The following is a 72,089-nucleotide window of genomic DNA, read 5'->3' as shown; positions in this document are numbered from 1 at the left end:
AATGGGTAGCCACTCCCTTCTCCAGAGGATCTTCCCGACCCAGGGACCACACCCAGGTCTCCCACTTTGCAGGCAGACACTTTATCATCCGAGCCACCAGGGAAGCTTCCCCCTAGATCCTTTATTTGCCATCAAACACCTCCACCACCCTCTGGCCATCAGAACTGACGGTTGTCCCTCTGTGGGGGACCACCAGGCACTTGCAAAGCCTTCCTTTTGAAGGCTAGTGGCCCTGCTTCCTAGTTTTGGTAACGTAGTTTCTTTTCCCTCCTTTTAAGGCAGAGACAAAGATAAACAGTTTGTCTCCAAATGCAGATCAAGCCCTCCCCACTGCTACAGGGCTCTGCTTATTGTCTTAATACACAATCCGGAGTCCCATCAGGTGGCCTCAAGTGACCCGTGTGGGTCAGTCACTCCGCAGGGTTTCAAGGAGCCCCTGTGCCCATTCACCCCTCGGCCAGGCACTGGGGGTGAGAAAAGAGAAATAGAGGGCGTGAACCTGGGTCCACTTTCTCCCCAATACTCTGTACTCCCAAGAACCTGCCACAACCCAACTTTAAAGAGTTCTGCCTCCCTCTTACCCATCCCGCTCCCCAATAAAATTGAATACAGGTGATTCTTCTTCCTCAGAATGATTATACCACAAGAGTTAGCAACCAGCATCCTTGGTGGTGGTGGGGAACGGAGGCGGGGTGTTCAGACCAGTCCACAGAACCTTCTGGGGTCCCTTGAGCCACACACTGTGTGTCCCTGTTTACTCCCAGAAACCAGATGGGGAAATGTCCCTGCCCTCAGGGTCTAGATTCACAGTCTGACCACTAGAAAGAAGCAGAAACGATCACAAACAATGAGATGGATGCAAGAGGAGGCTTGGGTAGAGGGAATGAGGTTGGTGACGTTAAATGGTGGAGAATATTTACTCTCAGTGAAATGTTATGGTGAGAATGTGACCTCTGTCCTTCCACCTTTCTTTTTCACTTACACATTTTTACTCAAGGTTGTATGTTCTCTGCCTGTACCTCTTGCTCTTGAAATCCCATTATTGCCTCAAGGAAACATTTTTATATTAGACAATGGAAAGAGAGTAACCTTTCCAGCCTAAAGCTGAAACCCCCATGACTCTGGCTGACTTTACCAGTCTGTATGGGTCTTGTCCTCTCCACAGCTTAACACTTCATCCACCTTTCAAGAGTTTTCCTTCTTTCAGGGACTGTGTTGGGAATGTGGACCGTGGGAGGAAGCAGCTACCTATGAACACCCGAGGTACCAAACCTTTTTTGGACAAAATAACACCCAGTCCTGGTGAGATGGTGGTAAATATTGCCTGTTATTATTATTATTATCACTGAATAAGCCAAAACATTCTGAAATATCATGTGATGACTATAAATAATAATATAATTAATTCTATTCAGCAAAGTGGGAAAAAACGCTAATGATGTCATCAGCCCCTCTCCATTCTCCCTGCCTCTTGCCTTGCCCTCTCTGGCACTTCTTCCTCCGCTGTCACATGGCTGATAAGCAGAACTAACACTGTAACTGCACTGCTGGGCTTCTACTACTTCATGTTCCCTAAAATGCCTAGAAGCTGCTTCACACCTCTACACATTGACCACCCCTCTCACCCAACCTGGTGAATACTGACTCATGCTTCAAACTTAGCATTGCATCTAGAACCTTCTTTAAAATGTCTGATTCTTCCTGAATCAAACAATTGGATTGAGAGACGAACAGGCTATTGGCCCTGCCTCCCCTCCTGGTCGAAGTCTCCAGCCATGCCCACAAATACAGTCTCTGGCTTATATGGTTCCACCTTGGAGTTTTTGATGTTATGATGAGGTGAAAGCAATACAAACTCAGTAGAAACCATACTTGGAATTTTTACCTTTCCCAGGCTAGCCATATGTCTGATACGCTCTTGTGATGTTGGGCAGGGCAGCCACAGCCCTGGTAGCCACAGGATCACAAAGATAAACAACAGATACACTTAGAACTCCTCTGGACTCGGACAAGCAGTTCACTTTCAGTGTAGTTCTCAATAAACTACATGAGATGTTCAACACTTTATTATAAAACAGGCTGTGTGTTAGCTGACTTTGCCCAACTGTAGGCTAATGTGTTTACAGTTTGTTTAAGGAGCACTACTGTGGTGGCTCAGACAGTAAACAATCTGCCTGCAATGCAAGAGACCTGAGTTCAAGCCCTGGGTCAGAAAGATCCCTTGGAGAAGGGTATGGTGACCCACTCCAGTATTCTTGCCTGGAGAATTCCATGGACAGAGGAGCCTGGTGGACTACAGTCCATGGGGTCACAAAGAGTCAGACATGACTGAGCAACTAACACTTTCACTTTTCTTTCAAGGTGCACTAGGATCAGCCATGGTGTTGATAGATTAGGTTCATTAAATATATCTTCTACTTATTTTCAATTTATGATATCGTGAGGTAATTTATGATATCATGAGGTAACTTCATTGTAAGTCAAGTAAAGTCTATACCATCAAAGACTCTCCAACCCCTTGATCTCTTCCTTCCATCCTTCAGCCACTGAAAGGCTGCTGAATTGAACCTTGTTCTGTCTACAAGCAGGCACTTTTGCTTCCTAAGGAAAGAGCCTGGAGAGGCATGCACTGCAGAAGAGGGCCAAAGAGTGTGCTCTGAAGTGGGAGAGGCAGCCAGGTAGAGAGGCCATGGGAAGGATAGCAGCACTGTCCTCAGGTGGTTTCCCAGCATCTTCCCTGGTTTCCCAGCATCCTCCCTGTTTTCCCAGCATCCTCTCTGGTTTCCCAGGATCCTCTGTGGTTTCCCAGAATCCTCCCTGGCTTCTGGCTGTCTCCCTCAAAGCCCCACCATTTTTAGGGTTCCATTTGCTGTGAGGTTCCAACAAAGGGAGTGAAAGGAAACAGCTCCTCACTTTCCTGTTTGGACTTTGCTGCCAGCTTCACCTTGTCTTGATTGAGTTGATTGATTTCAGTCAGATTAAGGGGGTTGAACCAAATCAATGGTTTTTCAACTGGGAACATACTTCTGTGTGGCCTGTGTTGACGGGAAAAAGATGCACAAGCTAAAAGCTGACATCTGTGTATGCTAAGTAGCTTTAGTCATGTCTGACTCTTTGCGACCTTACGGACTATAACCCACCAGGCTCCTCTGTGCATGGGATTCTCCAGGCAAGAATGCCAGAGTGGCTTGCCCTGCCCTCCTCCAGAGGGTCTTCCCAACCCAGGGCTCAAAGCCACATCTCCTGTGGCTCCTGCACTGCAGGCAGATTCTTTACCGATGAGCCCCTGGGGAAGCCTCCTAAAAGCTGACAATTATGTCTTGTTTGGTAGACTTTCTGAGGACTTCAAGGCCAGGAGACAGAACTCTCGGATGGTGCAGAGGGACCACTCTGAAGAGGTAAAGAAGAAGCCAGAATATAGAGGAGCTTTTGCAACAAAAACCAGGTACCCAGCACTTAAAAAAAAAAAAAAAAAAAAAATCACTTTTTTTTTTGCTGCATAGGGTCTGTTTGATGTGGTACACAGGCCCTTCACTGCTATGCACAGGCTTTTCTCTAGTTGCGGCCAGCAGGGGCTACTTTTCCTTGTGGTGCGCAGGCCTCTGGGTGCGGTGCTTCTTTTATCACAGAGCGTGGGCTCTAGGTGCCCAGGCTTCACTAGTCCTGGTGAATGGGTGTAGTTGCCCCACAGCACGTGGAATCTTCCCAGACCAGGATCCGAAATCTGTGTTTCCTGCATTGGTAGGTGGATTCTTAACCACTGGACCACCAGGGAAACCCCAATATTCTTGTCTAGAGAGTCTCATGGATGGAGCAGCCTGATAGGCTACAGTCCACGGGGTCACAAAGAGTCGGACACGACTGAGCGACTTCACTTCACTTCAAAGAAAACTCAAGTTAAGGAATTTAGCACTTTCCTATATATGGGAAGATGCAAGAGTCACAGAAAGCATTCCTTTGCTAGCACCTTAGCTCTCTGGGCTTAGTATCCAATGCTTTCTCTTCCTGAGTGTCCTCAGGCTGCACCACTGGAGGTGACTGCAGCAGCTGATGACTGGGTTGGCAGGCATCTATCCTGAGTTTCTATCCTGTTCTATTGGGTTTCCATCCTGAGTTTCCTCTGGGGTCACTGTCCGGTTGGCTGTAATGTGATGGCTTGGTGGCTGCAGCATCCTATGTTTACTAATATGGCAGGCAACATGTTTTTCATCGACCCCTGGGTTGTGGTTGCAACTCAGAATGTCCAGGGAAGGGGCCTGGCAGGGAAATTCCACAAGTAACTCTTAGGGTCAACATAGTTCATCCATTTTCTTCTCTTTTTTCAATTTAAAAAAAAAAAACCTATTTATTTATGTATTTTTGGCCGTGCTGGATCTTCGTTGCTATACACCAGCTTTCTCTAGTTTTGGTGAGTGGGGGGTTACTCTAGTTGTGGTGCACGGGATTCTCACTGCAGTGGCTTTTCTTGCAGAGCACAGACTCTAGGCATGCAGGCTTCAGCACTTTCAGTGCATGGGCTCAGTAGTTGTGGCACAGGAGCTTAGTTGCCCCGAGGCATGTGGGATCTTACTGGATCAGGGATCAAATCTGTGTCTCCTGCCAAGATTCTTTACCAGTGAGCCACCATCCATTTTCTGATGAGGGCCATGGGGCACACTTGCTGTGAGCTTGGGTGGGGTGGGTGTAGAACCCCATTGTTATATGAAGAACTTGCAGCATCTTAGAGAAAACCAACTTAAACACTTCCACTGTGCTATATGTCAGACCCAGTCTTAAATCCTTTAATCCTCATGACAACCCTATGAGGATGTAACTACTATTATCCCCATAATAGTAATTACTGATCTTCTCTGTAACTACTATTAGTTATAGAGGCAAACAGAGGCACAGAGAAGCTCAGTTCCTCCCAAGGTCCCACAGTTAGTAAACAGCTGGGGTGCTCACCCTGGCAGTTTGGCTACAGACTCTGCCGTCAGCCAACTCTTTCAGTTGTTTCTGTCGGGGAAATGTGTAATTTCCTTGGTTCTTTCTCACCGCAGCAAAAATTTGAAATGGCGGACCAACTAGTGTTATAGCTCGGTTACAGTTCAGTTTTATTTGGCAAGCAAAGGAATATACATCCTTGAGGCATGAGGGCAGGACGACCCAAAAGATGTGAGATGCTCAATTTTGGTTCCTCTTTTTATACGTTTTTTCTCCTCCCCCTGAGCCTGCCCTATGTAAATTGGGCTAGCCAGGAGGGCTGTTTATTTCACCTGAGGTTCTCACTCCAGTCCTCGGACCTCCCTTTGTTTTATTTTCATGGGCTTTTTCCTTTCTTTGTCTTTTAGCCACTGCTATTTTGGACTCCTTTTTCCTATTCTAACTACCTAACACTTCCAGTGGTAAATTCAGCAAATAAGGCCATGAGTAATGATCCAGCCTGTGACCAATTATAGAAATTATGAGGTTGTTTTTCCCCCCCTTTGCTGTTTAGTTTTGCATGTTTGTTTTCATCTGCTTTCAACACTGGGATTCTCGGAGGTCGTACCATCAGGGTCTGGAATATGGCAAGTGCTCAAGATATGCTGAGTGAATAAATGAATGCATGAAGGAAGGAAGGAAATAATGAATGAGTGCATGAATAACAGGTATAGGAATAGAGGGAGGCACAGGATGCTGAGGAAGTCAGGGTAGGACAGCTACTGCCTGGGCCGAGGCAGGAATCAGGCCAGAGAGGATGATTCTGTGCCCTGACCAGTTCACACCCAAGGGCAGCTAAACGGTATCCTCAGACAGTCTGTACCCACAGCCTGATTGCAGGTTCCAGCAAAACCCTCTGCTGCCTGGGGCGGCAGCCTCCCCACTGCCCTCCCCCCAACCCCTAGACTCTGCCTTCCCCTCCAGTGGAAGGAGGCTCCTCCTAGGCTCTAGAGCTTGTGTCTTGGGAGCAGGCAGCCAAGTTCTGCTTCCCAGCCTCTTGTCCCAGCCCACCCTGATCATCTGACTGTTCACATGAGGTCCTGTATAGGGTGTGGCTGTTTTAAGGCCTTTGGCATTTTTTTAAGGGAAAAAAAAAATGCTAAAAACAATGGCTCAACACACTAAAAAAAAAAAAAAAAAAAAAAATTTCTCCAATTTGCCTCAGATTTGCCTTGGGGAAGGGGATAATCAAAAACACCCATGGTCCTTGCTGCTCTGGACTCTTATAAGCATAAAGCTTGCAAGCATGCTCAGTTGTGTCTGACTCTGCAGTCCCACGGACTGTAGCCCACTAGGCTTTCCTGTCCATGGAATTTCTTAGGTGAGAATACTGAAGTAGGTTTCCTCCTTCAGGGATTGAACCTGCGTCTCCTGCATCGGCAGGTAGATCCTTTACCACTTCAGATTTTTAGGCATAATGTCAGCTTCCTGTCTCAGGCTAGGCCTCAGTATGCTTTGGGAGCTTGCTTTCATATTAATCCTGATAACCCTGGGCATTAGGTACCAGGATGATGTGTAATTTCACAAGTGAGTAAGAGGAAGTTCAGAAAGGTCAGGAGACTTGCCCAAGATCATACAACTATGAAGAAGTTAGAGCAAAGAGTCAAGTTATTTCTTGACTCTGAAGCGTATGATCTTATAGGCATATCATCAAATTCTGTTTTGGCCTTGTCTGAGGATGTGTCAGTGGCCTTTCAGTAATTACTGTCTAGAAAACAGGTCAAAGTGACCCACTTTCTACCAAAAAGTTCCAGATGGACGTTCCACATCTCTGTCTACCCTTGCCCTCCCACCCTTCAATCACAAAATGAGATATCAGGCATGTGATCTTCTATGTCATTTCTGGGAGAAGGAATAGTATGCAGTTTTTGTCATCTTTGTACTTTTCCATACAGCTTGGCTTAAAGAAATCATGAGAATCTTTCAAAACTATGATGGTATGAAGACATTACTTTAAAAGTACATGTGTAGATTCATGTTTATTGAGGATTTACTTACTTGTAGATCCTACTTTGCTCTGCCTGACAGGAAGCTCGAAGTTAAACTTCATGCTCAATTTGCACATTGAGTGTTGTGTTTCTTTTCAGGGCTTGGAGTCAGAAAGCCCTCAAGGGTTTGAAACCCAGCAACACCATTTACAATCAGGTAGCTTTTTGGACAGTTAGTTATCCCCATCTGTGCCTGTTTCTTCATTTATAAAATGGGGGTAAGAATATCCTCTTAATTGGGTTGTTGCAAGGATTAGATTATATAGGTTAAGCACTTAGGATAGTGCCTGGATCATAGTAAATGTCTATAGATGTTAGCTATTTTGTGATTTTAATAGATTTTTTGTTGGATGGATTTCATTGTCAAGCCATTGTTCAGAAGGGCTAAGGGATCCCCCTTCACTTAACTCATGGAGTCTCACTTCGTTTACCACCTGCTTCTGGTGTCCTCTGCTCCTGACATTATCACTTGTAACTTGCATGTAAATAACACTGACTTATATTTCATCAAATCTTAGATGCCACCAATTATAATCTGTACCATCAGCTTGTACCACTTAAAAAAATTAAAAGATTGATTTCGAAAATGCATCCCAGTTTGTTACATCAAAAATTTCATCCCAGTTGAGGGGATAAAAGTGTAGCTTTCAATCCATGAATGGTGAGAAGGATCTGACCCTGTATTCCCGACTCAGGCCCTCCCTGATTGTGAACTGCCCCTGCTCCTTCGATGGCATCTGTATCAGTTGACCAAGATAAGTCGTCCACGTGGCCCAGTGCCATCCCTGGTGGTCATGGTGGTTGGTGTTCCCTCTAAGTCAGTCCTAGGCAAGCACATCTAACCTTGTTCACAGAGCTGGTGCAAGGGGCTCAAGTTTCCCCTAGAGGTGGCAATTTGTAAACTGACCTGGTATTGACCTTTAAGGCCTGTGGCTTTAAGGTCAACTGACTTTCTCACTTTTTATGACTGCTTTGCTGCTTCCTGCTTCAGCCTGAGTTGGATTGTCCTCATGGGCAATAAAGATGATTTGTTTGAGATAAATTTCTAAGAAGAACAGTGTGGGGTTAGAACTAACCAATGTCCAGTGTAATTTCCCCAGGTTGTAGGTTAAAGCACAGGGCTCAACAATCATTTTCTTGTCTGCGTGGGTGTCAATTGCCAAATTTTATTTGGAGTGTTTCCTTCTAGTTTTTTTTTTTTTTTTTTTCTTCTCCATGATCCAGGGGAAAAAGGAGTGTGTTGGGACTAACCCCAGGGGGTTGGCAGCGCAGGCAGGGACTAAGGAGTCTAAGTTTGACTGAGTGCCTTCCCTAAAGTCTAGTGCCCATTTTGTAGAGAAACAGGGCTCTGGAGACAGAGTAACTGGGATTTAAATCCTTGATGTCATTTCTTAGCTACATGACCTATACTGAGTTAGTCTCTCAGAACCTAATACTCTGATAATAATACTTCAGAGTCATTGGGACGCTCCAGGAATAGCAACGAGCACACGGCCAATGCTCAACAAATGGTAGTAACACATGCTGAATGCTGCCTACCATATACCTGACACTGTGCAGATATGAAATATTAGCAAAACACCACTCATGGAGAGGAGGCACTCTCGCAGCATCTTTTAAGTTACCTGCTGTTAAGCAGTCAAGCTAGCAATCCCCCAAGTCCTTCTGAGATGCAGCCTCAGCCAGCACTTCTGTGAAGTCCTCTGGGCAGCTGGCCTTCTGTGGGGTGAGAAACTGGACCAACCTACCGTGTGAACATTCTCCTGATCTGAGGCCAGATGTGGCCAAGCCTAGACACTTCTGGGTCCTCACAGGTGTGGAGCGTCATGTCCCAGTCTGAGGGAACTGCTTTCTCCACCCAGCACATGCTAGATGGATGGCGCTATGGCTCTCATCCCCAGCCCCCAGCCCAGGGGTACTTCCATGCTTGCTGATCAGGGGTTGCTCTCTCCTTTCCATGGCACCAACACCCTGCCAGTGTGACCCAAATGCCTACCAGGGGCAGAGCCCTGCGGGAGAAAGTTGAGAGGCCCTCCCAAGTGTGAAGCATTTGCCTCCTATATGGGGCACCAGCCCCTAAGGAGAAGTAACCAGCAACAGGGCATGTTTGAAAGGCCAAACAAATGGTGTGGAAATTAAGATGATGGAATTCAAGGAAGGGGCAAGACCACTTTGGGCTGGGGCAGCTTGTCTGAGACCACCAAGGAGAGACCATCTAGGTCATAAACTCACATATCTACAAGATTTGGACATGTCGTGAAATTGAGTGAAACAGGTTTGAGTCATAAAATAGGGGGTGGTGGGAACACTTTCGAATTGGGGGCTGCAGACTCTTACAACACAGTTGACCCCACAGTTCCTGTTTCTAAATTCAACTAGTATCATTGAAGAGACAACTTGAAACCTATGTAATTACTGTGAAATCATTTTAGAAGGTCTTAGAGGTGGGGAGATGGTTGAGGATTACAAAGAAATGCTGTGTGCTCACCTAGTGCAAAAGCATGTCTTTATGGTTTCTATTTTATACTAGCCTCACTCCTGGTTCTATTTTGTATCTTTCTCAGGTATATTTTAATATTCATCTTTTTCTGTAAGAACGTTTCATTTTTATTTAATAATTGGGAAACTTATACACAAAATTTACTGGAGTCGCTACTTCATCTATCTTCACTGCAAGTCATTCATCTTATTCCTGACCCACATTTGATTTCTAGAGTCCACACTTTGTTTCTGGACTACAATTTTTAAAAATAGCCATTGGTGCCTCGGCCTTATTTAAAACAACAACAAAAATCACCATGATCACTGTATTACAGATTTTGCTAAACAAAGTTTAGGTTTACTTTGAGACCAGAAGAGCAACTTCTCTGCGGTATTACTGGTGGAATAAAGTTCCTAGATTTCTGCCATCTCTCTAAAGAGAAAGCACAAGGTTGCAGTCTCTAAAAGGGAAAATAATTGGGAGTTCATCAAAGTTGAATTAAATCCTTTCTCCTTCTCCAATCCTAACCTGTTTCGATCTTTTTTTTTTTTTCTGATTCCTCAACTGTTAAACCTTTAAGAATGCCATATCACAACCACACAAAGCTACCCAAACATCTGTAAAACAAGTACGTCATTTTATACCTCATTCATTTTGCTTTTGGCTAAAGGCAAGTTTCACAGGGGAAAGAGCACGTTGAGATTGCAAACTGATCTTCATTCCTCCCAAACTTGTTAACGTAAATGTAAGTCATGGTTATGACCACCATTTTTCTTGACTGCACTTCATTGTTCACTACCAATAGCTCTCACTTCTCAGGGGAATCAGTGGAACTGATACTTTATCTGTAGTAAACCCATGTATTACTCTACTGTACATACTGCTTGTGTTTTATCATCTAAACATTCTATGGTGGTGGCTAAGTCGTGTCCTACTCTTGTGACCCCATGGACTGTAGCCCGCCAGGCTCCTCTGTCCATGGAATTTTCCAGGCAAGAACACAGGAGTGGGTTGCCATTCCCTTCTCTAGGGGATCTTCCTGACCCAGGAATCGAACCTGGGTCTCCTGCATTCTATAGTTGAATGCATTTTCTTAGGCCAGAACCTCGTCAGAATTACTTGGACAAAATGTTTATTGCCGACAAACCTTCATTTTAATTGACCTGGAGACTGGACTGTCTCTGTGGTTTCTGGCTTGTGAGACAATGTTTTACTTCTCATGCTTTCTATTTCCTTCTCCCTGGGTGGGCTGGCTGACAGCCAAGTCCTCTGCACCCATCAGACACTGTCTCAACCCAGAAGCATGCTATATTTGCAGTTCAGCCTTTTTTGGTCTTGCTGCCCTAAAGGCAGTACAAACCAGTTGAATCCAACTTTACCTCAATCACAAGCAGGCAGGTGATTTCAAGGATCATCAACTTAAGATTTGCCAACCTCAGATCAAGTTACAGGTTTTAAAGTCATTTGAAGTTGTGAGAAAATAGATTGCCTACTGAGGGTAACAAGAAAGAAAAAAAAAATCATGCCTCTCAGATTACCTTACTGGATCTTCTTGCCTTGTGACATCCTTCTAAAATTTAAATTTCCTTCCAGTAAAGCAGTTCTGTCATAAATTGTTTAAGAATATATCTGGTCATGAAAACCTTTTAACTTGGAGGCAGTTTTGACAAAGCCTGAGAGCCATTCCAGGCAAATTACTTTTTTTTTTCCCACCACACTCCTGGGAATGTGACTTATTGAAATGATTCCTGTATCCCCACAAAATGATAATTATTGGTAAATTGTCTTCTCAAGGGCCTCCGAACTGAGACTGTCGCTGATTAAGAAGCTGTGCACACCACTGCAGATAACCTCCTGTGCAGGTTTTATCAACAGTTTTTTGGTGGTTTTTTTTCCCCCAACCACTTAGGAATTCTTACTTAGGCCCCCAATTAAAGAAGTATTCTGGCAAATTAATTATTTTGTTACTGTATACACACCAAGAACCTTTGGAGCCTCCAAAGCTAGGCTTGTCAACTTCACTCTAGTCTGGAGTGCAAAATTGAGGAAATGCTATCAGATGCGAATCGCTGTTGATTTTAAGTGCCTGCTGGCTTCTTGCCACAGCTGTGCATATTGTGGGGCGCTGTGCTTCTGTGAGGGGGAGTGAAGCTCAGCAAGCAAGCCGTGCCAGTTGGGGTGGGCGAGGACTGTGGGAGGAGAAATTTGAGCGAGGAGTAAGTTAAATCTTGCTGATACCTTCTCATTCAGAAATATGCTGCATATGTCCTCAGGGAAACAGACTGCTGTGAAGTGATTTGGAATTAGGGCATTGTTTAAGCATTTAGAGGGCTTCCCTGGTGGCTCAGAGGTTAAAGCATCTGCCTTCAATGAGGAAGACCTGGCTTTGATCCCTGGGTCGGGAAAATCTTCTGGAGAAGGAAATGGCAACCCACTCCAGTATTCTTGCCTGGAGAATCCCATGGACAGAGGAGCCTGGTGGGCTACAGTTCACAGGGTCACAAAGAGTTAGACATGACTGAGCGACTTAACTGAGGGTGAGAGGCATTTTCCTATGTTCACATGCTCCCTTAATGGGGTCCTAAAACAGGAAATTAAATCTGAACGTAAAGGCTCTCTTGCCAGTTCTCAAAATGACATGAAAGAAAGCAGCAGTAACCATTTTAAAAATCATGTAGCTAGAATCTGACCCATGTGAGCATCCCAATCACATCTTCCCTACCTTCCTTTGGTCACTCAGACTAAAGCATTACCATCCTGCTATTACCTCTTCCTGATAGAAACATGGGAAATGTAAGCATGTTTCTATTTACATTCCCCAATCTTGTTTTCACCATGCACTATGGTTTTCATGAGATAGCAAGCAATTCTGGCTTTTTCTGAAAATTTATTGTCCCAAAATGCTTTTACTTAATTGGATATGCTGGTTGGAAAGTAAATAATTTAGTGGTGTGAAGGGTAATGGTACCTTACTACCTGATAAAGCAGAGGTTTTATGAAGCAAAATGAAAACAGAAAAAATCATAAGAGGTTTAAAGATAAGCCTATTAGCACCCCTGTATGTTAGTTGCTCAGTCATGTCTGACTCTTTGCAACCCCATGGGCTATATAGCCTGCCAGGCTCCTTTATCCAAGGAATTCTCGAGGCAAAATTACTGTAGTGGGTAGCCATCCCTTCTCCAGGGGATCTTGGCAACCCAGGGATCGAACATGGGTCTGAGCCACCAGAGAAACCCATTCGTTCCCCTAAAAGATCATAATTTTCTATTGCTCAGTAATTATTTTAAAGCAAGCATTTCTACAATGGTTCTCCAAGAACAAACCAAGTAAAACTGACTGCATTCATGAAGCATTAGTTCTCAAGTAGTGCCCTATTAAAGGGAGTGGAAAAAGTTGGCTTAAAACTCATCATTCAGAAAACTAAGATCATGGCATCTGCTCCCATTACTTCAAGGCAAATAGATGAAACAGCAATTGAAATCACTGCAGATAGTGACTGAAGCCATGAAATTAAGACGCTTGCTCATTGGAAGAAAAACTATGACCAACCTAGACAGCATGTTAAAAAGCAAAGACATTACTTTACCAACAAAGGTCCGTCTAGTCAAAGCTATGGGTTTCCATACATATGGAGTCATGTATGGATGTGAGAGTTGGACTATAAAGAAAGCTGAGGACCGAAGAATTGATGCTTTTGAACTGTGGTGTTGGAGAAGACTCTTGAGTTCCTTGAACTGCAAGGAGATCCAGCCAGTCCATCCTAAAAGAGATCGGTCCTGAGTGTTCATTGGAAGGACTGATGTTGAAGGTGAAACTCCAATACTTTGGCCACCTGATGCAAAGAGCTGACTCACTGGAAAAGACCCTGATGCTGGGAAAGATTGAAGGCGGGAAGACAAAGGGATGACAGAGGATGAGATGGTTGGATGGCATCACTGACTCGATGGACAAGAGTCTGAGCAGGCTCTGGGAGGTGGTGATGGACAGGGAAGCCTGGTGTGCTGCAGTCCATGGGGTCACAGAGAGTCAGACACGACTGAGTGACTGAACTGAGTGCTCTATAGTTGTGCAGTTTCTTACTCTTGTTAAATTTGCTGTGGTAGTGCTTCCAACATATTTAAGAAACATGTGTGATAGTTTTAAGTCTTTAATTAGAAAACTCAACAAAAATATATATTTTACATAACTCATACATTCTTAATATCTGCAGGTATGATAAATAACAGAAGGCAAAAGCAGACATACTGTATTGCTTCTCTTTGGCAAGTCACCAGTATTACCCTCTGCAGAAACACAGGATATATGTATAAAATAAACAAAACAAATCCCCACCACAGTCGTAATTGTCCCTTAGTACAAACAACAAAATATTTAGCAATAATACAGTAGATGGATTTTTCAAATTGACTAAAATTTATAGTACTTTATTTATACCACAGGGGTTAAAGTAGCAAGCTGCTTTCCAAAATTAAGGCCCGCAGCAAGTTGGGGGGTGGGGTGGGGGACACTCCTTTTTCCTGATTATATCCTATTTTTTAATTTAATAATGTCACATTCAAACTCCACCTCTCAGATGCCACTCCTAACAAAAGCAAAATCCTTCCCTAGACAGAAGCTGTGTTTTACTTGCAGGTCAATTGTCTGACTACCCCCCAACCAAATACACATTTTGTATGGTGCAATTCAGCTTTCTTAAGTTAGTATTTACCATCTAACTCAGTGTTACAGAATAATAAAAAAAGTTACTTCCACTTTACAGCAAATATATATATTGCGGCTCTACTGAAGCAACATATACATGCTGAAACTAAGAATTAGAAAAGCAAAAGGGTCTATTCAACACATAGCAGCCTATATCTAAATATATACATGTATGTATATGTTTTCACAGTTAAATTTTAGAAAAAAAATTTACATTTGATATGTTCAGAAATGTTTCTAAGGTCTATAAATAATATTTTAAAAGCTCAACTGATCAAAATGCAATACAAGAATGTATAAAATTAAATAAATCTCCTAAACCTTGAAGTCAGTAAAGCTTGAGGTTTGTGTAAAGTGTGTTCAGTCCCTAATACTAGGGAAGGCAGCATCCTCTAAACACGGTAGGAGAGAAACTCTAAAACTTTGGAAGGAACTGGCAGCTCCTGGACTTCTTGGGTGGGCATCACTCTCCGGATTGACATGCGACATAAATGTTGAAGGCTAGGGACGTGCCTTGGAGTTGCCCAAAAATACACACTTCCATCATGTGTCCTAAACAGAAACAAACAAAAATCACAGGCTCAGTCACACAAATCCATGTATTTCATCATCCCACAGTTCAAAACAATTACCACCAAGGCTGTGAGTTAGAGCCACAAATTGCACATTAAAACCTGATTAAGGAGACCTGCAATAGTATTATAAAGAGCCCTTATGGAATTTACTGGGTAACATACAGGTTGCTTTGACTAAAGCCAACTTAAATTGCCTCTTAAGAGAAAAATCACTTACCCAGCAGCTAAAACACTGCCATCAGTAGAAAAGGCACAGCAAAGACCATTGCTCAAAGGTGCAACTTGCACAGGATAATCCTCATCAATTCTCCAGAACCTCACCATTCTAGAAAGGAAATAAATTTTCCAATAATTATCTAGTTGGAAATTTAAGGTAAAAGCAACTTTTAAAATTCAGAAAGAAATGCCACTCTGTGCTAAGTCAGAACCTACCTAAACAAAAAGGAAGACAATGATTATTGGCAAATAACTCTCCCTGTGTTTCTTAACATTCTAGAAAGATTGTAATGAGTCACTTTCTAAATCAATGTGACCAAACTGCTTAGTGCCATATCCAGGAACATGGATAAAAGTATGGAAAAATGGAATGGCTGCATCTAGTTTCTGCTTCTTACCAAAAGCAGCACATTTCAGACACGTGACATTTCATCTTTACAGTCTCAATTTCAGCAGGTACTAATGACTTTTTACCATTTATTTCACTTTGAAAATGTCCTTGTTTCAACCTTTATATTACTAAAAAAAAAAAAAAAAAAAAAAAAAAAACCACCTGTCAGCTGAGCTAAAAAGCTAACTAAAAATGCACCTAGTTTGCCTGAACTAGTTAATAAAGAACACAGGAAAAGGCACTCATTACCTTCAGTTTACACAAATACTACTCAGGCCAATATTAAGACACACCAACATCTCCCAAAATCTTGTCTAGATAAAAAGTCATTAAAACTCAAACTGTAGAAAGATTTTTTTATCCTTAAGAATGTTTTTTATTAAGTAGAAGAATGAAAGGAAATCTTTAAAAGACAATAATATGTCAAGCTGTAATTCACACACTTACTTATCATCAGCAAGGCTTGCAACGTGCAGTCCATCATGACTAAATGATACAGATCGTACCCATCGGTCATTTGCTCCTCCAGCAAATATTGGAGTGGGTGGGGGAAACAGGTGCCTGAAAAAAAGACATGTTTTTAGGGCAAGTGAGAGTCACCTCAAGAAACAAAACTACCTTGTACATCCAGTTTAGAGTGGCCTTCATGAACACAATTGAGAAGATGGAGCAGAGTTGATCTACCCACTTTAAACGAAGAAATTAAACCTAATTGCTAATCTCCTTTTTAGAGTGGTTTAAGACTCTTAAGACTAAATTTATGGCTCCCCAACACAAAACTCTAAATATAATTACCACTTCTACAGAGTCATGTCCTGTTAAGTAACAAGATCTGTATCAAGACAGTCAAGTTTATTGGTAGAATTTAAATGCATTATTAAAGGGCATAAATGATACCCAAATTTCAAATTAAAACAGACTGTAAGTTTAGATGTCACATATTAATGATTCTGATCATCTCTGGAACCTCTTAAACTACACTGATAGTAGAAGGAGAGATGAATTACAGACTGAAATAATGCATGCTGTACCCACCCAAATTCCATCAAAATGGCTCCAGTGTGTGGATCCCAGATATACACTCGAGTATCATAAGATGCCGTAGCCAGCAATGCTCCATCAGGAGAAAAGTCACAAGCTACAACATCATGGTGATGCCCTTCTAGTTTCCGTATCATGGTGTATTTATCCATATTCCAAAGGAAAACCTGCAAGAAAAGGCACATGTTATAGCTTCATTCGGACATGCAAAGGACAAAATGGCACATCTTAAACTAAAACAGCTAAATTTAATTAAGATTATATTAAACATTATAAATTATGAATAATTAAAAGAATATGCTCAGTGTCATAGTCAGATTAAAATCAGTTTTTAAGTTAATTAAGGTAAACATGCAAATTATATTTCAAATGTTTCTGTTAAATGTTAATTTAAAAATAAGCCTAAATACAAAAAAGGCAATGCAATTTAAGCACAAAATTATACTGAAATCCATTTATTCCAAAAACTAATTAACTAAAATATACAAAGATAAATAGGGTTAAGTACTACAAACCCCCTTTCTTTTATTTTCAGAAACTACCAAATTTTTAAAAAATATACAGACAGAAAATATAAGGTTAACAAATTGTTACTCCATTGGCATCTCCCTTTGAGATAATCACTTGTTTACAATAGGCTTGGGTCACCAACGTGAGCCTAGGAAGAGAAACAGATACTGCAAGCAAAGAGAATTTTTCACAGCCAAATGAAATTTCTTTGGCAAACAACAAGGATGTTAAACCACATTACAAAATGAAAATGCTAATTTACAAAAATAATGCAATTAACATTTCTGTGAATCAAGATTTGCCAATCTTATTTTTCCCAAACCGACCACAATCATTAGTCATTTTAAGTATGAAACATTTAAGTTACTTTAGTACTAGTTCACACATAGTTTTAGATTCTAAAGATCAGTAGTTAGACTGTGCAGAATAGCTCTAAACAGGATTCCAATGTTTACTTCAGTCTGTTATATTAAACATCAGCTTAGAGGTTTGTAACAATCCTAATTCTTTAAACTCTCCTCCTCTTGGAGTAAAGCAATCCTTTTTGCTACTTTTTTTCTGCACAGACACAATATATTATTTCCAAAGAAAATAAATACAAACTTTCAGTTGGATCAAAGACTTAAGGTATCTCTAGTATCACAATGAATTCCAAAAAATAGCACAGAGAAACCATTTGAAAGCCAATTACATTACACTAAATTGGTTTCACATGTTAAGACTCCCAATTCCACCAAACTGGAAGATCAATTACATTGGAGGAGTCAGTTGGTTTCACTGCGGGGGGAATTATTTTTTAATTATTTTTAAAAAGAAAAAAAGAAAGAAAGAAAAGCAGAAAGTGGACATCGACCAGCACCTGTGTACGTACAGTACACCTTGCAGCCGAATGCAAGGTTACTTCATCCTATGGTAAAGGTCGCCCCCAGCCCGGTAGCCAGAGATGCCACTCTTTCTGCCCAGCTAACACCATTGTGCGCCTGTGTGCGAGTGGTGCCAGCATAACCTCAATCACACCAATATTGCTGCCACCACCTGTGACAGGGAAAGCAAGAAGCATATGGAAAACACACAGCCTAAAATAGCAATGTCAACATCTAGCTTTGCTCTTCTTATGATTTTTAAAGAACTGAATATTTTTTTCCTAAACTGTCAACATTTGCAACTATCATTTTACAACACTTCTTGGCTAAATAAAATCCATTTTAACCAGACTCCCACCCCCATTAATTAAAAGTGTACTGTGATCATCACATTTATTTGGACTTTAACCATTTTCATAAATACCTGAAGCTAGTAAGATCTTTAACTATACTAACCCAGAGCTAGTAGATAACTGACTAAAGGAGGGTCCATCAATAAGGAAAACTCTCTTAAGAGTCACTTTATACTTAATCTGTCTACAGGTATGCTATGCAAGACAGACCATATAAAATTTAGATGAAATTCACTCTAGGACATACATGACTGTTTTTTTATTCTTATTAGATTTTTAAGTTACTTTTTTTCAGTTAAATGTCCAGGACCAGCTGGGACTCAAAACTTTTTAAACAGCAAACTGGACCAAAAAAAAAAAAAATAGAACAACAGAGAAGAAAATAATTAGCAAGGGAATGTTTTAACATTTGGACTAGATCTCTTCTACAGCATATATACTTTCCTAGATCTTACAAAAAATAAAATTGCCATACCCCATATTTTACAAATATCATCTAACTACAGCAACACAATTTCTCTTTATAATATAATCAATAACTATATTTAATTTCCCTCATGCAAATTCTCCCCCATCATGAAATAAAACATTTAAGATATTTAAGACACCGAGCACAGACTTAGTAGGTTACCGGATTTAAAATGATTTGCATAATTATTACAATCCAGTTCACAGCAGATATACAGGAACTTTGACACATACTGCTTTACTGGTTCCCACTGAACACAGCATAGAAGAGTCAGGAGAGAATGCACAGCTGTACACCCAGTTCTGATGGCCCCGCAATACTTTCATCATGTTTCCTGAACAACAAGAAAATATCTGCGTTAACCCTGGAAGCTAATTCCAATGACTAGCAACTCAAAAATGGCAGAATCACAAACTTCTAAGGGGCAGGGATCTATAACACTACAGATCTATAGCAGGGGTTGGCAATATACACCTGTTGCTTATTTTTGCACCTAAGTTTTACTGAAACACAAGCATGCCCATTGTTGGGGCAGCAGAGAAGGTAACTATGCAGAGATAGTATGGTCTACAAGCCTAGATAGTCACCATCTGGCCCTTTAAGAAAAGGTCAGCTGACTTTTTTTTTTTTTTAACTTTTGGGATCCCTTAACAGCTAAGCAATTATAGAATCGATAAATGTAGAAGAGGTGCCACATAGTTTGATAATAGTATATTGTTCTATCAGGTAATGGTTACTACCCATAAGCCAGAACAAAGTTTCCAAATCAGGTAATGGTTACTACCCATAAGCCGGAACAAGTCTCCAAATCTGAGGACCTTGTTTCCTACTACACTCAATTTAAGCTGCTGCTGCTGCTGCTGCTGCTAAGTCGCTTCAGTCGTGTCCGACTCTGTGCGACCCCACAGATGGCAGCCCATCAGGCTCCCCTGTCCCTGGGATTCTCCAGGCAAGAACACTGGAGTGGGTTGCCATTCCTCCTCCAATGCGTGAAAATGGAAAGTGAAAGTGAAGTTGCTCAGTCGTGTCCAACTCATAGCGACTCCATGGACTGCAGCCCACTAGGCTCCTCCGTCCATGGGATTTTCCAGGCAAAAGTACTGGAGTGGGGTGCCATTGCCTTCTCCGCAATTTAAGCTAAACTTGTCTAAACAAGCCTGTCAACATCCAGCTGGAGGCCGGTGGAGCACCAATGGAGCTTAATATAAGGTTTTAGTTAAAGCTGTAAATTCTTTCACTGGAGGTTAAGAAGGGGGAAGAAATGCTTATCTCAGGTCCTCTCAAACAAGGTAGATTCCCCAAAGCTTTGTAAAAGCACCACAATTACCAATGTTTCCAAAAAAGCTAAAACCTGACACTGACAATCCTTTTACTATATTGGCGGGTAAATCTCTTATTTTTATAATTTCTTACTTAACCTATCCAAGTTATGTTTACTATTTACATATTATAAATTCTGGTGTATACACATGGTTGAATTTACATTTTATTAATTACTAAGAAGTATCTTTCATTACATCAAGATCTTAAATTTTCACTAAGCAAACAGGAAGTTGATAACCTTCCCCAATATAAAGGAAATAAACCAACACAAACCAGTTCGAATAAAACGTTAAAACTGATACAGATTTTGTCCTTTAAGAGTTGATACAGATCTGTATAGTCAGTTTCCAAGTAATAGCAGATTGTTCACTTAGAGTAACTGCTGGCTCCTATCCCAGGTCACATTTACAGTTTGGTTTGATCTGCACAGAGAAAGGGGCCAAAGGACTAAGCAGAGCAAAGGGAATGATGAGCATGCCGCTTTTAACGTCCAGTGTTTTTAACACCTCTCAGTAACAATACCCAGAAACTAATTCTTTCCCACAGCCTAGAAAAACAGACATACCATCATCTTTCAGGTCCCACACTCTGAGAGTTTTGTCTCTTGAAGCTGACACCAGGATCAAGCTCCCATCTGGAGCAAAAGTTAAATCTCTGACCACTTCAGTATGATCTACCAAGTTAAGGAGGAGTTTTCCTAAATGCAATGGAAGGTCAGAAAGAGACAATGTTAATAATTTTTACCAGCTTTCATATTTAAAAAAATCATGTTTCTCATCATTAAAAAAAGTGCAGAAATATATGGGTACCTCCTTTATAAATTAGTGTGCTTTTACTATTATTTTTAGATTCACTATTTATAATGTCTTAAAATGAATTATTTCCAGGATACCAAAGCCTAAATTTATCAGAAAAATTAAAAGGGAATTTCCAAAATGTGAACAAACTCTTGGACCAAGTCAACTTAATATCAAGAAAATCTGCATCACTTAAAATCTTCGTGGGACTTCCCTGGTGGCCCAGTGGCTAAGACTCCACACTCCAAATGCAGAGGGCCTGGGTCTGATCCCTGGTCAGGGAACAAGATGTGGCAGGCCACAATTAAGACCCCATGCAGCCAAATAATTTTTTTAAAAGAAGATCCTTATATAGTAACAGCCTAAATTTCAAACATAATCTCAATGAAATAAAGTATTCATCTACTATATGAGTTTTGTTTTTCTATGAAAAGTGATGTGCTTACCTTTTAAACTTTTTCCCAGAATTCAATCAAATATACTGACTCATTATCCACACTCAATGTTAATATTGCTTGCTGTATTCTAATGTACATACTGTTTTAAAGTTCATTTTTAAAAATTTCTTAAGTTTTGGAATACAGACTATCAGTCTGAAACTATACATTTTAGGTAGTGAAGAGCACATTTATTTTTGGGGGTGGGGTGGGGGGGTGGTGGGGGCACCGCAGGCATGTCTCGTGTTTTGTGAGATCTTAGTTCCCAGACCAGGGATCAAACCCATGTCCCTTGCAGGGAAGCACCCACCAAGCCCTAACTACTGGACTGCCAGTGAATTCCCAGGACATATTTACTTTTAACTGCCCAAAGAATTTAACTTCTCAACCTACCTAGTTAAACTTTAGATAAAATGTCACTAAAGCCTTCCAGAGGCTAGATAATGATTGCTGAAAACCAGATTTATCTTGAATGCCTCTAAGCTATTATATATTGAAAAAGTATATAAGAAAACATCTTGTAATTGGAATCATAAAGTAAATTACTAGTTTATAAGTGATAATTTACTAAATGTTCCTTAGACATGCCCTTCCTACTATAATATTCTCTGAAAAGTGATCAAGCAATATGAACTCTATTTTCCTAAATTAAAACTATAAGCTGCAGATGCTATTTAGGCCAATAAGGATATATATATATAAAGACAGATTCAGAGGATCAATTCTTGCTTCTCCATAAGTTAAAATCCTCAAATCTCATTCTTCTAGTGTCTACAAGCTATGATTACATCATAAAATAATCGAGCTTGCTTTCAAGACTATGACTTCATACCTGTATATACATCCCATATTTTGATCCGTCCACTGTTTAACCCTGTGGCAAGGAGTAGCTGATCTTGTCCAAATCTGAATCGATGCCATTCTATATTTACACAGCGACTCTGTTTCTCTGGAACTGACGATCCAAAAGCAAGACTCCAGACTATATCGCCACAGTCTATAATATGCTCACGAGGCTTATTTTTCTGACCACCATCACTGTTTTGTCTTGATAATCTTAAATTACTTGAATTGGTGATATTCTTGGTGCCATGCAAGAGACTGGTGAAAAAAAAAGCCAGATTGACATCTAGTTATTATTTATTCTGGACTCCGGTGGATAATAAACAATAAGTGTTTGCTAAAATAATGTCCATATTATAGTAATACTGAGTAACAACAAAATCCTTATAGATAGGAAAGGGAAAATCTGCTATTAGCTATGTGGGCATGACCAAATAAATTCAGACTAAAATCCTCAGTGTCTAAGAAACAGTTCAACAATAAAAAGCAATTTGTAATTTCGTCATCTCAAATGTGTTTCAATATATCCTTATTGATGTAGAACCCTATATTAATTAGGACTCTTTTCATTAACCCAAAAGTATAAAAAAGCAGAAAACAAAAAACTCTGACAACAAAGATATTGTGAAGCTGACACCAGAACTGTCTAAATGCCGTAATAATCAGTAGTAATAAAGTAATAATGACATTAATGAATAAAACCATGAAGGTGAACTAGACACAAAAAGAAGGGAAAGATTTAAATTCAGTGCACACATTTTAGAAACTACACTATGTGCGTGTGCTAGTTGCTCAGTAGTGTCTGACTCTTTGCGACCCCAAGGACTATAGCCCGCCAGGCTCCTCTGTCCATGGGATTCTCCAGGCAAGGATACTGGGGTGGGTAGCCATGCCCTTCTGCAGGGGACCTTCCCGACCCAGGGACTGAACCCGGGTCTCCTGCACTGCAGGCGGATCATTCACTGCCTGAGCCGCCAGGGGCTTCCCTGGTGGCGCACACATTTTAGAAACTACCCTATCAAAGCACAATGAATCTGCCTTTTCCTGTATGGAAAAGAAAAACACCAAACTATCTGAGAAAATATTCTGTCATATATAATTAAGGCTAGACAATTCTTACCACAGATTTTCTAACAAATATATTCACCTTATGATAAAACACATTTAAAAGTCTTCTAAAGAAATAACATAAAACAACAAAATAATTTTATTAATGCACACAGAAAAAAGTAAATTCTACAGATAGATATAAAATACAAAAAAGAAGAGCCTTACAAGTTCTTCAGGCACTGGGACCACGGAACAAGCTTTACTGTGCGATGTCCTTGTGACCAGGCAAAGTATGAACCATCTGGGGCAAAAGCAACAGTCCAGTTTTCACGACCACATTTCTTGTCAAAAGGAGCTGCTGGAGCTAAAAGTTCACCTATAGTACGTGATCTCACTAAAAGAAAAAATACAAGACACTGTATATAACAACAATGAATTTCAGACTGCATCCATATTACTTTGGCTTTCACTCAACTCCACTGACTTGTCCCCTTTTAAAGAAAGTTTCAATTTAGGGGGGAAAAAAACTGGTCAAATAAAAATAATGATCTCTCAGGGCTAGCAATTACTGAAGTCCTGACTTTCACACAGCATTATGCTTTTTTTCCCCTTCTGATTTGGCTGTGCCAGATCTTAGTTGTAGCATGTGAGATCTTCCCATATTTGTTGAGACACGCGGAATCTAGTTCCCAGATTGAACCTGGGCCCCCTGCATTGGGAGCACAGTTTTAGCCACTGGACCACCAGGAAAGCCCCTGCCTTATGTTTTCTTCAAATTACTAACATTTAAAATGCAAGAAACCAAAGTTGCTCTACACGAAAAGTATCTTCTCCAAACAGCAGCTTTCAAAAACCATAATAAACTATATAGTATTATATCACTACTCAAAGGAAGCACTATTAAATGAATGGTCTAGTCAGACAAGAATATTCTTATCTTTTTCAGGTCACAAAAATCGAAAAATCCTCCAAACTAAAAGGGACTTAATTTAGTCCAGCCTCCCCAACCTGTACTTTAAAATGCATTATAGGGATTTCACTGGTGATATAGTGGCTAGGACTTCACACTTCCACTGCAGGGGGGTAGGTTCCCCTGGTTGGGAAACTAAGAGCTCACATGAGAAGTGGCACAAACAAGCAAAAAATAAAATAATGCATTATATTTGTGATTCTCAAATAGTGGTCCTCAAGCATGTTCCTAATGGGCCACCAAACTGATCCCCAAATGGAAGTAATTCTTTTTTTTTTTAAATTCTTTTGGTTTTTACAGACAAAAAAGTGGGACAATTTCATGTATTTTTATTTTTGTGCACATGCAAATGTGGCTGCCATTTCCTCAATTCTGGGAAAGGATCTTCTTAAGTCTATCACCACTGCTATATTGGGTTTGTCTTGATTTCAAATTTTGCTACTCTCCCTTTTCAGTTATAAGTTACCTTCAGTTTAGTTTCCCTGTTATCTATTTTGTGGTTCGCTTTGTGGTCAACTCTGTAATCTATTTTTATGTTTTGGGCTTAAACTTTCCAACAACATAGTCTACGTATTGCAATTCAAATGAGAGCTACTGATACTCTTATTGCAAAAGCAGATACACTTACGCAAACCCCCAAAATGTACTCAGTGACACATCCAGTCTCAATGTATGCTTTGCCAACAGGGAGCGTAGCATCTGGCATGCGACAGGGGCTCAGCAAACATTTATTGAACAAATATGAAAGCACATGTATAAATTCCCATTCTTAAATGATATAAATATTTCCTTGCCCAATTCTTTGCCACATTAAACAAATGAGATATGGTTTAAAAAGTAAAACAAAACTGAAATCTGTTTTCCTGTGATATTCATAAATATAAACATGCACCTATTCTGGCATAGCTGAGATTATCAGACTATTTCCTTTAAATGACTCAAAATCTTCCTTCTTGCTACTCCACCCACTCAGTCTTGTGTCTGATCAGAGAATGAGAGATCCTGTGCCCACATGACATTCATATATTGAAGACAGCCATGACATAAGTAACTAAATCTTTTCACCATGATAAAATCTGGTGAGTTTTCAATCATCACTTAGATTGCACTGTTTCAAGTCCATTCTCTACCTTCACCTTCATACTGTTCTGGATAAATTCCAGTTAATAATGGCCCTTAAAACAGTGGAAGTTTTTCAACTAAACACATTGCAGGTGTGATTTAATCAAAGCAGATCTCCGTCCAACCCCGCCCCCCAATACCCCTTCCCCACTTGTATCAAAACAGCAACAATTTCACTGGCAGGAACATGACTTTAATATACAATTCACAAACCAGTGACACTCGATGCCTGCAGAATGATTTTTTAAGCATACAAATGACAGCATTCCCTGGTAGCCTAGTGGTTAAGATTCTGGGCTTTCACTGCCATGGCAGGGTTCAATCCCTGGTCAGGGGCTAAGGTCCCAAAAGCTGTGCAGCAGTCAGACAACACACACACACAAATGATTTTAGAAAAGGCTTGCTGCTTCATGTCCCCCTCCATGCCTTCAAGCCCACAGTCTTATATCATCATTTCATTTCTGTGCCTGGCCCCTCAATCTGCAACCTCCACCTATTTTCTTTTTTAAGGGGGAGGACTTCTCTTTAACCACATCTATCTTTTAGAATCCACAAATTTTAAGAGGAAAAAAAAATCAAAGTTCACAAATAAGGGACGCAAGTTCTAAAATTCAACTGAAAAAAATGCAAGCATTTTCTTAAAAAGAGAAATCCTCTGATTAAACTAGATGAATGTACTTATATTAACACCTGTCTCAAAAAATAGAGGACTGGCCCTTGCAGCCAACTTCAGAAACATCTGGTAAGTTAGACTAGAACTCATTTCTCCTTTAGAAAGCATAAGCAGGACTAACTTTCTTACAAAAGACTCATTTTTTAAAAAGTATGTATTCTAGGATCACTGTTATTTTCCTTCTTTAACTTTGGCCACAGTCACAAAACTCCTCTTGCACAAAGGGTGATAACAAATGAGCTAAAAAACTGGTTTAGACAGAAAAGACCACAAAATAATAAGCTAATCTACTCTTGAAAACTGAAAATATTTTCAATATATAAATACACTTCTAAGAAATAGGGCCACCCTCAACAAATACTGCCAAATAAACACACTATACCATTACAAGTATTTAGTATAATTACTTTGTGTTTCTTTGCTTATTAACAAGACATATAAAATGATCGTTGCATTTAACCAAATAATTGAAATACTTACTGGTACAATATCATACATTAGCACAAACTTCATAATGAAGAAAAAAAATGACTTGAACTTTTATATATGACCTGCAACTGCTGAGCGTTAGTATCCTAAGATACTATGATTTAACAGCCTTGTATAAGGGAAAGGCTGTCTGCCATGGAACCTGGCCATAAGATACAACACTATACACATCATCTGAGTCACTGCTCAACCAAGCAAACCAGATTCAGCTCCTTCTTCACATTCCTCCCTGCAATTTCATAACCATAAAGGGAGGATCTGTGGCACAGCCTTGTGAAAGCGGGCTGTAGCTCTAGGCAGTAACTGCCTGTCATATAGACTTCTTTCATCAATCCTGGAATCTAGCCTCCTCTTTCAGTACTTACTTGAGAAACCAGCAACAGAGGTCCTTACTGATAGATACAAAGCTACAGAGGTTTTAACTTTGTATCCAAATGATATTTTTTTAAAGAAACAAAGAAACAAACCCGAGACTTAAAAAAAGTTAACAAAAGGTGAAAGTTCTTTTAGATATTTGGCATCTAGTTAGTAACTTTACACTATAATCAGGAAATAACACTGAGACTTAAACATGCAAATAATAATAATTTAAAAGGCTACTTAGTGGTATGCTAAGAAGCTCTGTCCAATCCATAGAAGAGAGGATTGGAAAGTTTTCAAAATGATTCAAGACGAAGTAAAATAGATATAGGAAAGGCAAATCACTCATCCTCAGTGTCACTGTGAGTAGGAAAAAAAAAAAACCCCACTGGACTGAGAATAAGAACTTTTTTGAGTTCTATATTCCACAGTTTAACAACTGGACATGAATTTTGTCTTCTCTGTATGTTTAAAATAGTTATTAAAACCAGGGGTAAAGTGCCCTCCTAACCTGTCATTCAACCTTATGCCTAAGAGAACAAAACACCAGAATTCTAAGATAGCTGTCTCTAGATATAAAATTTCACCCACATACAGGATAGAGGGCCTTTTGTCTACTTTAGCTTCTCCCTTTCTCTAGAAAAACCTCCTCCAAATATTCAATAAAGGCACCAATTTAGTTGAATAACAAGGAAATGCAAATACTCTCTGCTCAGTAGCTACCTCCAATTTTCATTTAACACACAGTGGTGGGGAGATGCTAAATCTATTTCATTTTTTAAAGTAAAAACTGTATATCTGCAGATAAATGTATTATGATTATATATTACATATATACAGACATACATATATATATTTAGCTGCCCTGAGGGGCTTGCAGGATCTTTAGTTCCAGACCAGGAATGCAACCCAGGGCTCACAGTGAAAGCGCCCTGCCCTAGCCACTGGACCGCCAGGGAATTCCGCCAACTGCATACAATTAAACAACGTATATAATACGATAAGTTCAATGTTTACTAAACAGTCAACCTTCAACTTCCCTTAAAGTGCTTCCACTTTAAGGTATTTTACCTTAAGAGAGGATTTAGATAATGTAAGGTGCTTTCAAGTGAGTCATTGGGGTAGGTCCTAACGCAGGACCTTCAACATCTACTGGCCTGTCTTCAGCTTGGCCACTAAGCCAGTTTCTAGACAGGCTTTTCAAGAGTTCGCTCGTCTGTAAATCAGCTTTTCTCCGGTCACTCCACCCAACCACCCTGCTCCTCAGTATATTAAAGATAACTGAGTCTCCTCCCCTGAGCTTGCTGCCTTGGAGCACCATACCATTTTTTAAAACCCTTTTTCCAGGCTGATAACTGCATTCCTCTTTATAGTTGTTCGTATACACGAAGACCCACCCTTTAATAATAGCTCAGAATGGACAAGTATACTTTTCTCCATCGGAAACTTTTTAAGAGCCCTCGATCTTTGCCCAGCTCTCCCTTGCCCACTCGACGCCCCAGCCTCTTAACCAAGAGAATGGCCCTGCTCAGACCGCCGGTGAAAAAAAACTAGGGTGGGGGGAACATGCCCGCTCCGGGCACACGAACCCTGCAGCTCTCGCCACTGGGCTCTCTGGTCCTCTTTGCCTCCTCTGCGCGCCGCCTCCCTCCTCGCCGAGTGCACAGTAGGAGCCGCTTCAATTCTGATCCCATTTACCCTCGGCGACACCCACCCGCAGGGTAGCTTCCTTCCTCTTCGCTCCAGGGCTCGAGCCCTGCTCACTGTTCTTCCTCAGATTCACCCTCCTCGGGGGAGTCCCTGCCTCTCCGCCGCCCCCGCGCGCTCGCCAGCACCCCTCACCCATCGTCCCATTCCTCACCGATCTCTTTCTCGTTGACCCTCGGGGGAAAGCTGGCCATCTATGGGATACCGTCTGATTCCGGGGGCGCGATGCAGACGCAACGACAGAGAAGCTAAAGGCGAGCGCCGAGGGGCGTGACGCGGGCTGGGTCCCTCCCGGTCCCAGGGACAGAGGGGAGGGGCGGGACGGTCGCGGAGGCTCCTGCCGACAGCCCCGGGAAAGCTCTGGGAGGCCTCTGACCGAACTACGGAGTCAAACACAGACAATAGATGCTGATCCCTTCCTCCCGCCTACGAAGGAAGACACTTCCCTCCACACTGAAGAGAGCAAACGAGACACTGGAGACAAAATGGCGGGCGGCGCGGGGGATATCTGGAAGACGGGGGCGGGACTCTGACGTCATAGGGCTATACCCCGCCTCTCGACGTTCGGGACGTGACGGCCTCGGCTCCGCGCCCCGCCCTCTCTCCGGCTGAGCGCGGGCGTTGTCCTGGGGACCCGACCGGTAGCCGGAAGAGCGCGGGGGCGGAGGAGGGGGAGGGGCCGCTGCCCCAGCCGAGGCCCCAAAAGCTAGGGTGGAGCCTACCGACTGTGCGTTTAACTGGGTCTAGATTTCCTGGTCCGGGGCCCAGCATGATATTTATAAGTTGAAGCACCTTTGAAAAGGCAGACCGAGAATTGTATAATACATATTAGTCCACAGCGTAAAGATTAAATGAAATTTAAACTGTACTGTAGGGAACAAAAAAGACATTTCAGGTTTCAACTCGGTTTGGCCACCTCCCCAGCCTTCATGCGCTGGGGAACTGAAGGTTTCTCGGGTAAAAACAATGAGAAGACAAGGAACATAGCTAAGAACCACTCGTCCGGCCGCCAGCGTTCTGACGTGAGCCAGCCGGTTTTTGGAAGGGCCGAGGTGACCCGACTTGAGGAACAAGGAGTGGCGTCCCGCCTCAGCGGGAACGTCCCGGGCGGCCTTTGTCCTGCCTGCTCCCTGCGGCCGGACCTTCCTCAGGGCTGCAGCGAGGCTGGTAGTCAGCAGTGTCGTGGCCACTGGCCTAGGCAGACCCCACCGAATCTGCCCAGAGGCAGCTCCTCCTTCACCCAAGGTCTGGGCCTCTGGGAGGCAGCTAACCATTCCCACAGCAGGGATGATGCAAGTGTCAGTGAGCCAAGTTGGTTCCGGTTTTCAGAAGACATATTTGCACTTTAATGGGCTCTTCTGTGGACTCTGAACCTAGAGAGTCTCCTTTCCCAAAACTGTCTCATCTTTTGTATTCCCTACCGTAGTGAACACGTCCAACCAGTCACCTAAGCCAGAAGCTGGAGGGTTTTTAGACTCCGGCCATTCCCCTCTGGCATTACTCAGTCCACAAGCCCTGCCAGTAGTTTCTCTTAAACTGTTCTGGAGTCTGTCTTCTCTGTTTTTAAACAGCTGCCAGTGTCTTAATTCGAGAGCTGTTTGTGTCATCTCTCTTAACCACTCTTTATAACCCCACACCCTAAGAAGTCGCCATCAATACCTTAATGCATTTCCTCCTAGTCTTTTAAAGATTTACTAGCTGTGTGTCCTTGGGTAAATTAGTTAATCTTCCTATGCTTCAATCTTCTCATCTATAAAATGGAAATAATAATATTACCAACTTCACAGTTTAGAGAATTGAATTCATTAAATTATGAATTGAATTAAGAAAAAACATTTAGAATAGGGTCTGGCAACGAAGTGTCAGATACTAAGTATAACATAATTATTAGATACTATTTTTTTATATAGTAATCGCAACTGACTGCAAAATTGAAAGATCAAAATCTCTTAGAAAATAAGTAATTGCAAAGAACCATAAAAAAAACATCAAGAATGTGTATAATCAAAATCATAAAGAATAATTCTGGAAAGCATTGACTTCCAAAACAAAGCTGATCCAACACTGAAAAGAATGAATCTCATTCTTGAGTTATTTAGAAAACATTGCTGCTGCGTGGTTATCTACTAAGGCTGATTTAGTCATAATTTTTTATGTGGATATCATTATTGAAATTCTTGAATCAACATTTACTATCTTGAAATATAATCTTTTAAAAGTTTACATCCTCTCATTCCATTTTCTTACATCTCAGCAAAATGTTATATTGAACAGTCAGGCATTTTTCATGTAGTTATCTCTCTCAAGGGTGTGTTTTTCTACACCATTTTCTTCTACTGCAGGGAAATACATAAGCATAAGAGAGAGGAAGCAAAATTATTACATTCCTTTGTTCAAGGAGAGTAACCATTTTCTATGTAAAGAATTAGAATTTTGGACTAGACTACAATAAAATTTGCATCTTGCCTTTTTTCCTTCTTAAGATAAAATAATATTTTCCTATGTAGATTGAAAAAACTTTTCACCACAATCATTGTAGGTAGTTTTAACTTCATTTGGAAGTGAGTTTTTTCCTTTCCTCTTTCAGAATATGCAGAATATGTAGTACTTGATAGTGCAGAATGGTGGGCTTCTTCTGTAATTAGTCTTTCATTACTCAAATGGATAGTGTAGGTATATTTCCCTTGATATCATGACTGTGTCGAATTCAAAATTGTGCCCTGTTTTGAGAAAATCCATACTCACCAAAAGCTATATCATTTCAGGTAGGTTGCTGTTAAGCTATGTATCTACACAGTTTTCTGAAGTTACAAACATCTAAATTAGCTTTAAATTAAGAAGTTTTCTTGCAGGATCTTATTTCTGAATGTATACCTTGATGAGAGTAGAAAGTGTTCCCTTCCTGTAACAAAGGGAAACAATATTAACAAGCATGACTTAAAACAAAAACAATAAACAACAACACTAATAATTGTACAACAGAAGTTTGAAGCCTATCACTATCAGAAAAACAAAACAACAAACCAACATTCAAAACACCAAATATTTTATTGTTCCCTAGTATTTTTTTATTGTTCCCTAGTATGGTTAAATCTCAAAGATGAAAAAAATTGCCACTGTTTTTTGACTCATTTGACCAAAACCAAACAAACAAAAAAGTTAAGAACAGCCTCATTGTTTATGCAATAGAAGACCTGCTTGTGTGTCTGTTTGTTTTGCTTTGGGGACCTTTGTATTATTGTTGCTACAACTTCCCCAGGCTAAGCCTAAGACTTCATCCAAAATTATTCAGTGCTTGGGTCTGAGAGCAGGAGTTTCTAATCTTGAGATTATGGAGTGAAGTCTAGGATCCTGGATTTGAAGAGTATGGAATTTACTCAAATTTTAGCTGGAGAAGCATAATTTATACACATAAACATGGGCACTAATAAACAGTAAAAGATACCTCGATAATTATAGAACATACAGGAAAAATAATAGAGCCCAGAGGGAAAGTCTGGAGGCAACCCTTTTGGCTGTGGTAGCCTTGCTGGAGATGAAATGTCTGGAAATGCTACACTTTACCCTGCTGTCTTAATTTTTCACTATTCTTCCTGATTTTACTTTTTTTTTTTTGGTGGGGTGTATGACAGTGTGGTATGAGCAGAATGTTAGTATCAGGTATTCAAAGATGTGTAATTTGATCTTATAGTTTACATCTATACTCAGAATGGCTCAAAGTGTGGAAAATGGTGTAGCCAGTCTAGATGTTTCTCCATCTATTTCTGAGCGAGAATTCTCTCAGCCAATCATTGGAAATTATCATATTATTAATACGTCCAAAAAGATAAGCAGAGGTCCCAGTGTTCTGTAGGCTTCTCAGAGCTCGTTGTTGAGCTTGTAACAGGAGGGAAAGGGATAGGGCACAAGTTTTGAGAGAATGTCATAGCTCAAGGACACAGCATGAACCAATTAGAATCAAATGGGTCCAAGATGGCAGAGGAGTCAACTTCTAGCCCTTGATCTTCTCTCAGCAAGCTATCATGACAGTTCCAAGGTACCATCAAGAGACCAAAAAGTGGCCCAACTCCTAGAAATCTCCAGCCCTTCCCCAAAATAGTTGGAATAATCCTCCCTCTCATTAGCCCATGAAATTACCCAGCCCATAAAAGCTACCCAAGCCACATTTCAAGGCCACACTTGCCCTCTGTGATGGGCGACACTCTGTCTGTGGAGCATGCTTCTCTCTAATTCTGAGTAAATCCTCTTCTTACCTATCACTTTGTCTCTCACTGAATTCTTTCTGTGATGAGACCAAGAACCTGAACTTCATGAGGTCCTGAAACCAGGTACCATGGGTTTTGGCTGGGTTCAAGTCCCAGTCACGTGGGTTGAAGTCCCAATCTGAGGTAAACAGTTTCAGGTTGACCCACCTCCATCCCCCTCCTCTCCATACCCCCAGACTCAAGGCACTCACACACTGTCCGTTAGCTCAGTCCTGGACCTTTAGGAGAAATCAGTATAAAATGGAATATTCCATGCTGTGATGGAGATTTTCCTCATATCATTCATTTTTATCTTCCTGATAGAACTTTGTGTTTTCATTTTTCTAAATGTCCCTGCCTGTGACCATTTACTAGAGATTATAAGGAGGAAGAAAATTGTCTTTCACGGACTGCATGAAAGGCAAGGGTTTCTCTTGTCCTCCCCTCTATTCTTTGTCTGGGAAATGCTTCTGTACTCTTATCTCCAGTTGCCTGATTTGGGGACAACTTTTTTTTTTTTTTTGGTTGTGCCACACAACATATGGGACCTCAGTTCCCCCACCAGGGATCAAACCTATGCCCCCACATTAGAAGTCTTAACCATAGATTAAGACTGGGGAAGTCCCTGAGACAGTTTTTTTAAGTCAACTGTTTCTTTCTCCCTTCTTGTGGAGGGTGCCAGCATCGGCTGGAATTTGAATCTTTCTCCTCAGAGAGTTCTGTGGACAGAACGTAAGCTGTCTATAGTTGAGCTGCTGGCCGAGTCACTCTTGCCCTGATGGAATGGATTTGAAAGCAAGATCTTACAATTGGTGACATCACTTGCTAACATGAGTCATCGTTTCCTTTAGGCTGAAGGATTTCTGACTGATTTCCAACCCTTCTCCACATAATTTCTTTCTTTCTTCTTTTTAAAAATGATTTTATTCATTTATTAGCTGTGTTGAGTCTTCACTGCTCTCGGCCTCTTCTCTGGTTGCAGAGAGCGGGGCTGCTCTCAGAGGGGCAGGGCTTTCTCCCTGTGGTGAATTCTCTTGGTGCAGAGCACAGGTTCAATAGCTGTGGCACACAGGCAGAGCTGTTCTGAGGCATGTGGGATCTTCCTCCCCCAGGGATGGAACCCGTGTTTACTGCATTGGCAGGTGGATTATTTACCTCTGAACCTCAGGGAAGCCCTCATTTCTTTTTAAGTTCATTTTTATCTTCCATCCTGTTTTACTTTCTGAGTTTGTCTTTTTCCTTTCTTTGAAATGAATTCTCTGGGTATAATGATAATGCTTCACTTTATCTACTTGGTTTTACGTTCTTTGAGGGCTATGACCTTTCTTTATCTTGGCGTCATCTTCAGGAATTTGCACGTAATTAATATTGAGGGCTATGACCTTTCTTTATCTTGGCGTCATCTTCAGGAATTTGCACGTAATTAATATTTAATAGATGTTTGCTGAATGGAACTGAGTCTTTCATCTAACTTCGCACTCGGGTATTTGAGGTAAATTTAGAAAGCAAGTGTTATTATTACTGTCTTTACAAAAATTAAGAGAAATCAAATTCAAAAGTTTGGCTAGTAGGAGAGTTCAAAGACTGAGGCAATTGTGACTGAAGCCAATTAAAAAAAAAGATTGTGTGACTTTGTGTGTTAGTTTTACCTGCAGAAATAAGTGTATTGAAGAAATCATCTCCGATGTATAGTTAGGAGTCTTTGAGGTTAGCATTTAATTTCTCTGAAGCATAAAATCATTTTCAGACTCATAGCCACAAGAGACCTTAGAGATCATAAAAGATAACCTTATTTTATAGGTGATGAAACAAGTACTGTACAAATGAGTTTCTCACATTCATACAACTAGTTACTAATAGAATGAAGATGGGACACAACTCTGCTTGTGAGGAGTCAGGCACTTTTCATATTGCACACTAGTTCTTTTCAGTTCAGTTCAGTCGCTCAGTCGTGTCCAACTCTTTGCGACCCCATGAATCGCAACATGCCAGGCCTCCCTGTCCATCACAAACTCCCGAAGTTTACTCAAACTCATGGCCATCGAGTCGGTCATGCCATCCAGCCACCTCATCCTCTGTTGTCCCCTTCTCCTCCTGCCCCCAGTCCCTCCCAGCATCAGGGTCTTTTCCAACGAGTCAACTCTTCACATGAGGTGGCCAAAAAGCTTCAAAATCAGTCCTTCCAATGAACACCCAGGACTGATCTCCTTTAGGATGGACTGGTTGGATCTCCTTGCAGTCCAAGGGACTCTCAAGAGTCTTCTCCAACACCACTGTTCAAAAGCATCAATTCTTCTGCACTCAGCTTTCTTCACAGTCCAACTCTCACCTCCATACATGACCACTGGAAAAACCATAGCCTTGACCAAACAGACCTTTGTAGGCAAAGTAATGTCTCTGCTTTTTAATATACTATCTAGGTTGGTCATAACTTTCCTTCCAAGGAGTAAGCGTCTTTTAATTTCATGGCTGCAGTCACCATCTGCACTGATTTTGGAGCCCAAAAAAATAAAGTCTGACACTGTTTCCACTGTCTCCCCATCTATTTCCCATGAAGTGGTGGGACCAGATGCCTTCCATCTCCCTTCAGAGTGCCACTCATTAACAGAAGACAGAAGTTATGTCTTTTTAAAAATATTTACCTTCTTTCCTTTCAAATTTGAGTCTATATTAAAATACTGTTATGGGGTGTTAAATATCTCAATTAGAAAGGAAAGGAAGTGAATTCTCGGCTGATCTATTTCCTTTGTATAGACTCACTTGAATTTCATAGAATTTTATTGCTAATTTGGCTCAGACAGAAAAGAATCTACCTGCAGTGAAGGAGACTAGGGTTTGATCCCTGGCTTGAGAAGATCCCCTGGAGAAGGGAATGGCAACCCACTGCAGTATCCTTGCCTGGGAAATCTCATGGACAGAGGAGCCTGGTGGGCTAGAGTCCATGGGGTCGCAAAGAGTCGGGCATGACTGAGCAACTAACACACTTTCAAAGGGACCTTAAGGTCACCTAAGATCACATTATCAGTAAGTGGTGAAGTTGAGGACCAAAACAAATGTCATCTCCCTCAAAATCCATTACAAAGAATTTTATTCTTTCCATTGTGAAGAATTTCTTCCTTTTTTTTTTCTTTTTGCATTTTTGGATCATGTGCATTAGTTCAATTTGTGAGTGTTAATAAAATGGAGATCCATATTTGTTTTGAATTAGATATCAAATGCCTGAAAGGGGATTTGGAGAGAAAATAAAGTAAGAAGACAGAGCAATTGGATGTTTTGGCTTTTTTCAAAAAATAATTTTATTTTGTAACATTTTTTAAAAATTTATTTTATGTTGGAGTATGTGCTGAGTCACTCAGTCATGTTGGACCCTTTGTGACCCCGTGGACTGTAGCCTGAAAGACTCCTCTGTCCACGGAATTCTGCAGGCAAGAATACCGAAGTGTGTTGCCATTCCCTTCTCCAATCTTGTAGTGTAGTTGGTTTACAATGTTGTGTTAGTTTCAGGTCAACAGCAAAGTGAATCAGTTATGTATGTAAGAGCAATTGATTCTTAACCAAAGATAGAAAACATCCTAATCATGTGCTTCAAATACTAGGCCATTAGAGCTGGAGGGATCCTTAGAGACCACATGAGCAAGCCCTGTTAGTTCCAGATGAAGATGCTGAGGCCCATCTTCACCAAAGTCACACAGTAGGTTATTACCAGAGGCAGGATTAGAATCTAGGTCCCTGGATTCCCCATGCAGGAGGCCAGTGTTTTCCAAAGCTCAATCATTTGAAAACTACCTTTCCAATTTGTCCAAATCCACTTATCATTTGTGTTAGTATTTACTTAATATTTTTATTTGAATTGTTATTTTTAAAATTAAATAATATGTAATGTATTTTAAAACTTCCATTTACTCTTCAGAAAAAAATATGGCTATTATCATAAATGGAAAACCAGTGTTGTTTGCTATATCAGAAGACAAATATAAACATTAAAACTTTGGCTATATTTCTAAATTCTGCTTAATTTCTCCTCTTGCTGAAGGCATGTCTCCTGAGGTTTACTCTCTTTTTAAAGAGAGAAACAGCAAGTGTTAGAGACCCCAAATGAGAATTACTTCTTGATGTAATTAAAGGCAATAGAAAGGAAACCTCTTTCTCACTATGCATTTTTTGTTACATATGTGGCAGCTAAAAAATGTTTTGTATGCCACCAGCAACTCATACTCCACATTCTGGGCAATACTGCCCTGACCTATATAATAGCATGTATTGAAAATGCATTTTAACCCTGTGCTTTCATTCTTGGGTTACACTGTATTTTATAAACATTGATTGGCTCTTATCTAACCTGTGTCTGAAGGGCATAGATCGTTCCCCCCACCCCCCACCTCCTCCCGCCATCCACAAGAGGAATGAACTGAGTTCCAGAGAGGTTTGAAGAATTATCCCTGCACAGCGATAAGCTTGAGGCAGCCCGGGGCAAATAAACTAGGCTTAACTTCCTGATAAGGATTTGGCCTGCTTCCTCCCCTTGATGTGATCTGGGAACCTAGGAGTTGTGCAATCCTTATGGTTTGCTCCATAAGACCATCCCCATGGAAAAGAAATGCGAAAAAGCAAAATGGCCGTCTGAGGAGGCCTTACAAATACCTGTGAAAAGAAGAGAAACAAAAAGCAAAGGAGAAAAGGAAAGATATTCCCATCTGAATGCAGAATTCCAAAGAATAGCAAGGAAAGATAAGAAAGCCTCCCTCAGCAATCAATGCAAAGAAATAGAGGAAAACAACAGAATGGGAAAGATGAGAGATCTCATCAAGAAAATTAGAGATACCAAGGGAACATTTCATGCAAAGATGGGTTCGATAAAGGACAGAAATGGTATGGACCTAACAGAAGCAGAAGATATTAAGAAGAGGTGGCAAGAATACACAGAAGAACTGTACAAAAAAGATCTTCACGACCCAGATAATCACAATGGTGTAATCACTCACCTAGAGCCAGACATCCTGCAATATGAAGTCAGGTGGGCCTTAGGAAGCATCACTATGAACAAAGCTAGTGGAGATGATGGAATTCCAGTAGAGCTATTTCAAATCCTGAAAGATGATGCTGTGAAAGTGCTGCACTCAATATGCCAGCAAATTTGGAAAGCTCAGCAGCAGCCACAGGACTGGAAAAGGTCAGTTTTCACTCCAATCCCAAAGAAAGGCAATCCCAAAGAATGCTCAAACTACCGCACAATTGCACTCATCTCACATACTAATAAAGTAATGCTCAAAATTCTCCAAGCCAGGCTTCAGCAATACGTGAACCATGAACTTCCAGATGTTCAAGCTGGTTTTAGAAAAGGCAGAGGAACCAGAGATCAAATTGCCAACATCCGATGGATCATCGAAAAAGCAAGAGAGTTCCAGAAAAACATTTATTTCTGCTTTATTGACTATGCCAAAGCCTTTGACTGTGTGGATCACAATAAACTGTGGAAAATTCTGAAAGAGATGGGAATACCAGACCACCTGACCTGACTCTTGAGAAACCTATATTCAGGTCAGGAAGCAACAGTTAGAACTGGACATGGAACAACAGACTGGTTCCAAATAGGAAAAGGAGTAGTCAAGGCTGTATATTGTCACCCTGCTTATTTAACTTATATGCAGAGTATATCATGAGAAACGCTGGGCTGGAGGAAGCACAAGCTGGAATCAAGATTGCCAGGAGAAATATAAATAACCTCAGATATGCAGATGACACCACCCTTATGGCAGAAAGTGAAGAAGAACTAAAAAGCCTCTTGATGAAAGTGAAAGAGGAGAGTGAAAAAGTTGGCTTTAAGCTTAACATTCAGAAAACTAAGATCATGGCTTCTGGTCCCATCACTTCGTGGGAAATAGATATGAAAACAGTGGAAACAGTGGCTGACTCTATTTTTTGGGGCTCCAAAATCACTGCAGATGGTGATTGCAGCCATAAAATTAAAAGACACTTTACTCCTTGGAAGGAACGTTATGACCAACCTAGACAGCATATTAAAAAGCAGAGACATTACTTTGCCAACAAAGGTCTGTCTGGTCAAGGCTATGGTTTTTCCAGTGGTCATGTATGGATGTGAGAGTTGGACTGTGAAGAAAGCTGAGCGCCGAAGAATTGATGCTTTTGAACAGTGCTGTTGAAGACTCTTGAGAGTCCCTTGGACTGCAAGGAGATCCAACCAGTCCATCCTAAAGGAGATAAGTCCTGGGTGTTCATTGGAAGGACTGATGCTGAAGCTGAAACTCCAATACTTTGGCCACCTCATGTGAAGAGTTGACTCATTGGAAAAGACCCTGATGCTGGGAGGGACTGGGGGCAGGAGGAGAAGGGGACGACAGAGGATGAGGTGGCTGGATGGCATGACCGACTCGATGGGCATGAGTTTGAGTAAACTCCGGGAGTTTGTGATGGACAGGGAGGCCTGGCGTGCTACGATTCATGGGGTCGCAAAGAGTTGGACACGACTGAGCAACTGAACTGACTATGGTTTGCTCCAGCTGTCAAGCAGAGGGTTGAGGAGGGTGGGGCAGAGGCTAGCCTTTAAACTGAGTCTGGTCCTTGCCAGGTTAGCTGATTTAATCCTCCCAGTGCTCATATCCCATTTCACAATTTCAAAGAGACTAAGTAATTTTACAAATTCACATACTGGTTAGAGGCAGAGGCAGCACATGAACGCCCCTTCTTAAGCTCATGTGCTTCACTGACACCATGAAATTATACATTCAGAGACCTGGGTTCTAGGCTTATTGTGCCACCAGTTTGAAATATAATACTACTCAAAAGATCAAAGGATCCTGAGCCATTATCAACCCCGTTTGCTCTGTCCAGTCATGGGCTTCCTTAGTTTTCTCACTGCCTCCTCCAGGAACTCAAGTGGATTCATGTAGTAGCCCCGTAACTCCATCTCTCTTCCCTGCATAAGTACCATTTAGCCCTTATCTTTATTTTGCATCACATGTGCTTAGTCACTCAGTTGTGTCTGACTCTTTGTGGCCCCATGGGCTGCAACCTGCCAGGCTCTTCTGTCCATGGGATTCTCCAGGCAAGAAGAATACTGGAGTGGCTTGCCAGGCCCGCCTCCAGGGGATCTTTCTGACCCAGGGATTGAACGCAGGTCTCCCACATTGCAGGTGTCTGAGCCGCCACGGAAACCCATTTTGCATCATGCTGTGACATTATTAGAGCAATGGCAAACTCTGAGAAATTGGTTTAAAAAATTGAAATTTCAAAATTAAATGCTGTTAAGAATCAACATAAACCAGATTAATTTTTTTCATTCGTAGAAATGATCCATATGAGAGATAGTTTATAAATTGACTTGACTTTCTCCTAAACTTCACCAGGAATGCCTTTACTGAGGGGTGGAGAGGCAAGTGTAGGCTGAGAGGAACCTGCTTAGAGGGAGGCTGTTAAGAGGGAGAGTGAAAGGACCTAAAATGAGGGGAGACATCTTAATAACCAGGAGTTCAGGGACTTCTCTGGTGGCCCAGAGATTAAGACTCTGAGCTTCTGATGCGGGGGTGGAAGGGTGTGGAGGGGTGGGTTCCAAGCCCTGGTTGGTAAACTAAGATCCCACATGCCTCGAGGTACAAACAAAAACAAATAAAACAAAACGAAAACAGGAATTCAAAAGGACTTGGAATGAGGAGCAGAGTGTGGGGGAGAGGAAAAGACGGCAGGGAGTGGGGGACAGGAGATGACAAGGGGGGAAGGACAGGGCAGTTTTCTCCTCTCTGCAGCTCCTTAGCCTGGGTCCTCTGCCTGGAGCACCTCCTGCGTGTATCCCAGCGTCTTCTCCCGTCCCTTGAGTTGGCAGTGCCCTCAGTCAAGTGGGAGACAGAGGCTTAATGCTCCTTCTTGCTCCTTTTGGACAGCAGCTCCCCCAGCAGCCTGCTGCCCTGGAGAATATCATCATCTTTTCCCATTTCAGCAGGTCCTTCATAAACACTTTCTCCTTCAACCCCCATGGATGTGCTGCCCTACAGTGCTCACACTGCCTAAGCCATGGTGCCCCCATCTCCATGGTCCACGTATCATATATTTTAATGCACAAGCTTTTTAAAGTATCTGAGGAATAACTTCAAATGGGGAACTAAAGGTTCCTCCATCTTTCAATGTTGTTTATTGAAATATGGCCCAAAGGTAATAGACCCATATCACATGAGGAGCTAGCAAGTGACACATCCTTCTCAATGGCTTGTCTGATGACATCATTGATTTTGGATAATTCATTTACCATTTATTTCACCCCCAAACACAGCCTGCTACACACACATATACGTACAAATTCTAATCATTTTCCTTTTTTGTAAATAAATGTAAGGATTGTGGGTGGTAAATGATGTTTAAGAAGTTGGGACACCCTCTGATATCAGTGCTTTAAACTAGTAATTTTCACTGGAGTGATTTCAGTTTTATTGACAGACAATTTGAAAGCACAAAGAAAGTGTATTCAACATAACAGCAAGGAATAATGAAAGTCCTTGAGTCAGTGACTAAGCCAACAAATAAAACCTCTCATTGTTTGCCAAGCTCTTGATTTGTCCTCTTGGGGAAAAAAAAAAAGTGATTTCAAACCCAAAGTGATTTCAAACAAACCTCTCTTAAAAGGAATTAAAACTTGAGGAAGGCAAGAAGGAATTGAGTGTATCTGAGAAAGGAGCTTGTCTTCAGGTGCAGACAATTTTCATCAAAGGAAAGAACCTGCAAATGTGACCGTGAAATCAAAGTTTCTTCTCTTTGAGGAGAAGTTCCAGACATTAACTGAATTTGTAACTAGTGGAGGATTTGTGCCCAAAGGAGTTGATAACAGAATGAAATTGACCTTAAAAAAAGGTCTCTAGGAGGGAGCCCTTGGAGAATTAGAAATCAGGAAGATAACCAGTCATCGAGCAGAAGGAACCATAGTCTGGAAAGTACATCATTTGGGTCTGGAGAAGTAGCAAAGTTCAGTGGGAAAAGTCTGAAACTTGAAGTCTGGAATTTGAGTCTCTCTTGCTGATGATTCACATGACTTAGGATATGCAGCCTTCTGTTTCAGCCTTAGAAATGCCTGCTGACTAAAAGAGAAAGTATGTGTGAAATGCTTTATGCCTCTAGATGGAAAAACTATGTGTAAAGGCAGGCTAGTAATGTAATAGTTTCTGTTCAGCTCTCAGGCTTCATTGGACTCCTTAGAAATTTATGCAGCTGGAATTACCAAATGATTTGAGGAAGAGACTCTGAATGATGGAGGAGCAGGCAGTTATAAAACAGATATAAGTGAATTAGTAATATAATACCTAGTATTTTATTTCTTTGAAATAGGACCAGTAAAGCTGATGAATACACCATTTGTTTTTCTTCTGCCAAAGTAGAACCATTTTCCCAGGGCGGCGGCGGAGGAGGATGGAGGCGGTGGTGTTCCTCTTCTCTCTCCTCAACTGTTGCGCGCTCATCTTCCTTTGGGTGTACTTCATAATTACATCGTCTGATTTAGAATGTGATTACATTAATGCTAGCTCATGGTGCTCAAAGTGAATCAAGTGGGTAATTCCAGAATTGGCTGACCATACTCTTGTCACTGTACTAATGCTCATTTCATTGCACTGGTTCATCATCCTTCTCAACTTGCCTGTTGCAGCCTGGAATATATATCGGGACATTATGGTGCCAAGTGGTAACGCGGGAGCATTTGATCCAACAGAAATACACAATCGAGGGCAGCTGAAATCACACAGGAAAGAAGCCGTGATCAAATTTGGTTTCCACCTGCTGTTCCTTCATGTATCTTTACAGTATGATTTTAGCTTTGATAAATGACTGAAGCTGGAGTAGCCGTGGTTGAAGTCGGCCTACACTACAGTGCATGGTTGAGGAGCCAGAGACTACTTAAATCATCCTTAGAACCGTGACCATAGCAGTATATTTTTTTCTCTTTGAACAAAAAATATTTTTGCTGTATTTTTACCATATAAAGTATTTAAAAAACATGAAAAAAAAAAAAAAGAACCATTTTCCCTGAAATTTTCCTTATGTCTTTCTTGTTGCTTTCCTCCCAAACTTATCTTATTTTCTCTCTTTTAAAACCTCTCTTGCATTTACTCCTTTGGGGGAAGGTATTGTAAAAGGGTTAACTACCTAACTTTTCTCACCAATGCCTTCACTTAAATTTGTCCTGATATTTCTAAATTATGTTTCTATATATGGACTTGGGTGGAACATAATAAATGCTAAGGGAAAGGCCAAATTGAGAAGGTAGAAGGATTGGCAAGAAGTTGAAATCCAAGGACTTGAGTCATGAAAAGGAAATGATTGAGGTTAAAATATAATCAAGCTGTGAAAGGAATCAGAAGTTTTTTCTTAAATGAAAATTATTGTTTATGGCCGTCACTGTTCCAGTCCCAGAACTTAAGGCTCCTCAAGTCCATGAAACATGGCTCTGGAAGGAGATGCTTCAATGTGTTATCTTGTTTCAATAACTTCTTAAGTTTCCATTCATTCAGTTCAGAAGATACAGAAAACAGAAGGCTTGTATATTTTTGAGATTAATCCTTTGTCTGTTGCTTCATTTGCTATTATTTTCTCCCCATCTGAGGGCTGTCTTTGCACCTTGCTAATAGTTTCCTTTGTTGTGCAAAAGCTTTTAAGTTTCATTAGGTCCCATTTATTTATTTTTGCTTTTATTTCTAAAATTCTGGGATGTGGGTCATAGAGGATCCAACTCCTCCAGCTCAACTCCAGAAAAATAAATGACCCAATCAAAAAATGGGCCAAAGAACTCAACAGACATTTCTCCAAGGAAGACATACAGATGGCTAACAAACACATGAAAAGATGCTCAACATCACTCATTATCAGAGAAATGCAAATCAAAACCACAATGAGGTACCATTATACGCCAGTCAGGATGGCTGCTATCCAAAAGTCTACAAGCAATAAATGCTGGAGAGGGTGTGGAGAAAAGGGAACCCTCTTACACTGTTGGTGGGAATGCAAATTAGTACAGCCACTATGGAAAACAGTGTGGAGATTTCTTAAAAAGCTGGAAATAGAACTGCCATATGACCCAGCAATCCCACTTCTGGGCATACACACCGAGGAAACCAGATCTGAAAGAGACACGTGCACCCCAATGTTCATCGCAGCACTGTTTATAATAGCCAGGACATGGAAGCAACCTAGATGCCCATCAGCAGACGAATGGATGAGGAAGCTGTGGTACATATACACCATGGAATACTACTCAGCCATTAAAAAGAATTCATTTGAATCAGTTCTAATGAGATGGATGAAACTGGAGCCCATTATACAGAGCGAAGTAAGCCAGAAAGATAAAGACCATTACAGTATACTAACACATATATATGGAATTTAGAAAGATGGTAACGATAACCCTATATGCAAAACAGAAAAAGAGACTCAGATGTATAGAACAGACTTGTGGACTCTGGGAGAAGGCGAGGGTGGGAAGTTTCAAGAGAACAGCATTGAAACATGTATATTATCTAGGGTGAAACAGATCACCAGCCCAGGTTGGGTGCATGAGACAAGTGCTCGGGCCTGGTGCACTGGGAAGACCCAGAGGGATCGGGTGGAGAGGGAGGTGGGAGGGGGGACCGGGATGGGGAATACATGTAAATCCATGGCTAATTCATTTCAATGTATGACAAAAACCACTGCAATGATGTAAAGTAATTAGCCTCCAACTAATAAAAATAAATGGAAAAAAAAAAAAAAGAAAAGAGAAGGCAGCTGGGGAGGAGAAACTTCTTGCCAAGATTTTCTTTCTGTAGCAAAGGACTCTTAAAGAAGGAAGAGCTCATTGTCTTATCCCTTGAAATCTTATTGTTTCATATTCCTCCACAGATTTGACCTTCCTTTCAACTTGTATTGGAATCTCTCCAGAACTGAACTCTGTTGTCCAACTCAAATGATAACCTTTCCTATTTCCTTTCCTCTTGCCTGCCCTATTACAAATAGATGGCATGGACTTGGCTTTTTATGAAAACTTTCTTGTAATCAGAGTTTATTTTTATCAAAATGCTTCATGTGTCTAGTTTAGGGAGTCAAATGATGCTAAAAAGACTTCTACCAAAAACACCATCTCCTTGATGGTCTTGGATCCCACTCATCATCATTTCCGGCCACCCAGAGGCAACCACTCATCTGCTTAAATTGATCTCTTCTGATTCTTACCCCTGTATTTCTAAGAAGAATATGTATATCATCTCTTTATTTTATCCCAGAGCAATTTTTATATAAGCTAGGAAAGTGTGAAAACTTAAAGAGATGAACAAGCTGTTTATTTGATCAAATTTATGATTCTTCAAAATTCAGGTATTGAGTTTAATTGATTAGTCTTCCACGTACAAACCAACCTACAATACACTATTCTGAATGATAAAGTTTGTTTTTGCACAAATCCCCCAAAATAACGTATTTACCCAACTATAAAATCAGTATATATAATACAATCATCCAGGATTCAATCACAGACTCAGAACCCACAGAAGCAGAACCCACTAAGAGCTGTGTGTGTGTGTATGTGTATTCTATATGCATCATATAGAATCTTACACAATTGTGTGACTTAAGGAGTCTCTGTAAAGCTGTCACACCTAATCCTGGAGCTTGAAGACTTTAGGGAAGGCAGCTTGGAAGAGGAAGTAGATATAAAGTAACGAGGATTTCCCTGGTGGTACAATGGATAAGAATCTTCCTGCCTATGTGGGGGACATGGGTTCAATCCCTGGTCTGGGAGGATCCTACATGCCTTGGAACAACTAAGCCCATGTGGCACAACTACTGAGCTTGTGTTCTAGAGCCCAGTTCTCAGCCACAACTGCTGAGCCCACGTGCCGTAGCTACTGAAGCCTGCGTGCCTAGAGCCGATGCTCTGCAACAGGAGAAGCCATGGCAATGAGAAGCCCCTGCATGGCAATGAAGATTAGCCCCTGCTCGTGGCAAAGAGAGAAAGCCCACATGCAGCAACAAAGACCCAGCACAGCCAAAAATAAAGCAGTAAGTCTTTTTTAAAAAAAAGATATAAAGTAAGGCAAACCAAGCACAACCTGGAACCTACAAGCTTGAGCTAAAACTTGAGCTAAAACCCCAGGAGGACAGACTGAAATCATGTCAGGTCCCACTGCCTCTGACCTTGATGGTATAGATCAAGGAAAAGCTGTCCCCCTCAGTATGTATCTAGCTCAGGAACTGCAAAAGCTGGAGAACGATTCACGGGAAGGTTGCGCAGGTGTAGGTCCAGCCACTGTCCCATGCCAACAAGGTAAGCCAGCAGGTAAGCAACAATGTGAGCTACGATGCGGCTACTTTTTGCTTCCAAACCCCAAATTTATGTAAGAATGTCTTTTATGGTTCACCCTATCCAGAAACACATAGGGAGGGAATTTTGAGTAATTATTATTATCATAATAAGTAAATAATTCAGGATTCAAGTATGTATCCTGCCCCAGTACCAAGAGAACAATGGAAAAATCAGCTAACTATCCTGGGGCCATGTGTACTCTGGGAAAAATGACTTGTAAGAGGAAAAAAAGAAGAACAGCACTATTTAATTCTTGGAAATTACCTAGAGGTCCATCATCAGGGATATTTGCCCACCCTTTCTACTGCCCAAATTAAGATAACTGCTGGATAAGCTGAGGTTTCTGAAATTGTATTCCATAAATTTTTGATAAAATGTAGCAGAGCTAGGCTTTGGATTCAGAGCCTTTTCATTTTCAATCAGCATCTTATTAAAAGAAAACAAAAGGCCTCCAAATGAATCACCTCTGTAGCAATCTGATTTATTTTCCTACCTCTTGGCATTTAGGTGAATTTTGCTTTTACTTTTTTTTTTTTTTAAGTAGGTAGACTTAAGTTTCTCTCTTATCATCACAGTGGAATCCGAGAATTGCTATTTACACTGTTTAACAAGTGAGAACAAAGCATGCCATTCAATAGAGGGTAGGTAATGCTGGAAACATTGAATTTTGAGTATTAAGAAAAGCACTCATGTACTGCACTGGAAAGTAACCCTCGCTCACCATAACTATAGAAAACCCCATGCAGCAACAAAGATCCAGCACAGCCAAACATTTTTTTTTAATTACAAAAAAAGTGCTGGGGTGGAGCCAAGAAAGTTAATGATTTTAGATGAACAAACCATTTCTATTTAGTATAACTTTTTTTTTCCCTTCAGGGAAAGTCATATAAAAGGAAGGACTATATATATTTTTAATATAGTATATATATTTAAAAGTTTTAATTATAAATTAACTTTAGGTCCCCTTTTTTCTCCTAAGCCATTCATAGATGAAGTTCATCATTCTTTCCACTGTACGACATGGGATATAAACAACAGAACAAAAAAATTGCCTCCAAACCAAAACCACTGTGTCTCTTTCTCCCCAGCCTTCTCCATGTCAACAAAAGTTAGGAAACAAAAAATAGTCATAAAAATCTCCTATTAAGGAAAATCCATCAGAAATAATCTCTTTATAAAAATGAACTTAGTAAAAGTTGATCATATCAAACACAAAAAACAAGCAAAACTGTAAACTGTATAAAGAAAATCAACCTAACTTATAAACTAACTTATGGCATTCTCCCAGTTCAATACTTTTATAAAAATTGGATAACTTAAAGGAAAACAGTGATTCTGTCACAAAGGCAGAGTTTTGTTGTTGTTTTTGTTAGTCTGTATTGTTGTTTAGTTGCTAAGTTGTGCCCAACTCTTCTACGATCCCATGAGCTGTAGCCCACCAGGCCCCTCTGTTCATGGGATTTCCCAGGCAAGAATATCGGAGTAAGTTGCCATTTCCTTCTCCAGGGGATCGTCCAGACCCAGGAATCAAACCCACATCTCCTGCATTAGCAGGCGGCTTCTTTGCAGCTGAGCCACTTGGAAGGCCCCAAAATTATTTTTAAGTATTTCTGCTGTGAGCAAACAGAATCATCAGACCCCTGTCACAGACCTTTTTCTCTGCATCCTTAGATATGCCCCATTTTTCTTGCCCTCTGGGTTTTTGAGGGGTTCTGGCAGAGCTTAGCCACATGTCTCAATTTCTCAATGAGTTCATCTTTCTGTGTTATGGTATTGCTTATGTCATTCTATGCCTCAACCATTCTGCAGACCTCACGTCTCTGAGAGTGTTTCTACTTTTTCCAATGACTGCCATAGGGTGTTCATTTTTGGTTGGTTGGGGTGGTAGTGGTGGAGATTTTCTCCACTGCTTCTTTACTATATAGGTGTTCTCCTTTCAGCAAGATTGTCACAAGAAACGTCTTTATTTATCCATGCACTATACACCGTATGGACTTACGAGAACCATTAACTGCAAAGACTTCTATAGATTTATTAATAATGAACGCATCTTCCAAAGGTACTGAATGTGCCCCTATTTGTTTTGCTAAAAGTGGTTGAAAATTAGAAGTGTTTCTGTGACTTTTTTCAATTTGCAATGCCTCAAAGAGTGCATACATGCATGTGCATGTGTTCAGTTGTGTCCGACTCTTTGTGAAGGCTGCCAGGTTTCTTCTTCTATCCATGAAATTGTCCAGGCAAGAGAATAGTTTAGCAGGTTTCTGTTTCCTACTCCAGGGGATCTTACCTACCCAGGGATAGAACCCACATCTCATGCATCTCCTGCATTGGCAGGTGGATTTTTTTACCACTGGGCCACCTGGGAAGCCCTCAGAGTGCATATGAATTTTTAAAAGCTGAATTTAATAAGCAAATTAGTTGTATTATTAAATAGCAAAGGTAGCTATGGTTTCATTGTGAACTAGAAAACATACTACCAATAAAATTTGTGAATATCCCACAAATATTGAAATATAATACTACAGATATTCTTCAGAAGCTTAGCATCTCTCTCCATGACATCCAGGCCCTCAAAGATCAGAGTAGTTTGTGGGTGGAGTCTCAATAGGAAGATGTTAAGTCACCTTGGGGATTAATACCCAGAGCTGAACTCCTAGGCTAGCCACCCTACCCTGCTTTCTTTGGACAATAAAAACCAAAATGATAGTCTCATGTAGTTGGGCTTTGGGGGAGGGAGGAAGAATAGGGAAGGCCTCACTGAAAAACCTACAAATTCTACCACAGCCAGAATTTCCATTTATCCCTACTTGGAAAAAATAAAAAGAGAAAAGAGTAGCAAGTACTTTTTCCAGGTTTCTCCATTGGTTCATTGTGCTCATGAAACCAACTCTGCAATTTTGATCCAGGATGCAGTGAATCAGCAAATTGTTTCCTTTTAAATTTGTGGTATTACTCAGTTGCTTTGACAGAAGCAGTCCTTTATACACAGGCCACATTTCACCATGGTACAAATGACATTTTTCTTTGCTCTGAAGTTTTAGACTTACTGAACTGACTTCTCAAATGCAAGATGTACTTCTCAAGGGGAACGTGCTGTGTAATTATGTTTAAATATTTGCACTGGCACCTTTAAACTGTGGTGCTGTCTTTAGGGGCTTTGTAGATGAAGGCTTGGAAAACCAAGAGGACACCACCAATGTTCTCACTCACTGGTATTTTCTTGTCATGACGAACAAAAATTTCAATGTATAGAGCAAGGCATAGCCACAAAGAGGAGCAAAGTTGGGTAAGTAAATTAGTTAAGGAGAGATCCCCCTGCCCTCTTTTGGCCGTGCTGGGTCTTCATTGTGTTGAGTGAGCTTAGCTGCCCTGAGGCATAGGGGAAGAAGAGACCCCTTTATTTCCTCCTCCATTATTGCATTATTTTCCAAGTAAATTATTTTTTCTCAATCCCCAAGCCAAGAAACTGCTGGCTAGAGATTGCCTCTGTTGCCACAATCTTCCCAGTAAACACTGGTGGGAGCTAGGAACAAAGTTTAATAAGAGCTTTTCTGTGTGTTCTCCGCTGCCCTGGCTCTGCATCAGATGGGTGTGGATGGTCTTTCAACAATAGCCTGCACTGAGGCAAAAAGTGTTGTTGAGTCACTAAGTTGTGTCCAACTCCTTTGTGATCCCATGGACTAGACTCCTCTGTCCATGGGATTTCCCAGGCAAGAATACTGGAGTGGGTTGCCATTTCCTTCTCCAGGGGATCTTCCCAACCAGGGATTGAAGCAGCATCTCCTGCATTGGCAGGTGGATTCTTTACCACTGAAAGGCAAAAAGTAACCCTGAGCTAATCCTTTCTACAATAGCTAACCCCATCTACTGCCTCAAAAAGTTACCAAAGACTATGACTAAAGAAATAAGAGGATGAAGATGCTAACAGGGATCCCAACACCCTCTCCCTTGCAATATTTAACAGCCCAACCTCCTCAACCAACAGCAAAGCTGGTTGTGTTATTTTGCAAAGTTGTCTGTGTTAGACCAACGGGCCTAGAAACTTCAGGTGGTCCCTCTGTAGTTATCCCTGAATTAGGAAGTACGTATTTTTGTTCACTGTGTGGCCTTAGTGAATCCTTGGGTTTCTCTGGTGGCTCAGACAGTAAAAAAAAATCTGCCTGCAATTCAGGAGACTCCTGTTCGAGCTCTGGGTTGGGAAGATCTCCTGGAGGAGGGGATGGCAACCCACTTCAATATTCTTTTCTGGAAAAATCCTGTGGACAGAGGCGCCTGGCGAGTTACAGCCCACGGGGTCGCAAAAGAGTCAGACATGACTGAGCAACTATACATGCATTTCAGTGAATCCTCAAGCTGTAGCCTCAGTGGTTAAAGCCAGATAGGGCTGAAAGAAATGCTTCTAAAGGCTGACCTTCAGGAGTGGCCCTAGCTTAGCCGCATTTGTAGGACAATTTCCCCGTGACCTCAGCGAGAGTATCAGAAATCTCAGTGCAACATGATCTCTCCTGTGTGCAATCAAACCCTTTCTCAGCCTTCTGGTTTGAACTTCAGCAGAACTCCATATGGCTGATGGTAAAGCAGAGAAGAGTCCCAGGGGAGCCAAGAAAAGGGTGGATTTATGTTGCAAAAAAACTGGCTAGCATTTTCCAGTCTGTTATGTTCATCAGCATCTGAAACTCCTTGACAACCAGCCTTAGATGTGTGGGAACAGCTGCTGCCAAGTCAGCCAGGAATCCTGCAGCACAGAAACTCTTGAAGGGGCAGGAAACATATCAAAACACTTAAACTGAAAACACTTGCCATTCTGGAGACTCAGGACTCTCTTTAAGGCCACAGTTGCCAGTAACACAACCTCTGACTAGCCAGAACAACAAACTGAAAGAACTGTTTGAAGAATGCCTAGATTCCTTGTTAACTCATACTCAAGAGGGTGACTTCAGTCACAAGTTTGGTACCCGGGCTGGGATGGCTGGAGCAGATAGGGGCTGGGTAGCATGGTTGTCTCTCTCCATGTGCCTAGATGGGGCTTCTTCACAACATGGCTGTTTCAGGAACGTTGGCTTTCTTACTTGGTGGCTGATTTGTACCAGAGCAAGCATTTCAAGAGACCTGGGTAGAAGTGCAAAGTTTCTTATGACCTGTCCTTGAAAGTCCCAGAACGTCACTTCTGCCACATTCTACAATTGCAAGAAGTCATGAAGACTAGCCCAACTTTAAGGGGAGGAGAATTCAAGAATGCTACTTGGGGGGAGAGGGGTACGTGAGGTGGGAGATACTGTGTGGTCATCTTTGAAAAACACAATCTTCTGTATCTCAGAACTCCAGATTTTCTAATGACTCTGTAGAATTAGTAATTCAAGTACACTGTATTTCTGTAAGAAAAATCCTAAAGTGTGTATATATATATATATATATGACTGTATCAGGTCTTAGTTGCAGCATGCAGGACCTTTGTTGCAGCATGCAGAATGTTTAGTTGCAGCACGGGAACTCTTAATTGCACCTTGTGGGATCTAGTTCCCTAACCAAGGATCAAACCCAGGCCTCCTAAATTGGGAGCGTGAAGTCTTAGCCACTGGTCCCCACCAGGGAAGTCCCCAAACCCTAAATTCTTATCTTGGTGAATCTGTTTAGGCAAGTTGGAAATTAAGCTTTTCAAGTAATCAAAATTCTAAATTTGAGTTTTAACCATATTTAAGTGTTTCTGTGACTTCAAAGAGGCTATTGGTTCTGAAGTAGAGGACTTTGATCAAGCTGACTTAAAAAAAAAAAAAAACCACCACCATTTGAATTTTAAATGTGATATAGACATTATAGTAATAGATCATTAGTGTACTACTGACTATTTCTGTCCTTAAAGTGTCCTCAACACTTTAAGAAGAAATGAGGACAAGGTAAGTACAGATAAAGCAGCACACAGAAAATTCTCTGATACTAATTAGAAACAGCTCTACTGAGACTCAAGAAGACTCAATGCGTTCAACCTCCATTGTTGAACTGAGAGGAATAAGCCCAAGAGAAACCTAAGTTATTATAGCCAATCTTCTCATATCATCTTTAGGGATCCAGTGAGCAGAATGGGACTTGCATTGAGAAATAAATCCAGTCACCAGCACAGAACAAAGACCAGCAGTAGGAGTGGATGGGTGGAGAGGAGAGAGAAGATCCAGATTCGAGCACAAATGGAGAAGGGTCAGTCTGGAGGGCAGTCATCAAATTAGCATGGTCTCCCAGGTAACAGGCACCATAAAACAATAGAACCCCAGGGTGGGACATAACAGGATGCCCATGAAGGCAGGCAGCCAACCAAGTTAGACATTAAGAGGTCCCCAGACAGCAAGAATACCATGAAGGCCCAAGATTTCAGGAGTCGGGGTGGTGGTGCTCAGATTTCCAAGAGAAAATAAACATCCCCAAAAAGCAAAGGACACAGTTCTTTGAAACAAAACAGAATCATTCCAGTTCTATTCTCTTCTGCCTGAGGTTAGGACTATTCCTAGGAGCAGAGTCAGAGCTGAGGTGAAGATCAGCTGGTTAGACATGGAGGTCCTAGGACGCCTGTGTAAGGGGAGATATTGAGCTTACTTGGTGAGAAATGAACACACTGACTCTCATACTTGAGTGCGTCTCAAAATAGCCTGATTGGCTATTGTTCAGTTCAGTTCAGTCGCTCAGTCATGTCCAACTGTTTTTGACCCCATGAACTGCAGCATGCCAGGCCTCCCTGTCCATCACCAACTCTCAGAGTCCACCCAAACCCATGTCCATTGAGTTGGTGATGCCATCCAACCATCTCATCCTCTTTTGTCCCCTTCTCCTCCTGCCCTCAATCTTTACCAGCATCAGGGTCTTTTCAAATGAGTCATCTCTTCGCATAAGGTGGCCAAAGTATTGGAGTTGCAACTTCAAAATCAGTCCTACCAATTAACAACCAGGACTGATCTCCTTTAGGATGGACTGGTTGGATCTCCTTGCAGTCCAAGGGACCTTCAAGAGTCTTCTCCAACACCACGGTTAAAAGCTGTTAAAAATCACCCTTCTAACTCCACTTCCAAAGGCTGTGGGTCAATACGTCCAGGGTGCAGATCGAGAATCTGCATTTTCACAACCACCACAAGTGAATTTTCTGGTCCACATCCTAAGAATGATGGGAAGTACAGTCCTTTCCACTTGACCACAGGCTCAAGGATCACAAGGATAGCTGGGTTAAGGTTTTAGCCCGCAAATAGAAGAGTTAGAATTTGAGATGACTTAAGAGGGCCTTCAACAAAACTGAGCTTAGTGCATAATTAGTCAGAAATGATCTTATTTCAGAAGTTTGCTTTTCAACAACAGCCGCAGAGCTGTAACTGCCACATCAGAGGTTTGAAATGTAACTAGGAACAGTTCCCATCACTTAAAAATGTCAAGCATTCGAGAAGTTTCCCAGCCTGATTTCCAAAGCTGCACATTTGAAAATAAAGATAGTTTTTTCCCTTAAAGTAAAAATAAACTTTGTTGATGATACAAAATTTTAAACTTAGATAAGCAAAAATAATATTTTTAAAGAATCATAATCCCACCACCCGGAGATAACCACAATTAACCCCTTTGTATGTATCTTTCCAGCCTTTGCCTAGACAAATACACTCACATATGGGGTTGTTTTTCCACCCCTTTGTTTTGATAAATGAGATAGTACTGTACTTTCCTGGTTAGTGGTGGTGGTTTTTAAAGTTTTTGTTTTAGAACCGGGCTCAGAGGTTACTCTCTAGCCCTTCTAGACCCTGTGGCCATCCATCACTTCCCTTGGTATCTTGGCTTCTTTCTTCTCTGTTGTTACTTTGCAGCCAAAACTGGCTGTTCTACAAATCTCTCAGGTCTCCTGCCAAATGATAGAAGCCAGACACAGAGGAATACATTCAGTGTGATTTCATTTATACAAAATTCTAGTAATGGCCCAACTCAGTTGGGCAGAAAATAGATTATAATGGCAGAAAATAGATTTGAGTGTTTGCCTAGGTATGATGTGAAGAAATTGATTACCAAGGGGCATAAGGGGGCTTGGGATGTGATTAAAATATTCTATATCTTGATTATGGTGATAATTTCATGGATGACAAATGTAATTTCATGTATAGTTGTCAAAACTCATTGAATTTAAGTTGGGTGCATTTTATTACATGTAAATTATGCCTCCACAAAGGGCTTCCTTGGTACCTCAGTGGTAAAGAATCCACATGCAGTGCAGGAGACATGGGTTCAGTCCCTCAGTTAAGATCCCCTGGAGAAGGAAATGGCAACACACTCCAGTATTCTTGCCTGGGGAAATCCCATGGACAGAGGAGCCTGGTGGGCTACAGGCCACGGGGTTGCAAGAGTCGGACACGACTTAGCAACTAAACAACAATAATATGTCTCAGCAAAGTTGATTTGTCCCACACTAGTTATATTTCAAAATTTTAAGAGAGGAATTCTTACTGGCTCCGTTTGTGTCATATATCCACTCTGAGACCTATCTGTCAAGGCTGGAGGGCCACTAAGAGACAGAGATGGAAACAGATTCCCAGTTCACAACAATCCCCTCTTCTCCACAAATAGCCCTGAGACCCTGGAGCGGGGCCCAAGTGGTGGGTTGTGAGATGCAGTCTACCTGTGACAGCTGGCTGGTGCAGGGGGACACATGACACATGTCAGGTGAGACCTCCCCCAGGAATTTTCAGATGGCCGCTTAGCAGTCAAGCAGCACTGGGCTGGCGGTGACCTTCTCGGATTGAGGCCCAGGTGCTGCCAGAAAGCAGGCCTATTGCTGTAGCGAACAAAGTCAGCATGCGGAGAGGTGCAAGACAGAGCCAAGTGATGGTAGACAGGATTTCTCTGCAGTCAAATGGGTGTGGACTAGGTGGTGGTGGGGTTTAATCTCTAAGTCATGTCTGACTCTTGTGGCCCCATGACTGTAGCTCGCCAGTCTACTCTGTCCTTAGAATTTTCCAGGCAAGAACACTGGAGTGGGTTGCCATTTCCTTCTCCAGGGGATCTTCCCAACCCAGGGATTGAACCCAGGTCTCCTGCACTGCAGGCAGATTCTTTACCGACTGAGCTCCCAGGGAAGCCCATGGAATAGGAGGTAATCATTTCAATCAAAAATACTAAATGCACCAAGTCAACCTTCCGTTAACTCTTCTTCTGGGACTGGAGAAAATTCCAGGCATGAGGCTTGATCTGAGTAGTTTATCAGAATTGCCAGAAGCAAGTATATGCAGGTGTAAATACAGGTGTAAATATACAGGTGTAAATATACAGGGGAGCCTCCAGAGCCAGAGGAGCAAGTGTAGGCCTGCACTCTAAACAGTCCGTGTGCAGTTGGACATAGGAAGGCGCTCACGTGTGCGCTGCATGCCTGTTGATTGAGCCGCTGCTGTGTCCCCAGAACTGTTCTAGGTGCTGGCATTACAGCAGCGGATGAAGTCGATGAGGGCTCTGCTGTCATGAGGCTTTCGTTGTGCTTGAGGGAGTAAGGCAATAAATGAACAAGAAACAGACACCCGGACATGCTAGATAGCGACACAGTTGATGAAAGCACAAATACGAAGAAGTGATAGAAAGTGGCTTCAGCGGAGAGATAGCCACTTTAGACAGAGGGATCAGGAGAGGCTTAGCAATGAAGCTAGCGTGTAAGTGGACAGAAGGAGGAGCCTCAGCAGCTGGACCCATTTCCACAAGTGCTTGGGGGAGCTCAAAGTGTTTGAGAAAGTCCACAGGGATGGAGTGAATCCAGCAGGAGAGCAGAAGCCGGGGATGTCTGATGGGGAGGGACCAGACCATGCAGGGGAGGCGTTTGGTCTTCGCTAAGGATGTCGGGAGGACGTTGGACTATTAAGAGGAGGCTTCCATTTTAAAAGTTCCCACTGACTATTCTGCTGAACACAGGATGTTGTTGCTGTTGTTCAGTCACCCAGTCGTGTCCAACTCTTTGCGACCCTGTGGACTGCAGCACGCCAGGCTTCCCTTCACCATCTTTCCTTCACCATCTCCCGGAGCTTGCTCAAACTCATGTCCATTGAGTTGGTGCTGACATCCAACCATCTCATCCTCTGTCCCCTCTCATCCTGCCTTCAATCTTTCCCAGCATCAGGGTCTTTTCTAATGTGTCAGCTCTTCGCATCAGGTGGCCAAAGTATTGGAGTTTCAGCTTCAGCATCAGTCCTTCCAGTGAATATTCAGGACTGATTTCCTTTAGAATGGACTGGTTTGGTCTCCTTGTACTCCAAGGGATTCTTGAGAGTCTTCTCCAACACCACAGTTCAAAAACGTCAGTTCTTCAGCACTCAGCCTTCTTTATGGTCCAGCCCTCACATCCATACATGATGGCTTCACTGTTGGCTCAGAGGTTAAAGTGTCTGCCCGCAATGCGGGAGATCTGGGTTCGATCCCTGGGCCGGGAAGATCCCCTGGAGAAGGAAATGGCAACCCACTCCATATTTTTGCCTGGAGAATTCCCTGGAGAGAGGAGCCTGGTAGGCTACAGTCCACGGGGTCCCAAAGAGTTGGACACGATACATGACTACTGGAAAAACCATAGATTTGACTATATGGGCCTTTGTCGGCAAAGTAATGTCTCTGCTTTTTAATATGTGGTCCAGGTTTGTCACAGCTTTTCTTCCAAGGAGCAAACATCTTTTAACTTAATGGCTACAGTCATCATCTGCAGAGATTTTGGAGTCCAAGAAAATAAAGTTTGTCACTGTTTCCATTGGTTCCCCACCTATTTGCCAGGAAGTGATGGGACTGGATGCCATGATTTTTGTTTTTTGAATGTTGAGTTTTAACCAGCTTTTTCACCTTCCTCTTTCACAGTCATCAAGAAACTCTTTAATTCCTATTTGCTTTCTGCCATAAGGGTGGTGTCATCTGCATATCTGAAGTTATTGATATTTCTCCCAGCAATTTTGATTCCAGCTTGTGCTTCATCCAGCCCAGCATTTCACATGATGTACTCTGCATACAAGTTAAATAAACAGGGTGACAAAATACAGCTTTGAGGTACTCCTTTCCCAATTTTGAACCAGTCCATTGTTCCATGTCCAATTCTAACCTTTGCTTCTGGACCTGCATACCGGTTTCTCAGGAGGCAGGTGAGTTGGTCTGGTATTCCCAGCTCCTTAACAATTTTCCATCTCTTTAAGTATTTTCTGCACAGAATGTAGGAGAGCAAAAATGGCAGCAGGAAGACCAGGTAAGAGATCACTACAGTAAGTCCTGTTGGGCATGAGTAGACAAGTAGAGATTTGGGATATGCATGACATCAGGAGTTGAAAAATTAAACAAGGGTTGGGCAAGAATTTAAATATGTAGACTATGAACAAAGCAAGGTCCCACGACACATAAGAGCCAACTTAAAACAAAACAAAAGGTAGATTAAGACAAAAAGTAGATCGCCCAGCAGGCTTGGGGTGTCTGAGCCGTACTGCTGTCCTCAGTGCCCAGAGGATCTGCCGCTGAAGTGGAGGAAACGCTTTTCCTTTTTTTGTCATGTTTCAATGTCACCCAGACATCAAAACAATTAGGTTTGTGCCCTAATGTTTCAGATGTCGTAGGGATGACAGCTCTTTCAGCATCTTCGAAGCCCTGCTCTCCCTAGCACTCAGATCAACACTACCTTCACAAGTCCTCTTCCAGTGGCACAAGAAGGTTCATCCTCCTTCTGCAACAACTCTATGCAGATGGAGTCCCAGGAAGCAACTCCTTCAGAGCCCCTACTTGCATTGCCCCACTCCTGTGGTCGGGTCACACGTGTGTAAAAAGCCCAGTGAGGGACACAGTTAGGGTCAAGCCAAGACTGCTACAGAAGTATTATTTTAAATCTCCCTAATTAATCTCCTCTAACATGATCAAATTAAGGCCTTATTAGCAAATTTGACTTGGATAATCCAAGCTCAAAACAAGTACTTAGCCAGCAATATCCCTAATCTGAGCTTTCTGTTGAAATTTTGAACATTTTCCTCCAGTTTTGATAAACGGAGACAAGCCAAGTAGTGGGAAAATAAGACACATTGTTGTAATCTCTAAGCTACACATGAGTACTAAACTGAGTTCTCAAAAACCCAGACATCAGTCCTCAGAGGTCAATCTTTTCCCACCAAAGTTGACTTGTTCCATTCTTACCAGTTTCTGTGCATGCTAAGTCGCTTCAGTCGTGTCTGACTCTGTACAACCCCATGGACTGTAGCCTGCCAGGCTCCTCTGACCTTGGGATTCTCCAGGCAAAAATACTGTAGTGGGTTGCCATGCCCTCCTCCAGGGGTTCCCAACCCAAGGATCGAACCCACACTCTTATGTCTCCTGCATTGTCAGGCAGGTTCTTCACCTCTAGCCCCAGCTGGGAGAGCCAACACTAATAGAAGAATTATAGCCTTAGATTTCTCAGGTTTCAATTATTAGGAATTAACTCAACTACTCTTCTAGTCAAGGGTCTGTTGGTTGCTAGAATCAAAGACTTGTACCTGGAGGAAAACTAAATACAAGTTACAGGAAGAGCAGGAACCCAAGCTGTTCTCTCATCCCCTTCTCTTTGTCAACCCCGTTCCCTTCCCTTGGTGTGTCCATAAAGTCTCCATTCCTCTTCCACTTTCTTTTCTGGTCGACTTCCTCTGCTTAGTCACTTTTTCCATTGCCTCATACCTTAAGCATGTACATGGCCCATTAGGGCCACCCAACCTTAATACTTTGTAACTTGCCAGAATGCCTACCTCCACCCCCATAACCATCCTAAACTCCCCAGAGAGGAGTATGATGGCCCAGCTCATATATTCAAGTCAGGCCACCAACCAGACCATGAATTAGTTACCATTGGACCTGAGACGATTATATGAGTTAAGGCCAGAGGGTTCAGGATCACATGGTTTATGATATAATCACCGCAATGCAGCTGGATCCAGGGACAGCAGTCTCCCAGAAGAGGAAGTGGACCTGCAGAAGTCCTAAAATGTCTTTTAGTATATCCTTCCCAGCCAGGGGCCCTGGGGCCCAGTGGTCCAGTCACAACATTGGGTTCCTACGCTGCTACCCAAGTGCTCTTGCCGGCAATGAAACCCAGACCAAAGTCCTCCCGTGGGTGTCCCTCCCCAAACATCTAGCTGATCCTGAGTCACCTTTGATTTCTTCCTCATCTCAGAGAAGAGTTTCTCACACCTTGTGGGCACACTCATGAACTGGGGATTAAAATGCATATTCTTATTTAGTCATTTGGGGGAGGGTGTGGGGTGGAACCTGAGATTTTGCATTTTGGACAAGCTTCCAGGGGGCACCAATGCTTCTGCTCCCAGGACCTCACTTGGAGTAGCAGGGTGTCATAGAACTCAACCTGTCTCCAGATCTTTAGTTCTAAATGGGTTTTGTTCTGAATTTGCTATTTGGAAGGCCCCAGCCGTGGCATGATAAGAGAGCCTTATGCTAAATAAGCAAATTATTTGACAGCTAGAACCTGATGGTCAAGAGACTTGAAATAAATCATCTTTTAGGTGTAAGGTGGTGGAGGAAGTGATACTTCTTAGAATTCCAAAAGAGCTCATCATCAAGAGATAAGCTGCATGCAGAAGACCCCACCACAATCCCTGAGAAAGCTCTGATTAGACTCACCCTGACACTGCAGTCCCTGAGATTAATGCACTCACAGTGCTTAATGCCTAAAGGTTAAAAATCAGATCAGGTGAACAAACGGCTAAATAAAATGTGTCCCACTCTCCAATCTTTACAACAGTATCTTTGAAATGGCAATATTTAAAAATACAGGGGGCATGGGTTCCATCTCTTGTCTGAGAAGATCCCACATGATGGAGATCAACTAAAGCCTGTGAGCTGCAACTACTGAACTCACTCACCACAACTACAGAAGCCCACGTGCGCTAGTGCCCTAAGCCTGTGCTCCACAAAGAAAAATACCAATACAGTGTATTAACGCATATATATGGAATTTAGAAACATGGTAACGATGACCCTATATGTGAGACAGCAAAAGACACACAGATGTAAAGAACAGAATTTTAGACTCTGTGGGAGAAGGTGAGGGTAGAATGATTTGAGAGAATGGCATTGAAACGTGTATATTACCATATATGAAACAGATGACCAGTCCAGGTTGGATGCATGAGACAGGGTGCTTGGGGCTGGTGCACTGGGACGACCCTGAGGGATGGGATGGGGAGGGAGGTGGGAGGGGGGTTTAGGATGGGGACACATGTACACCCATGGCAGATTCATGTCAATGTATGGCAAAACCAATACAATAGTGTAAAGTAATTAGTCTTCAATTAAAATAAATTAATTTTTTAAATGCCTTCCATCCAGTACGTACAATGGTTTTGAATCCTGTGCTGTTTTGCTAATTTGTGAATACCTCTAGGACCCCAAATTAGAACACAAGAGAAACAAAAGGTAGAACTCAGCACTTCTGAAAAATAACTAATTAAGTAACAATCTGTTGCTACCTGAGAGGAAGAATTTGACAAATCAATCAGCTTGGCCTTTCTCTTCTCTGAATTGTCTCCTGCACACTAGGAAACATCTCTCTTTAATGTCTGCTCTTGACCAGCTCACACATTTCAAGACATTGTTCTTAGTCACCTTTTGTATCGAGAACAAAAGACAAAAGCTAAAAACGCTGAGGCATAACCAGAGTTGGTGGCTGTTGGAATTACAGGCTGCTCTCTGCCACCCTGAGCTCTAGATCCTGCGTGTCGATCTGCTTCTGTTGTTCAGGTGATTCATATCATCAGGGAAGTCTGGGGAAAATGATCAGGAAGAGTAATAATATTTAACAGAGTACTTTTTACGTGGGTTTTCCAGGCGGCTCAGTGGTAAATAATCAGCCTGCCAATGCAGGAGACATAGGAGACATGGGCTCCTATCCCTGGGTCCAAAAGATCCCCTGAAGAAGGGAAAACAGCAACCCATTCTAGTATTCTTGCCTGGAAAATCCCAGAGACAGAGGAGCCTGGCAGGCTATAGTCCATGGGGCCACAAAGAGTCAGACATGACTGAGCACAGGGTATACTTTATATAGTAGCTCAAACAACTGGCAGTTGCAAAATTTATTGATGAATTTGCTAAAGAAGTTATGATGAATATTATTATAAGGCCACTTTAATTTTTTGTTATGTACAGAATTTATTTCCCTTATATTTTTATATTTTTAAATCTCAGTTATAGCTTTAAATGTTTAAAGTATGCTTATTAGTATTATTAAAAATGATGCTGTTCAATTATTAATAGGATTCTAATATGGCAGAACATAGATTTCTTATATATGCAACAGGCTGGGGAAACATGACCTAATATAATAGAAACTTTGCAATCACACCCATTTAGACCAATTTTGCCACTAATCCCAGAGTGACATGCTTCTCTTTTGATGGCCTTTTTGCTAGAGGCAGCTTGGATCTTTTGTTATTTGATACACACACACACACACACACACACACCTGTATCCCCAGTTCTCCAAATTGAGTAACAACAGGAAGCAGAAGTCACAATGCCAACTTTGGCTTTACAAATTCACATAAAGACATGAGAAAATGTGTGCTGTGGATAATAATGTCAGAACAGGTGGGACCAGTCAGGAACTGAGGTGTGTAAATGTTCAGCAACAGTATTAAAGATGACCATCCAAGGAAACACTAAGAAAATTTCTTTAGATTATTCCCAAACTCACTCTGGTGTCAACAAAATTCCAGAATTCCTCTTGTGACTTAATTTAGGTGTATAGCCATGTGGGACACTCTGTCACGGACTTTGCATGCTGTATAGCACTTGACTTACCAAATGGAACCTCATCTTTTATCTGTCTACCAATGCTGTCTCCAAACGTCACTTCATTTGTGTTTTCTGGGAGTTTTTCTTTTTTCTTTTCTTCCCCCTGGATTTTGGTTACCAAACAGAAAATTTCCAAGTTCAAAACACCAGCTTCCTGCAAAGCCGTCCCCAGATCAATGTTCTGGCTACAGTGTAATCCATCTAAAAGGTACCTGCTGTTTCTTCCTGTCCTTAGACTATTTTGTTTGTTAGAGTCTGGTGTTCCCAGGGGATCTAGGGGCTGGTGGGAACGAAAGCAAACAAGATGCCTTTACAAACATTCCCTGTTCTTTTGACCTTTGAGGGACCTGCTAGGAAATGGAAAGGCTTGCTCTGCTTCCTGAGAAAACTAACAAAAGGAATTTTCAGCTGGGTATTATTTTTGGGAAGTGTTCAGATTTCTCTAAGCTGATTTTTTCCCTCTAACAGAACATGAGTAAAGAAATCCAAAGATTATCTTGAAAATAGAGGCAATGATATCCTGTCTCCCTGTGTGCTATAGCAATTAGATTATTGTAGTGTATTTATTTGAGTAGGCCCGTTTTGTGGACATGGTCAAAACTCAAAATGTTAAGAGTATCTGATTTAAACTTAAAGGTCTTTGCTACGAATTAGAGGGAAAAAAGAAAGAAATTTTGGACAGAAAGAAAAGAATTTTGGACAAGGAAAAAAAGAAAAAGAAAAAAAGAAAGAATTTTGGACAAAATGATGACTTTGAAGGCCAACATCTAATTCCATACCATCTCAAAGAAAGAAATGAAACATCAGTAAAAGAGTATCACTATTACAACCAGAAAAGGACATCACTGAAGATTTTCTATTGGACCACAGCAAATAGTCTGCAATGAAAGAAAAACAACTTGACTTTGACTCTCCTTCCCCACAGAAAGCAGAGTCCTAGAATAATTGGTGATTCTGGATCCCACTGACTCTTCTAATTAGAAAGGACAGAAAATTAAAGGTAAAAATTGGCCCCAAGGCATCACTCCACTTATAATCCCTTTTACCTTTAAAAAACAGTTGTGTGTGAAGCCCAAGGTGACAAGTGACTACCCCCATAAAGAAGGTGGGGGGCAGTGCCCCCCTGAGTTGGTGGCCACAACAACAGTCTACACTCTACCTGAGACCTGGGGCCCCCAGGCTTGTCATAGAGCCATCAGAGAAAGCTGGCCCAGGTGCATCATCAAACATCTAGAATGACAATATCTGTCCATCAGTCTTAGCCCTGGAGCCCCTTTCTTCTACCCTTAGGCTTAAGATCAAAGAGGCTTTCAAATTAAGAAGTGTCTCAATGCTGCATCTGGGAAGGGTGGGGAGGATGTGAGAGAGAGAGAAAGAGAGAGAGAGAAAGAGAGAGAGAGCACGTGGTAGGATCCCAAGAGAATCACGTGAGCCATTTCAGGGCCTTATAGGATGTTTAGATAAATCTCTCAATTTTCAAAGGTTGAAAGGTAGGAAAAAACCAACATGGGAACTATGAAAACCTCTTATAACACAAAGGGAAGGAACACAGCACTCAAGAGGAAAACCATGCTATTGAGTAAGGTGAAGTGTAGAGTACTGAGGAGAACGACATATTCCTTTCTGAGCTCAGAACATAATTTCTCACAGGGAAGGAAAGGTCTTTGTTTGAGAACATATCTTGCAGAGCATGACTGGCTTTGAAGAGGAAGCCTCCTAGGCATAGCCAAGATGGTCTGGTGAACAAAAAGATGGAGAGATAAGGAAATGAACCAGGATTGGGAGGGGTTGGCGTAGGTCAGAAGGGGCATGATGTGGAGAGAGTCTGAGGGGAAGAGCTAGGAGGAAATAGGCACCCAGCAGATAAAAGAAATCTGGAGTAAAGTTTAAATGACAACTCCATTTGTGTCCAGATGTTGCCGTCATGAGCATCCTGGCCCAGTAAGAAATGGGCATGCAAAGAGCCGACCCACTAGAAAAGACCCTGAAGCTGGGAAAGATTGAAGGTGAAAGGAGAAGGGGAAAGTAGAAGATGAGATGGTTAGATAGCATCACCAACTCAATGGACATGAATTTGAGCAAACTCCGAGAGAGACAGTGGAGGACAGGGGAGCCTGGCATGCTGCAGTCCATGGGTCACAAAGAGTCTGATGTGACTTAGAGACTGAACAACAACAATTTAGTAAAAGAAAATCCTAAACTAGTCTCCCTAGAACTACACAGTCCAATATGGTAGCCATTAACCACATGTGACTATTTACGTTTAAATTAAGTAAAATTTAATAAAATTGAAAATTCAATGCCTCAGTCACACTGGCCACATTTTAAGGGCTCAGTAGCCACCTGTGGCCAGTGACTTCTATGTCAATGACTTATATATAAAACATTTTTAGATCACAGAAAATTCTACTGAAACAGCCATGGTCTAGAAAATCCCTAATGCTTTCTTGCCTAATAGAAATTAAAGCAAAGGAAGCTATTTCTTAGGGTAACTATGTTAGCCATGTGCAGAGATTATCAACATTCCTCTTCCTGGCGGGACACAGGGAAATTCCTTTGCTGTAAACTTTCTGTACTTAGTTGACTTTGGATACTTAGGGTTTTTGTCTTTTTTTAATCAGAATTTGCTTTAGGAAGGAAGACTAGATTTTTTTTTTTTAATCTTCTATCTGACTGGGTCAGAATTCTTTGCCAAGATTCTTTGAGACTTTTTTTTTTCTGGCCCTCTTGAGGGCATTCGGGATCTTAGTTCTCTGATCAGAGATTAAACCTGTGCTCCCTGCAGTATGCCTAGAGAAGTCCCTGATACTTCCAATCTTTTAAAAATACATATTTATTTATTTATTTTGGCTGCCTCTGGTCTTAGTTATAGCACACGGAGTGCTCGATCTTCGTTGCCGCACTCGAGCTTTAAGTTGTGGCATGCAAGCTCTTTAGTTTAGCATGTGGGATCTAGTTCCCTGACCAGGGATTGAACCTGGGCCCCCTGCATTGGAAATGTGGAGTCTTAGCCACTGGAGGAAGAGGCAAGTCCAGTAATTTTAAATTTTTAATCCAATTTTTAATCCAGTCTATTTTATCCAGTCTATTTGGAGATCCTAGGAGTTGACTTGGTGGGCTTGCTTTCTGTGTCAACATGGATCACAGTATTTTCTCGGGCACCTTGCCTACTAGTTACTTTCCCAGGATGCCAAGAGGTTTGTTTCTTGTTTATCAGATGTTGTGTTTCATTGGTGCTTCCCTGGTGGCTCAGGGGGTAAAGAATCTGCCTGCGATGCAGGAGACCCAGATTCAATCCCTGAGTTAGGAAGAGCCCCTAGAGAAGGGAATGGATACCTATTTCAGTGTTTAATCTGTCAGCTTGACAAAGACCACGGTGTTTAATAGCACACAATGTAGGTTACAAATTGTTAACAGCCTCTATGGAAAGTGATATAGTAATCTCTAGCAAAATTACCAGTGCACCTTCACTTTGACCCAGCAATTCCTCCTCATGAATTTTTCTTGCAGATATATTCATAGAGCATAAAATGATTGACTCATCAGGTTATTCATTGCCATACTATTTAGAAGCCTGGAAACACCCTCAATGTCCATAAATAGAGGCTTGCTTAAATAGGTTATGCGATTCATATCATATAATATTATGAAGCCATACAAAAGGATGAAAAAGTAAACTTCCCTGGTGGTCCAGTGGTTAAGAATCTGCCTTGCAATGCAGGGGACACAGGTTTGATCCCTGGTCCCTGGAGTATTCCACATGCCTCAGGTCAACTAAGCCCACGCACCACAACTACTGAAACCCACATGTCCTAGAGCTGGTGCTCAGCAATAGGAAAAGCCTCTGCAAGGAGAAGCCTGTGCACCCAAACTGGGGAGTAGCCCCAGCTGTCCCCAACTAGAGGAAAGCCCAACCAGCAGCGAAGACCTAGCCCAGCCACGAATAAATAAAATTAAAAAACAACAAAAGGATGGAAAGTCTCTTTATGTAGCAGTTGGGAACAATTTCCAAGATATACTGTTGGGTGAAAAATAACCTCCCATTTTAAAAAAGAGGATGAAGTAAGGGAAGAATATGTGTAATTTCAAAATATGTAGAGAGGATCTCTGGAAGTGAAGGGAAATGAAGGGAGTAAGGGAAGGAGACTTTACTGGCCAAATAGACTACAGGTCCTATGGTACCATTTGAGTACTGTACCACATAGACCAACTGTCTGTGAAAAATATAAATTTAACACAAGTTGTTGCTGGGGTCCAGCCTCAGCAGGATCCAGGGGTACCCTCAGGATGAATGGCGTCGGCGAGAAAAGGAGAGAGTAAAGTCTGGCAAATCTTTATTTTTTTACCGTGGCTTTTATATTCTAAGTTAGTACATTTTTAAGGGGAAGATAGTTTAATATTACATCAGCTTATCCTCATGAAACCAGGGTGTTTTCTGCAACTTCTTTGTGAGAGTCTTATACATTATCTTCTGGCCTTGGGGCCCCTTGACATTTTGTGACCTAGGTGAAAGCAAAGCTGTTTTCCGTAATCTATTCTTTAATGAACACAAAGGTCAGTCCTTTTGCAGAAGTTATCAGTTAAATTTATCTTAAAGGCTTACCACACAAAGACTCTGCAGCTCCGGTGAGGCAGCCCCTGTTTAGCATTCCTGGTTAAGATGAACAATTCTAAACTCTTATTTTTCTAAATCTTTAACTCTAACCACTTTTAGAATAATATTTTTGTGTTCTCTAATAGGGCTTCCTCACCCCCCGAAGGGCTCTGTGCCTATTAGGGCCTTCAGTGTGATCAGGTTCTTTATGCTGTTCATGATTAAGGTGTTGTGAGCAGTCATGTGCATTAGTACGCATTTGCCAAGCAGGCTAGAATGCCAGCAAAGGGGTCTAAATGGAAACACTCCTTTCATCCTGGATAATCTTATAGGATACCACCGTCAGGCGGACATATTAACTAAAGTTCTAGGTTGATTCTGTTTGGAGAGAAATCGGGGAAGGCCTTCTACCCGTGTCACAGAAATTAGGGAGTGTTCTAATATAGCAAGCATCAGAAAGACAGAGATCATCTTTAAGGTGGGCTCCGGGGCAGCTTTTCGAAATCCCTGAAGTCCTGATCTGCCTTGCTTGTCAGGCCTTCTCCTCATGACCTTGTCATGGGTGGGATCTCGTGTGCTGGCTCCCAGCAAGTTGTCTCCCCTCCCCCCACAAAGGGCTACTTCATCTTTAATCTTTCTTTCATAGTTTTTGTTAGCTGATGAATTTGAGTTTAGAATTAGAAAAATGGCTTGTATGTCTGGTAAAATGGCAGACTAGCTAACTACTAATTCTCCCACTGAGAACAGCTAATTATCACAATGAAATAGTAACAATATCATCTTGAATATATCTGTGAGCCGTCAGAAAGTTAGAAATCCTCAGGCTAGAAGCAAAGAAGAGCATTGAAGGCAGCTTGGACCCTGAGGGCTTGCCAAGAGGCTCTGGGGTCTGCAGAATGTGAGGATTTTAATAGGAGAGTCCCTCACAAATACAAGATCCCAAAGGTCCATACCATCAAGGTAAGATGCATTAAAAATGCCACCACACCCCCAGCAGTCTACAGGCAAATAGCCTGTGTTAAATCTTGGCATGGAGAATAGTGAGGAGCTCCTTCCCTTAACCCTATCCCTGAGAACTCTTAGGGCTTCCCAGGTGGCACTAGTGGTAAAGGTGTGGGTCCCTCAGTCATGTCTGACTCTTTGTTATGCCCGATGTCCGAATCCCTGAGCGGGAAGAGAGAAGGCTTCCAAGACAATGCAACTCGCAAAAAAAGGGAAGTTTATTGCTGACCCGAGTCAGGGCTCCCGCCACGCGTCCAACGCAGTGGTACAGGGTCAGAGAGCGCTGAGCTCAAGCTGTTACCCAATTTATAAGGTGTGCATAAGCAGTTGGTAGCTGGCTTAAGTGGATTGGTTACATGTTTGCAAAGTAATCTTACTGGCCCAAACCTTCATGGGCTTTTTTCAAACTTGGGCGTTCGCGGGCTTTTCAGCTTTCCCCTGATAGGTTCCCTTTTTCTTGCTAGGCACATGTTGATTGGCTGGCTCCAGGTTACCTGATGGGGGCAGGGAATCCCACCATTTCAGGGGAAACTGAAACCCAGGTCCGGGCCGCCTGCCAGCCCCAGCAGCCCCACATTTGCCACCCCATGGACTGTAGACTGCCAGGTTCCTCTGTCCAGAGAACCTGCCTGCCAATGCAAGGGACATGGGTTTGATCCCAGGGTCAGAAAGATGCGCTGGATGAGGGAATGGCAACCCACTCCTGTATTCTTGCCTGGAAAATCCCATGAGCAGAAGAGCCTGACAGTTTTACAGTCCATAGAGTTTCAAAGAATCAGACACAGCTGAAGCAACTTAGCATGCATGCATGCACAAGAAATCTTAAACCCAAGCTGGTTCTCACACAAGATTGCAGCCTGAACTTCAAAACCTCAAGCTGAGGATGTTCAGTTGTCCTTGGCAGACAGTGTTCTCCAGAGCCTGAAGAAACAAATACAGATTCTTTCTGAAAGAATCCACATTTGGGATTTCCTAGTGGCCTAGAGGCTAGGATTCCAGGCTTTTGGTGTGGTGGCCTGGGTTCAATCCCTCACCAAGGAATTGAGATCCCACCAATGATGTGACCAAAAAAAAAAAAAAAAAAGGAAAGAAAGAAAGAAAACAAAAGCACCCACTTTAATCTTTGGACTCAAAGAATTTCTGCAGATAAATTAGAAGAAAATTGAGAAGATCAATAAACACATAAGGAAACAAGGCATCAGAATCATAAGCTTACAGGATACAAATGCAGAATCAGACTTGCAAAAACAACTGATATTGACACAATCGGAGCTGGGTCATTCAAGAAATAAAAGGGACACTTAAAACTCTGAGTAAAGAGCAAGGGCTATTGAAAAAGAACCAAATAGAACTCACAGTAGTAAAACAGATTTACTTTATGCAGATAAACATCAATGTGAAGGTGGGACTTCTTTGGTTGTCCAGTGGCTAAGACTCTGAACTCCCAACACAGGCAGCCCAGGTTTGACCCACGGTCAGGGAACTAGATCCTCCATACCACGAATAAAAGGATCCTGCATGCCACAGTTAAGACCCAGTGCAGCCAAAAAAATCAAAATTAAAAAATCCCCATGGGAAGGTCTGGCCTCCTCAAAAAGCCTATAAAGCATGTGCAGTCCCCACCAGAGCTCTACCTGTGTGCGCCAAGTATTGATAGTTGCTTACCCAGCAGACCTCAGCTTTAATTAGGTATCAGGTGGTGGGAGCTTCAGGGAAGGCTGGCTTCCTCTCAAGCCCCAAAGGCGGAGTCCTGATTGTTCAGAATCTAAGCAAATCATAGTTATCTATTCCCTTTGCCTGTCATTGACAGCCAAGGGCACGTGAAGCCATTCCAGGCATGAAGATGTGACAGCCAAGGGCATGTGAAGCCATTCCAGGCATGAAGACATGAGAGGAAGCCTGCTGGGGACTTTGGGGAAGTTCTTTGCAACTGAGGGGATTGCCTGGTGGCTCACATGGTAAAGCGTCTGCCCGCAATGCGGGAGACTCGGGTTCGATCCCTGGGTCGGGAAGATCCCCTGGAGAAGAAAATGGCAACCCACTCCAGTACTCTTAACCTAGAAAATTCCATGGATGGAGGAGCCTGTGGGCTACAGTCCATGGGGTCACAAGGAGTTGGACACGACTGAGTGACTTCACTTTTGCTTTGCTTCTGAAGAGAGGTGAATGGCAAGAATTAGCTTTTTCCTAACTCTAGTCATGATGTCTGTAGTGTGAAGCATGGGGCTGCAGCAGCCGTATTAGGACCATGAGGGGAGCTGACCTATGACATTGAAGGGGGAGAGGCCAGTGCACTGAAGATGAGTGGCAACAGCTGAGGTCCTTGACGACCCAGTTTTGCTGTTAAGTTCACCGATTCTGACACCACCTGGCCTCCAAAATCCTTGTTCTGTGAATATACTTTTCATTATTATTTAAGCCATTTTGAGTTGATCTTTCAGTGACTTACATCAGAAAGCTTCTTGACCAACACACCAGATTCTAACATTGCAACACACACCTGGGGCAGCAGGTCGAATTCAGAAATGGGCAGCAGGGTCTAAATTCATGAACAACTGGCAATTTGCCTGGAACTTCTAGGAAAACTGTGATTGGCCGCCTATTAGCTTATAGAGGACAAAGGTCTGGGGGCAATGGGATGTGTTTTGGCACTTAGGACTGAAGGGGAGTACCTGTTTTACACCAAGAGTTAAGCTTTGATGTCACTGATTTAGTTACTTGTTACAAGTCTAAAGACACTAGGTAAGATGGAAGGACAAACAGAAGTGTAGAACAAACCCTGTGGTTCTTCTGAGTTCCCTCCCTCCCACCCTCACTAATCCCCTTTTTGGTGCCATAGCCACACCTCTTTGCTGTTACAGTCCCCCTCCCTGACTTTTTGACAGGAGGTAGAATGATGCTCCATCTAAAGGTTTATGTATGGGCTGGATCCAGTCCAGTGTGGATCTTCAGAACTAAGGAATAAGACTGAACTCTTAGACAGCCCCATCCTGCTTTGGGGGTGAACTCTCTTCCCTAGCCCTGTCCTTTTGCTCAGTTCATCCACTCTGAACCTAAAGGTGGGCCAGAATCAGATGCCCTTATAGGAAATCATGGATTTGCCTCCAAAAGCCATTCATTCTAAAGGCATGGGAGGAGGCCACTCTGCTCTGTTATGCCTCTATGATCTTGTACATACTATTAACTCTTCTTCTATGACCTGACAGGCTCACACTTATTCTTCAAGATCAACTTAAACATCATCTCCTCCACGAAGCTACCATAATTCCCGATCTCCCTTCTCACCGATACCCCTTGTTTTTGTTTTGTTTAGTTTTGTTAATTTCTGGCCGCTCTGGGTCTTTGGTATGGTGCAAGGTCTTGTTGTGGTGGCTTCTTTTGTTGCAGGGCCACCTACGATAAAGTAGTGATTCATGCTACAATATAGGTGAACCTTGAAGACATCATACAACTGCATATTATAGGATTCCATTTATATGAAATGTTCAGAATAGGCTAATTCATGAAGACAGCCTAGGAAGAAGAGGTAGTGACTGCTGATGGGCATGGTGTTTCTTTTTAGGATGATGATAGTAATCTAAAACTATTGCAAGAGTTGCACGATTCTTTTATCTTGGCTATGTTTTGCAGCTTGTGGGATCTTAATTCCCTGACCAGGAATTGAGCCCAGGTCCTTAGCAGTGAAAGCATGAAGTCCTAACCACTGGACTACCGGGGAATTCCCTACAATTCTTGAATATAGTGAAAACCATTGAGCAGTACACTGTAAATGGGTGGATTGCATGGTATATTAACTATATGTCAGTAAAGCTGTTTTAATTATTAGATAGATGGGAGACCAACCCCAAACAGAGGCAGCAGAGAGCCTTCACCTTGCTTCCACGGCAGGGATTTCTCTCCTGTTTGCCTTTAATCTGTTTATCTCCCTGTTGACTGGAATCCACCCAGCCAGCAAACTCGTGTTTGCTCTGTGGTAACATCCCTCGGGTGTGCCAGGCCTGGGGCCTGACTTTTCTCTGCAGTCCTTGCCAACTAGGTCAGTGTCAGGGAAGGCAAACAGCCCGGGCTGGCCCTGTGGAGAATGTGTGACAACACGAGGGCGTGAGAAGCAGTCCGAGAGCCCCTGCACAGGCTCCCCTGGAGAGCACGCTGGAGTCCTTGCTTCTGGTCAAAGCTGCCTGTTTCTGAGCCAGGAGGGGAAGCCAGATGCCAGTGTGGGAGTGGAGATAGGAAAGCCCTTCCCCAGGGCAGGGACAGATTCTGGAGAGGCATTATGGTGAAACGGAGGGGAACAAACATGACCCAGCACGGCCTGCTGAAGACTGTGCTATTTGCTTTACCTAAGTCGTGTCCAAACCTTGAGTCCCCATGGACTGTAGCCTGCCAGGCTCTTCTGTCCATAGGATTCTCCTGGCAAGACTACTGGAGTGGATTGCCATTTCCTTCTCCAGGGGATCTTTACAACCCAGGAATTGAACCCAGGTCTCCTGCGTTGCAGGCAGATTCCTTTACCAACTGTGCTATGAGGGAAGTCCCACTTGCTTTACCTACTGATCTCTAATTCTTTCAATGATCTTGTGAGGGGTGAAGGAGGGATCTTTTTTTTATTCCTGTTTTACAAACAATGGGACTCAAGTTCAGAGAGGTTAGGTAACTTGTATAAAGTTGTATGACTAGAAGTATGTGAGCCAGATTCTACTCTTAAAAAAAAAATTCCAGCCAGCTATCCATCCCACAATAGTGGACTGGTTTAATTAATTATGCTTTATTCATACAGTGGGACACTATAGAGAAGCTAAAAAGAAGTAAGC

At 41.9% G+C, this 72,089-nt stretch overlaps 1 protein-coding gene and 1 pseudogene across 1 annotated transcript; one reads left to right on the top strand and one right to left on the bottom strand.

The window, feature by feature from the left end:
* Positions 1-13,826: 13,826 nt before the first annotated feature.
* Positions 13,827-28,825, bottom strand: WSB1 (WD repeat and SOCS box containing 1). Its single transcript, XM_020890271.2, has 9 exons — positions 28,477-28,825; positions 23,227-23,395; positions 21,941-22,209; positions 20,440-20,571; positions 18,785-18,885; positions 16,351-16,523; positions 15,763-15,876; positions 14,926-15,033; positions 13,827-14,685 (listed from the first exon to the last, which is right to left on the bottom strand). The coding sequence occupies exons 1-9, from the start codon at positions 28,514-28,516 to the stop codon at positions 14,526-14,528; spliced, it is 1,266 nt and encodes a 421-aa protein (XP_020745930.2). The 5' UTR covers positions 28,517-28,825; the 3' UTR covers positions 13,827-14,525.
* A 13,155-nt stretch (positions 28,826-41,980) lies between these two features.
* LOC110135304 (protein cornichon homolog 4 pseudogene) lies at positions 41,981-42,577 on the top strand (annotated as a pseudogene).
* The last annotated feature ends 29,512 nt before the right edge of the window (positions 42,578-72,089 follow it).

The sequence above is a fragment of the Odocoileus virginianus genome, chromosome 17 (assembly GCF_023699985.2).
Source record: "Odocoileus virginianus isolate 20LAN1187 ecotype Illinois chromosome 17, Ovbor_1.2, whole genome shotgun sequence".
In the NCBI taxonomy this organism is placed as follows: domain Eukaryota; kingdom Metazoa; phylum Chordata; class Mammalia; order Artiodactyla; family Cervidae; genus Odocoileus; species Odocoileus virginianus.
Note: the sequence above shows the minus strand (reverse complement) of the source record. Positions and strands in the feature narration are given on the sequence as shown.

Excerpts from the sequence above, each read along its gene's own strand:
- WSB1 (XM_020890271.2), bottom strand. The coding sequence starts at position 28,516 with ATGGCCAGCTTTCCCCCGAGGGTCAACGAGAAAGAGATCG. Across the intron at positions 22,210-23,226 it reads TCCCAGTGCCTGAAGAACTT|TCTCTTGCATGGCACCAAGA; the intron begins GTAAGGCTCTTC and ends TTTTTTCACCAG. Across the intron at positions 16,524-18,784 it reads CAGTGGGAACCAGTAAAGCA|GTTTTCCTTTGGAATATGGA; the intron begins GTATGTGTCAAA and ends CTTTTCTTGCAG.